The following is a 71,611-nucleotide window of genomic DNA, read 5'->3' as shown; positions in this document are numbered from 1 at the left end:
GTATAGGAATGCATGTAACTGACCGACGTAAATAGATGAAGATCGTGACTTCCAAGTCTTCTAAAGAGAGAGCCCATGCATACAATTAACAAATAAAAAGTCAAACTCAACTTCTTCCCCGTTTCCTTGCCAAAAGTTGAAAGGGTCTATTTCAGCGTAATGCATGGACTATAATTTAAGGTCATGATAATATAGTGGGCTGGTTATATTACCGGATTTGCTCGGTTATTTTAAGAATCACGGATTGTTAAGTGCTAATTTGTTTATTACTGAAAACATATGACGTACTCCTTCGGTCCCGGTTATTTGTAGTCCTTTTCTATTTTTGGGTGTCTCAGTTATTTGTTGTCCTTTCTATTTTAAGATTTAATTTAATGAGTAATTTGATCATTCACACTCTATTTATTCCACTTGTCATTTAGTCATTGGCCCCCTCCCATTTCCTTGGTCTTTGTGCCAAAACCAAAGGATAACAAATAACCGGGACGGAGGGAATACATTTTAAAGGGCTAAAGAGAAATTGTTATTGGTAGTATTCATAGTGAATTTGGTAACAATGGGCTTAAATGGATGAAGTGAAGAATCATATAAATATTAAACTTATTTAAAGAAATCCATCCACTACTGTGATACATGAAAAATGTGTCATGTATCATAGTTCTATTAGAATTAGCTTTTAATTGAACTTAACCTAATAAGATTAAAATAAGGCAATTGTGTGTCATTAAAGTTTAGTAGTCGGAGGAATTAGGAGTCGTTAAAGCTAGTCTCAGTCAGATGAGTTTTACAAGTAATAAATAGGATTGATTGTATTCATTATTTTTCATTGAAGTTGTGAAACAAAATCGGAAAACCAATCAGTTTGGTCACGATCTCAGATTTGAAACATACTTCAAATTTCGTATTAAGTTAAATAAGTCTTTAACTTATTACACCACCTCAAGTTAAATAGATTTTTAACTTAAAACACTGATTGTTCCGGATATAAGTCTATTTTGCGCAAATATCTCAGTGATTCGAGATCTCGGTGGATTTCGAAGCAAATATCCTCCTTCATTATTGTTCTTAATTCTTTTTCAGCGTGGTTCCGCAAAATTCCGTATCAACTTTTGATGATTTACCTAAGACTATAACCCTCAATAGATTCTTTTGTTTTTTAAAATAAAGATTTCAGTGAAGCATTCATTCAAACTAATAGGAACTTCATAATTTGTCTTATAAGAGCAGAATAGCTTCATAATTTGTCTTTTATTTGCACAAGTTTTAGCATATATAACAAGGTTCTATTAAAAAAAAACTATTTTAAATGGTGTTCATTTTCATGACGCTACCTCCATTTCACAATTTAGTGCAATGACTTTAACAGTTCATAGGCTATACCTGTAATACCACAGATTTCTGGGCACAGTGAACTCGGTCGAGTAGGCTGTACTTGACCGAGTGGGTCGTCGAGTGTTTTTTAGACAGGCTACTATCTTGGGTGCACTCGGTCGAGTAGTGAGGAACTCGGTCGAGTATGTCAGGTACTCGACCGAGTACCCGGTTTGACGGATTATTTTCCGCGGTTTTGATTAGAATGATTAAGTAGTACATATTAAACGTTTCCGTCGTCATTAACATTTCATAATCAGTTTTACAACCTAATTCACTCCTTAATTGTAACAGCCAGGATATTTAAGAACATTGTTGACCGTTAATGTTGACCAAACAGACCTTAGGGATGAATGGGTGTGGGATCAGACTTGTATCGTGAGGTTTATAGGATTCTTGCTCGACCTAGCTGAGGCTACTCGGCCGAGTATCACCCATACTCGACCGAGTAGAGCCTACTCAGCCGAGTACTCTTGTACTCGACCGAGTATAGCTGCTGTCGACACGTTAATATAAACGCAAGTTCGCGAGATTCATTTCATTTTTCTCATTTCTTCGACAGTTCCTTTTTCTCTAACCCTAGCCTATCTCTCTCCCCTATCACCCCATATCTTCACACTTTAATGAAATTAGCCTAAACCTCCACCATGGGAATGACGGGATTCGCTGGGGAAGAACGACGTGTGTGGTGGTCGTCTATGTCACCGCCGATGTGTAAGGTTAGGTAAGTCCCTGCCTTGTGTTCTTTTGAGTGATTCTTTGAGTATAGTTGTGTAATAGGAGATGGTTATCATTGTTAGGATGCTTATTGGAGTCGTGCGTGGCTGTAAATGGAAGTCTGGCATGCTTTGCGATGAGGTAGGGTTTCCCTACTCAGTTCACTGTTAATTGATTTAAGATTGTAATTGTATTGTGTATGATTGTCATCTGCTGATCATCGGAGTATTGGTGTAGTGGTGATGGTGGTGTTGATTGTGGTGTTGTGACAGCTGTAGGGCTGTGTGTGTTGTGATTGTGGTGGAGTCACTTGCGGGAGTGGCTTCACATCCTAGTTCGCCCTCCGTGGAACCCGCCACGGGAGGGGATGTGCACATTAAGGGACAGGGATTGTTAGTCGCTCGTTGATGAGCTGGACTAGGTGGGATGGGCTGCGGTCACCCACTGGCGGCGAGGATTACCTGTTGCGATGGGTAATCCGGCGAGGCTACACCCTTCGGGCGTAGTCGATTCTTGTCGAGGTCGTGAGACTGGGATAGAGGATGATCACTTTGTTTATATTGTTATTCTGTCTTACATTTGATTAGTCAGTACTGACCCCGTTGTTGTTGTTTTGTGAAACCTGCGGTGATCCATTCGGGGATGGTGAGCAGTTGGCTTAGCAGGTATTGTTGATGATGGCGGCTAGAATTGGAGGGATCGAGTCATCACGCTACCAGTCTAGAGAGGCAGTGTCATGAGTGTTATGGTTGTACCTTTATTATAAAGACGTTGTAATGAGTCGTATTGTATAAGATATAATAATGTTTACAATAGTTCTTTTATTGTCTAATTTGATCTACTCCTCGGGAAACCGAGATGGTGACACCGTCATACACTGGGATGGTCCTTGGTAAGGCATCCTGGCGTACGGGGGTGTTACAAAGTGGTATCAGAGCCGACGATTTTGGAACCTGAACCAATGAATCTAATGAATATAGGGTGTTAATTAAAATGAACCTGGTGTATGTACGTTGGGAGCCCCAGCCGATGCTAGATTTTGGGTGAGTAGGCGCCCTCATTCCAAAATCATGGCCCCATCGGACTTAAGCCAGACACGGGAAAAGGGTAGCTAGTGAGAGTCGATGATTGCTTGGTAATGATTGTTGTGTGTATCTATTATTAGAGTGATACGTGTTTTGATGTTTCTGTGGAAAAGTTGAAGTGAGCGATGGAATTGTTGCAATGTGAGATCGGTGATAAGTTAACCTATTTGTTTCACGATGAATGTGTTGTGTGTTGAATTGCTACGTTGCAAATGTGATTACGGTGTATATCTGGTGATTTAACGGAATTAGAGATGATGTGACGTAAGAGTTAAACCTTGCAGGTACTGTCATTAGATTGTTGAGTATGCTATAAGGATAGAATATAATAGTTTCATGGCAAAGTGAGGAATGAAGGTAGGAGTGATGATTATTCCGATGATGGATGTGATGTGTTATGTGTTTATGTGGTAGAAATCAGCTTTAATAGTGACGAGCCGGATGCACGGAACTCCGAACGATATTATTTGATTTTGCAGGAACAATGAAAAGTTACGACTTCTTCTTTGTTTTCGGAAAACTCGACCGAGTAGATGCGTGTACTCGACCGAGTAGACCATACTCGGCCGAGTATCAAGCTACACAACCGAGTGCCCGTTTTGTGAGAATAATAATCGCTTCTGTTCTTCAAAACTCGATCGAGTAAGAAAGGTACTCGACCGAGTAGTGGACACTCGGCCGAGTATCCTAAATACTCGACCGAGTAGTGGACACTCGGCCGAGTATTCCCAATACTCGACCGAGTATTGCTGTAGCAGGGCTTATTCGGGTTATACAAAAACCCTATTTTCGTTCCTTTCTTCCTTATTTCCGCCTCCCACCTTTCTTTTCCTTCTCTCTAAAAACTCCATATCCTACCTCCCTCAAGCTTTTGGGTAAAACTTGGGTATTCTACTTGTTCTTGCTTGCCTCAAACCAGTTTAAGGTAAGGTTTAAACTCAATTTTCTCACTTGTTTTCAAAGTTATGGTATAATAGCATGCTATATTTCGATTTCCTTGCTGAAACAATTGAAAATTTAGTCTTTAATTTGTTGATTCTTGGATTCAACTGTATACCAATCTTGTGTATGCCTTGATTGATTAAGTTCATGGTTTACAACTCAATTTCTGAAATCTAGGGTTAGTAAAAACGAATTGTTTCTGAAATCTTCTGCTTGTTGATGATTATTCCCTAATTTGAAACAAATTAAAGCTTGTAACCATATAAATTGTAAGTTAATTGGTGATTTTCTGATAATTTGTCTTAAAAGAATGGTTCTAAAATCGATATACAATTGAAAACAGTCCGTCTTTTGCGCTAAGAAATTTTGTGTCAATCCCCTGTTAAAGAATTGTTCTCTTGCAGTATGGTGAAAACCAGAGGCTTACCCAACAAAAGAACTCGTGCTAATGTTTAGCTTGAGACTGGTCAGTCTAGCACTGAACCGGTAGTTCCGCCGGTGGAGGCACATCCATCGGTAATATTCTCTTATTTCAATCATCGTAAGGCTTTTGTGGCTCATATGCGTCGTCCTTTTCGCCCCACCCACTGTGTTAACCCTGGTATCCTTGAGACTTTGGGAATCAAGGAGGACATATTTCATATTTTCAAGATTTTGGGCATGGAAGGGTTGTATCATCTGAGAAAGAAATCCTACCCCCACTTGACCTTAGAGTTTTTAAGCTCTTTTGTTTATGATAAGAAGGGAAAGACTGTCTCTTTTCGTCTCATGAATGAGAATCATGAGCTTACCCTGGACGAGTTGGATGACCACTTGGGTTTAGAGGCCGAGGAGGATGATTACCTTAGTGATGTGGCCAAGAATAGTGGTGCACCCCTTTACCTTCCATATTTGACCGGTAGACCTGCCCCTAGTGCCAGTGCCATGCATATTAATGATGTTCAGCACGTTTCCCTTCGTATGTTTCTGAGGATGATGACCTGTTTGTTATACTCGAGAGATGATGTGAGCAAGCTTAATTCTCACGAGGTCATGTTACTTATGTCTTACCTCAACTTACACCGTCAGAAACCATTCTACTACAGTGCCCCTGGTGTAGTGTGCTCTAGTCTTGAGCGCATGGCACAGTCTGAGACCCGACACATTGCCTGCGGGGCCATAGTGACCCGCCTACCTCAGCGCCTGACAGATTTTGAGGCCCCACCTCCTGAGAGGAATGAGTATGTAGAGATTGTGCCTACCATGGACGCTCAGTACTGGTGTCAGAACCGATGGTTGAGGAAGATGGATGATGGGTCGTATGCCTGGAGAGTGAGGGGAACTATGTGGATGGTGCTTCCGGACCCAGCTCATCTCCCTGTTGTTGATCATTTGGCTGAGTGGGTGACTTGTGCCATTCCTAGACCTGAGCCCCAGTCCTACCTCATTGACCCGCGGATTCTCTTAGACTTACCTGAGCCGGTCACCATGCCTGAGGGACAGCAGCAGGCACCTCCCCCACCTCGGGAGCGTCGCGGAGTGAGGCAGTCTAGAGCAGACCCAGTTGTACCTGAGCCCTCTTACTCTACTCCCGACTCCTATCCTTGCTACCCTTACCAGTATTCGCCTTACCCCACAGTGCATGATCCCAGGATGCAGCCACATGAATTGGCTGAGCGGATCTCCTCTACCTTGGTGCTCCGCAACCTACATGAGATGACCCTTAACCAGGGCATAGGGACACAGTTAGCACACTGGCCTGCAGTGGAGGGGACCGGGGGTGGATACGGGAGTATTTCACAGCTATGGAGTTTACCCGAGTTACTGGAGACCTCCAGAGGAGACTAAGTTTGGCTACCTCGCGGGACCGTGGGGAGCCAACTCTGCAGCGATCGATTAGGAGGGGACTACTCGGCGAAGAAAGATCGGGCTTTCCGGAGCAGGGAGTTCAGGTGCTGGTACTTCTGGCGCAGGTGGTGATGATGACATGGAGGAGGGTCCTCGTTATTCATCTTATGTTGTTAGGTTATTTGGTTTGATTTCTTTGATGTTGGACTTACTTGGTTGTGATGGATTTGTTTTGTTGTGTCGGATTTATTACTTCTTCTTTGGATGTTGCTTTCGGAATTTGGTATCTTCCGTTGGATGACTGTATTTGGCCATAAGGCCGTTATTTACTTAATTATCGTATGGAGATGTGTTGAATGTCGTTTATGTTAGGAATTAGTTGTGCTTAATATTGCTGCGAAGAATTTGATGCAGGTTGATTGTGAATGCTCTAGGTAATGTCGTCAAAACGCTCTCTGGTTGTGATAACTCGACCGAGCATAGTTACTACTCGGCCGAGTAGAGCTTACTCGGCCGAGTATACAATATACTCGACCGAGTAGAGCTTACTCGACCGAGTAGCTTTTCATACTCGGCCGAATATTGCGGAATCAGAGATCTGATGAAGTGAATTACATAAGTTATGTAATAATTGTATGAAAGAGTTGTTAGTATCTTATTTTGTTATTTTATTCTATAACATGCTCCACATATGGATTATGATCGTATCACGGATACGTGATTGTTGGAATAAGCGATGAAATGGTGAATGTTTCGTTGTATAACATTGGTTGGTTACCAGAAACTTAAGTGGTTTAGGGGCGGAAGACCCGAATCACTAAATTATATGAAGGGTAGCACCATACTCAGACAGCGTGGTAATTGTAATAAGTTTTATACGGATATATGTTTGATTACAGTGATAATTGCCTCAACGAGTTACGCATAAGACTGCTATTCCTCATTAATTATATTTATATTGTTATACATTACTTGGTTGCTGAAATATTTTTGTCTTTATAAGTCACAAGTGTGTAATGTCATAAAGTAAGATATGCTACAAGAGTCTATGAGTAATGTCACCATCATGAGGTACATATTGGCTTTGGGCACGGGAAGTGGCTAGTGGTGAACTTCGGGGACGAAGTTCCTTTAAGAGGGGAAGAGTAATGTCGCGGAATTAAGTATTTAATTATGTGCTTAATTATGTGAAATATGTATTTAGTTATACCTATGATTTTGGAATCACATGTATGTTAGGCATGTTAGTATTCGGAATTTACATTCATGTTTCCTTTAAGCTGTAGCCATGTTGTATTCAAGTAATATGGAGGAATAGGGAGGTTATACTGTGCACGGGTGTCTCAACTCAATTTTTATGATAATTGATATAAGTGTACAGATCGTGGTGGTTCACATTTGTGTATGGTTTGCATTTGTATATTGCTATGTTTGTATGGTTGAGTGTTGTTTTGAGTATTGCTTCGCATTTTGTGTATGGTTGATAGTAGTTGTGTCGCGTTTGGCAAAAGAATACATGTGAGTTCATTAATTTCCGTAAGAGTATGTGAAAGTTGGTGAGTAGTATTGTTTGGAGGAGTAGCTGGGGATAGGTGATTGTTGTTTGAGTAAGATGGTAAGATGGTAATGTCAACTTGTGCACCTTAGTGTGGGTGATTAATGTCACGGTACGAAAACCTGAGGAGAGTGTCGTGCGGGCTGAACTTCGGGGACGAAGTTCTTTTTAAGGGGGGAAGATTGTAACACCCAGGATATTTAAGAACTGTAGATACCCGTATCCGTCGATAATGAAATTTATAGAGAACCCGACAAACACCCGAGGATGATAGGACACATGTATTCTTTAGTTGTCATTGTCTTTATTTGGGCTTCGTTTTACGATGTAGAATGAGCGTTGTCGACGGAGTATTTTATTAATTTAAATGATATTTAAATTAAAGCTTTTTTAATGTGAATTCATTTTACTTTATTTTGAATTTATTTTCTCAAGTTTATTTTATTGAAAATAAAATAAATAATTGATTTGAAAAATCATTTTATGAGTGTATTTGATTTGAAAAATCATTGATTTTAATGTGTTAATTTGATTTGAAAAATCGAATTTGAAAATCGAAAACTCGTTTCAACCACGCGTTTTGGAGCTCGATTATAGCTCGGTTTTTGAGCCCGTTTTCTTTACGAGTTGGCACGAATCTCGAGTACACTAACCAACCTAGGCCTCTACCCATTCAACCCCAGTTCGAACCCCCATATCCACACCCAAATCTCGTCCTAAACACTCCCCAACACAGCCCAATTCCTTCCTTTACCCGTGTTTGTATAGCCCATCGAAAGCCCTTCTAAACCGACTCAAACTTGGTCCAAACCCGCAACCCATCACCACCAACCCGTGCTCCACATTACCCACAACAACCCAGCACCTAGAACACCACAAAACCCATCCAATTCTCGTCCCAAATACTCCACAAACAACCCGCAACACAAGCAGCCCTCCCTGTTTTGCGTGCTCAATCCCGAGCCCAAAACCCGCTCCAAACAGCTACCAAACCCGTACCCATTAACCCTACACCATACCCTAATATCCTACCCATATTACTTTAGCTTAACCACCAAGAAAACCCCCATATAAACCCTAAAAACCCCACGAATTAGCTGATGGACAGCAGCTATGCAAAGGGAGCCCGACTGCTTGTTGCCCTACTTCTACCCTTCGAAACTCCTTATAAATATCCCCTCTCCACCATAAATTCATTCCTCTAAGTTCTCCCCACAACATACTGCAAATAACAACCATCAATCGTCCAAAAAAAACCCTAAACTAAAGCCGTGACAGCCGCTCGAAAACAGGGACACAAATCTTGTTTTCGAGTTTCTGTCGTGGTCTTTGGCCTTGATTCTCGTGCACAAATCCTATTAAAAATTCTGGTTTGTTTCCATATTCACAAAATTCAGTCTTTCTAGTTTCCAAAACATCTTTCGGTTTGAAAAATCGTTGAGAAACGAAGTCGTGGTGAGCGATTGAAAATCGCTGCTAAAGTCTGCCTTTTGAACGTGTTTGTTTCGGGATTTCAAAATTCAATTTCAATTGTCTTCGTCGACGACGGCCCCTCGAGATAAAATCTACGATCGATTACGACCCAAGACGGTGTCAACGGTACATGTAGGTTGAGGGTGCATTAAAACTCCCTTCTCTCCTTTTTATTTCGTTTTTTTTATTGTTTATTTACTAACCATTGTTTAACATCGCCTAACTAATATCGAAACTAGAATAGTTTCAGTATGAGTTAAAGTAACATTCCGACACCCGCGTTGACTTGAGATGGGAAAGAAATCCGCCATATCGGTCGGTCGTACACCCCGTCTCATTTACATATCCTCGTGTTGGAATAGGGCAATTTAATAAATCGAGTTTATTTAATTTATGTGTATTTATTTTTAACCATATAAAAATTGATTTTTTATGATTTTCCAGACCTATAATTTGTAATTTTAATTTAGGTAGATTTTCGTAATTTATTGCATTGATTTAGTATTTATTTTGTAATTAGCAATGTATTAATTCAAAACCCGCGCAGTACACGGGTCGATTCTGACATATTTCGAAAATTTCAGATCCGTGCAGTGCACGGGTTTGTCCAGGTTTTGTGTTTTAATTTGCTTCCTTGTTTGACTTTATTTGATTAATCCTTAGTTTAATTAGTTTATGTTTTGGATTTTAATTTACTTTATTTATAATTTATATTGTATGTATGAGCTAACCACTAATGTTTGTTAATACATCTTATGCTAAGCGTAAGCCTTCCTATCCCTCTCTTTGGATGTGTTTTTCTAGTTTAATCAATGAACCTCACATGCTAAACCACTTCGACGAAGTTAAATGCATTTTAAACGACTTAGAATGAAATTCGCATGATAGGATTTAAATTCAATGGTTGCATACGCATGTGATATCTTTCCGAAATAGCCTTCTTTCACCTAGTAGAGACCGTTATTGCAACGGGCGGGGTTGGGTGTTGTTTTAATGAAATTAAATTAACTTCCTAACACGTAAAGTCACACGAATTCAAATCTCTAAAATTGGTTTCTAAATTCCATTTAAAAATTTAGTGGCGACTCTTTTAAAATTAAAAATGTTTTGAAAAAGCATTTGAGTGGAGCGTTTTTCCATGGTCCACAATTTGGCGACTCACTGGGGACAAGAAACTTGAAAAGTGTAAGATGGCTATTAGGATTGTTGTCACATTTTTTTATGTTAATCATGCATAAACCCCCGAGACTTTAGGCGGGCCAAAGAATCTCTTGGGTTAATTCCAAGGGAGGATATTGATGTCCACTATGTCCGATTTAAGTATCAAGGTTTTTCCGTGGAGGTAGGCAGCTGCATACGAGGCATATTGCTACGGGCATATGACGGTATGTGGACTCCCCGACAAAGCGGTTTCACTGGCATAGACCCATTTTAGAGGACTGACCGAGACTTAGAAGAGTCTAGTTCATGCATTGCATCCCTAAAATGTGAATGATTACATGCTATGTGAATCCCGGGTCATGTTTTCAAGATAGCATTTTCAAATCCATCTTCTTTTTCTTTCGAAAATTTGATTCTTTTTCAAGTCCATTTCTTTTCGAAAATTTCGGCCCTCTATTTCGAAATTTTGAACCTTCTTTCAAGCCGAAGTGCTGCCCATTTTAAAAATCAATTCAATCCTTCTCGATTTCAAATTTCGATGAACTGTATCCCAGGTCCAACCCAAACCTAGAATAGAGTTTGAGTCAGTGGGGTCGGGTTAGTCGAGTTGGGCTTTTGCTTGCTCGATATAGGCGATCTAGTCCACCCTTAGGCTCGAGTGAGCCTTTGTTTGGTTAGAACACTTGTCAAGTGAGTCACCTAAACCGATCTTTGGGGTCTGAGTCATGAAAGTCGACCATTTGGTCCAAGTCAGTCCACCAAAACGCCTCCACTAGGCCACCTAGGGCGTTTGTCACAAAGCCCAAGAGCCATGTCTGGTTTGAACACGGGTTTGTCATGTCGGATTTATGATCACGTTGAGTCTAAAACCCAAGCCACGTGTGTATCACGGTTAGGACCCGTTCCAACGAGCCAGAATAGTTCGTTCGTAGGATCCATGTCAAGTTATAGCCAGTTTTAGGTTTGAAAAACCGTCCCTAGTCGTGTATGACCCAAACCGAGGGGGCCCAATTGCTCGCTCTCCGGGTCTAAGCCCCATATCGAGTCGTATGGAGTCCGTCATGTTGTTATGAGTCGAGTCCTGTTTGTGAAGGGGATTTTGATTCGATAACTGATACTCGCTCGGGATTTTATTGTAGAAAGGCCGCTACAAACAAGAAGTATGACTACCGCAGAGGCACTGAAGCAGATTAACGACACTTTGGTCGCAATGATGGAACGCTTGACGGCTGTGGAAGCCAAGATCGCGGTGGAAGCTCCCATACCACCGCCCCCGGAAACTGAATTCGAAAAGAGGTTCCGACTAATAGAGGAACAGTTGAAGCTATCCCGAGGGGAAAATGTGCATTATGAGAATGCCAGAGGGTACATGCCGGTCCAGGACAAGCTACCAACCAATTTTGTCCTAACTGATATCCCAAAGTTCAAAGGGACGGAAGATCCATTGCAACATATCCGTTCCTACAACGAGTACCTTGCGCTGAAAGGGGTACCTGCTGAGATGTTGCCCCACATTTTTGCTCAATCCCTAGGAGAACACCCGAAGGCGTGGTTCTACAGCCTTGAGCTTAAGAATTTCCCCACTTTCGAAGATATAGCGGTGGAGTTCTGCAAACACTTTGCCGATAATGCTTTGAGATTCGGACTATCGTGCGCATACTCGAGGTGATGACACAGAAGGATAAGGAGGGATTTACTGAATTCCTCAACCGCTGGCGCGCTGAAAGCGTGAAGTTGGCCAAAAGGCCAGAGGAGACTGAAATAGTAGATAAGTTCATCAAAAATCTTTGACCTGTCTACCGCGACGCTATCAAATATCAACATTTCGGCTCATTCAAGGACCTTATTCGAGTCGGAAGAAAAATTGAGGACGACGTTCGTTCTGCTGAGGCTGAAAAGCCAAAAGGGTATCAGAGTGCCTCTTCTTCCAAAGATAAGGCATCCAGTTCTGCCAATCATATCCAAGCCATCGGTCTTTTGGGAGGAGCTCCTAAGGGATCGCAACGCCATGAGCCAAGAGTGTTCACTAACATCGGGTGTACCTATGCATACGCCCTCCAAAGGCTCTCGGCCCAAGGGAATCTGAACCCAATTGGTCCAACTCCGGACCCGCCTACGGATCGACAGGGTAAATGGTATAAGCCCAACGCCTACTGTGCTTATCATCAAGGAAAAGGTCATGATACCGAAAATTGTTACCGTCTTAAACATGAAATCCAAGACATGATCGAGAATGGGTCGCACCCCATCCCCACCGTCCGACCTAACAACCTGAACAATCCTTTTGGCGACCATGCCAATGCAGTATTCGTCGAAGACAATACCGATGTATCTCACTTAATCCAACCCATATGCCGTCTCACTGGGTTTTTCGTGGGGAAGGTCTATGTAAGTCGCTCCCGAGTATATCCCTCAAGCTAAGAACGAAGTTCGAATTGGAGATTTTGCTATCGATTGCACACCATACATTCTCTGAAGCGAGAATGAAATTAATGGGGTCTGGGCTGACGATGAAGACGATATCTATCTCACCGAAGGTGCGATTATTCCCCGAACTCAGGAAGAAATTTCTATATTGAGGAAAGATGTCCTCGAATCTAATCATTTGACTCGATCGGGACGTCCCTATCGTGTCGAGAAGGCAAACCATGTCTCTATCTTTGGAGACAGTCTAAGTAAGACACCCACCAAGGAGGCCACCTCAGTCCGGGCTCTTGGTAAAGGGTCGACCTCAGAGGCCTCCCTCATCAAGCAAGCGATTAAAAGACTAAGGCGTATGTCTCCATCCTGGGAATTAATGTTGAGCTCGTTTGAACACCGACAAGCTCGCTTTCAAGCTTTAACGAATATGACCGTGTCACCGCACACTACTCCGGATGACGTGGTCTCATTTGTTGCTCAAAACCAACCTCGGCTCACTAATGCCGTAACTTTTTCTGATGAAGACCTGCCCTCATTTGGGCCACAACATTGTCTCGCTATGTACATCACGGTAGAATGCCGTCATAAGCGACTCCCAATGACCCTTGTCGATGACGGGTCTGCAGTTAATGTTCTCCCACTATGGACCGCTTTCATTTTGGGACTCGAGAAAAGCGACTTCGCACCCACTACGCAAACGGTTCGGGCTTTCGATGGCACAAAGGCGTCGAGTGTCCTGGACTCGTCACTTTAAGCGTGAATGTGGGAAAGGTGGAGCGCAAGGTCAATTTCCAAGTGATAGATGTTGCCTCATCTTTCAACATTTTGCTCGGGAGACCATGGATTCACACAAACTGAGCCGTGTCTTCTACCCTCCATCGCAAGATTAAAATCCCTCTCAAGGGAGAGGTAGTGACCATCGATGCTACTCCTATAATTGTGACGGGAGGAGATGTTACTTCCGAAGTGCAAACTGATAATACCGCCTTGGAGTCTTGTGGTTTCGCGGTAGTAAACGCAATTGATTCCACTTTCGAGGCACCGAATATGGACTTATATACGGGAAGCCGTGTTTGTAAAGCAATCTTCAAGACCGGAAAGTACTTCGGGTACTCCATGTACCCCGAAGGGAAAACGCATTTCAATTGAAGTCGCCGGCCTAAGGGGACAAGATACGGGCTTGGGTATGAGCCAATCAAGAAGACTCCCCGAGAAAGAGAGTCTCGATCGAAGACCGAGACATCAAGATGGGGCCATACTTGCTAACTCTAAACGGCCACTTTGTGAAAGCCGGGGAGGAAATGCCGAGTTTAGACTTCCCCGAACCACTGTTCAACTCAAAGGCCAACAAGCTGGTCCGCGGAATCAAAGTATTCCGTGATTGTTTCTATATTCCCGAAGACATTATGGCAGTAGCTACAATAAAGAAGGAGTCTGTTCCGATCGAAGATGGGAAAGCTATGGGTCTCCTCTTTGGAGAGGAAAAGAAGCCGGAAATACCAAACGAAGTCTTGGTAAACATGATCGTAAGGAGTGATCGTTTCGATCCATCTACCCTCATTACTGATGTAGATCCTCAGAGGAATACATCTGGATGGCGGAAAATCATCAAATGGACCAACAACAAGGGTTCGCTTTTCAAGATGACCATTGGAGAAGGGCAAATGTTCAAGCCTGATGACGATTCTGAGTCTGAGTCTGAGTCCGAGTCTGAGTCTGACATAAGTCCTAAGGCTAAGTCTAGGGTTTTAGGTGTCGAAGATACCCCTTCCCCAGTCTTTCCTTTTCCCGTACCTTCCCCTAGTGCTGGTATTCCGGGGCCTGTCCCGAATACTGCTCCTATCTTGCCACTGACCTCTGATCAGTTGGCCCAAATGTTAACGCAGTTTGCGCAGTTTCAAATCAATAATAAGATGAATCAGTTTGCTTACGACTTGTCTCATTTATATTGCGATTCAATTGATTGTTTTAATAACGTTGAGAATGAGGTCGAGGATAGACAGTGGAAGAAGAAGAGGAGGAGGTGGAACCGCCTCCCGCTTAGTAAAAGGGTTGGAAGAATACGACCAAAGAAGCTCGGTAATCGAAGATACCGAAGTTGTTAATGTGGGGACTACCTTAGAGCCTCAGGAGCTTAAGATAGGAACAACCTTAGATCCCGCAGAAAGGAAGGGGTTTGTTGAATTGTTGAATGAATTCAAAGATGTATTTGCTTGGTCCTACAAAGATATGCCGGGCATTGATAGGGAAATTGCAGAGCACAAGATTCCGATCAAGCCAGGGTTCAAACCAGTAAAGCAGAAGCCACGTAGAATGCGTACCGAGTGGTCTTTGAAAGTCAAAGAAGAGATTGATAAACAGTTCAAGGCCGGGTTCATCAAAGTATCGGAATACTCAGATTGGATAGCTAATGTGGTGTCGGTCCCAAAGAAGGACGGAAAGGTTCGGGTCTGTGTTGATTTTCGTGATCTAAATAAGGCTAGTCCAAAGGACGACTTTCCGTTACCTCACATTGACATCTTGGTTGACAATACCGCTAACCATGCATTATTATCCTTTATGGATGGGTACGCCGGTTACAACCAGATAAAAATGGCCGAGGAAGATATGCACAAGACTCGCTTTCACAACACCATGGGGCACTTATTGCTACACGTGATGCCGTTTGGATTAATAAATGCGACGCGACTTACCGGAGAACAAAGAACGACGTTGTTGCATGATATGATTCATAAGGAAGTAGAGGTCTACGTCGATGACATGATCGTAAAATCGAAGGAACGTAATAACCATTTGGTGGCATTACGAAAATTCTTCGAGAGGTTGAGAAAGTATAATATGAGATTAAACCCACAGAAGTGCGCGTTCGGGGCCACCTCTGGCAAGCTTTTGGGTCATATCGTTAGCCACCGTGGCATCAAAATCGACCCATCAAAGATTAAAGTCATTATGGAAATGCCCCATCCTAAAACCGAGAAAGAAATTCGAGGTTTCTTAGGCCGAGTGCAATAGATAAGCCGTTTCGTCTCAAAATTAATTATGATCTGCGAACCAATTTTTAAGAAATTGAAAGTTGGGGAGCATATTATGTGGGATGACCAATGCCAAGCCGCGTTTGATAAGATAAAGGAAGTGTTATCTTCTCCGCCAGTTCTCAGTCCGCCTGTAGCCGGCTTGCCTCTATCACTGTATTTAACAGTTACAGATACCGCGATGGGAGCAATGCTGGCACAAACCGTTGACAAAGAAGAAAGAGCAATTTACTACCTTAGTAAAAAGTTCTTGGAGTATGAATCAAAGTATATGGCATTAGAAAAGACATGCCTAGCTTTAGTCTGGGCAATGAAGAAGCTCTGTCACTATATGCTCAGCTACAGTGTGAGTATATATATTCCAGAATGGACCCCATCAAGTACTTGTTTGAAAAGCCGGTGCTAAACGGCAGAATGTCAAGATGGACCCTCATGCTATCGGAATTCGATCTCAAATATGTGCCGCTGAAAGCGATAAAAGGAAAGGTCGTTGCCGATTTCCTGGCCGATAATCCAGTCGAAGAAACTGACATTATTGACACTTGGTCGTTCCCAGATGAGGATATTGTCTATGTCGAAGATGATGTATGGGATCTATATTTCGATGGGGCTTCGAATAACATGGGATGCGGATAGGTGTCCTTATCATTTCACCGAGAGGAGAGCACGTACCAGTTTCGATCAAATTGGACTTCGCAGTCACAAATGCCGCGGAATACGAAGCATGCCTACTTGGTTTGCAGAGCTCTAACAAGTTAGGAGTCATGAAGTTGACAAGACACGGGATTCCTCCTTGGTCATTAATCAAGTGACGGGGTCATGGAAGATCAAAAGTAGCGACCGGCACCCTACCAGGCTAAGATAGAAGAGCTAGGAAAACTCTTCGAAGAGGTGCGATACGTGTACCTCCCAAGGGAGGAAAATTAGTTCGCCGACGCACCACAAAACGGGCAGCGTTGATAAACATCCCTGATCATATGGATAGCATGCCATTGTGTGTCGAACGAAGGTCTTCACCAACTTATATAAACGCTGTCGATGATGCCGGGAAAGCGGTTTAACCTTGGTATGCATCCATTGTGAGATTCAAAGAAGCAGGAGAATACCCTGCAGACCTTGATACACGTGGAAAGCGTGCATTGCGAATGTTATCCGCCCAATTCGTTAAAACTAACAATGGACAATTGTATAAGAAGACAACACAGGGTGTCCTGTTGCGATGCGTCGACAAGACAACGTCAGAAAAGGTCATGGAAGAAGTCCACGACGGGGAATGTGGGCCGCATATGAACTCCCACATGCTAGTTCGGAAGATCATGAGGTTAGGATACTATTGGACAACAATGGAAACAGATTATCGCAGATATGTCCGGCATTGTCACAATTGCCAAATATTTGCGAATATTCAACATGTACCACCTTCTATGCTATACACCATGACGTCACCTTGGCCTTTCTCAACCTGGGGAATCGACATCATCGGAAAAGTAAACCCTTCTGGAACAGGAGGGCATTGTTATATCCTAGTCGCTATTGATTACTTTACCAAGTGGGTAGAGGCCAAGTCTTACAAAGTGCTAAATGCGAAGCAAGTAGCCAAGTTTATTCGAATGACATCATCTCGCCGGCACGGAGTGCCGCACGAGTTCATCGCTGATCATGGAACTCACTTTCAAGCTGAGACAACCGTTATACTTGAAAAGTATAGAATCAAGCATCATAAGTCATCTCCATATCGACCTCGGACAAATGGAGCAAAGGAGGCCGCTAACAAAACGGTGGCTACTATATTGAGAAAGATGTCTGACAATTACAAGGAGTGGCCGGAGAAGATACCCTTCGCGTTGTGGGGATATAGAACATCCATCGAACAACCCACAGGGGCAACCCCGTACTATCTAGTTTACGGATGGAAGCAAGATAACCAATCGAATCGAAGTACCCTCCTGCGCATCTTGCTCGAAAGCCAGGTCCCGGAAGCGGAATGGGTCCAAGCCAGATATGATTCGTTGGTGTTACTTGATGAGCGTCGTTTGAATGCGTTGTATCATGTTCACCCTATCGAGAAAAGGATAGAGCGGGCTTTTAACAAGAAGGTGAAGCCCCGGGGAATTAATGAAGGCGATTTAGTTCTCAAATCAGTAAGGGCTCTATTACCGGTCGATCCAAGAGGGAAGTTTAAGCCTAATTGGCCCGGTCCTTATCTCGTGAAGAAGATACTCACGGAGGCGCGGACGTTTGACAGATTTGGATGGAAATGATTTCTCGAATCCAACGAATCGGATCATTGAAGAAGTACTATCCTTAAGACCTCACTCTCAAAGTTATGAAATAACACTTGAATTGTGATGTATTTGAATAAGTTTTAAGTTTGGCATTTGTTGCCACCGCTCGAAATGTTTTATGAGAGAACTATGACCTCGGTTTGATTCTCATTGAAAAGCGATACGTAGGCAACCCTTGAAGAGGGTAAAACCACAATAAAAATGAAATATTCAATGCAGAAACTGAGGATTTCTAATAAATAATACGTGTCTTTTATTTTGATAAATCCGGGCGACGCCCATTACAAATCAAACTAACAGGAAAGCAAATAAAAGCATAATAGTAATACTAAATAATAGAGCCGTAACTACCACCTATCTTTAGTTGGGTCGCGTGTCCCGTCACTACGAGACGATGTCTTACCCATTACCATTCTTGCCCGTTTCTTCGGGGGGACCACGCTGTCTTCTCGCGGGCCCAATCTCTCTTTTACGCTTGGTCGAGGGCCAAGTCTCTCTGCAAGTGTCGGAACGTCACCACTTGTAGTACCCAGTCGGTCCCACACGCTAGGAGCACCAGGTTTAGCCCTAGGGTTCTCGTCGGCCTAGTCTCGGTCTCGCCGGGCCCGGAATCGGCCCAAGAAAGAATTGTCGATTTTTTAACCCCCGTCATGCTTCTCCCGATCAATGGCATCATCTTTCGTAGTTTCTTCCTTGCTTTAAGGCCCGGTTACGTAGTCCATTTGAGATATGAAGGGGAAACCCAAGTAGACTCGCGTGGCTCGGGAATGCGCCACACGGTCCTTCGGCGCCACGCATGGAGCCAAGTATGACATCTACCCTGAGAAATAACAAAAGCAGGACCTCGCGAAGCCTCTGTCGCAGGGACAATTTATTGACGACCGAATTGGCGAAGCACTCGGTCCGGGTAAAAATAGACAAGGTGATCCAAGCCCAACAAAGTGACATACCGTGTATGATCGCATCTGAGCGAGCCCGGTAAGTGAGCTCAAATGAAGCCATGGTAAGGACCAAATAATGTGAGACCCTGTTCCGCTAATCAAGATATTTCGCCAAGAATGTCGGATCCTTGCTCGAATCGTAGCGCCGTCGCCGATTAGTGAGACTTCGACATGATAATCTTCTCGGTTTCAACGGCGGATCAATCAAACCAAGACGCTCACCGAGCCATACCCGTAGACAATCGAAAAAAGGCAGGTCAAAAAAAAAAAACCTAAAAAAAACGAAAAAAACGAAAAAAAAAAAGAGAAAAAAAAGAAAAAGGACGAAAAAAAAAAGAAAAAGAGACGAAGAAAAAAAAAAAGAAAAAGGACGAAAAAAGAAAGAAAAAAGGCGAAAAAAAAGAAAAAAAAAGAGACGAAAAAAGAGAAAAAGAGGAAAAAAGAGAAGAAAGACAAATTTGCAGTAGGCGGGTTGATCCCATGAATACAGCATCCGGATTGGCTTTTTGTGCATCCAAACTTTTAATAGTCTCAGCTAATATAATCCATGCAGGATTAGCACCATTCTCCATTTGCTCCACGACTCGGATTAGTCTAGCTTGGCCGCGATAAGATGGAATTTCTATCGCCCCCTCGAAACAATAAAGATGCAATAGAATGAGGCCAAAGGCGCGGCGTCGATAAATGATCGGTATATCTGGGTCATTCGCACGCCGGAATCTATGCACTAGCGCAAGCAGGTCCACCTTTCCACCATCGACGATGGTACGGGCTTCATCACGCGACAAGTTTTGATATTCGCGGTATTTTTGGGTCCAGTTGGACACAAAGTCGGGAACCACAGGCTCTTGCGTGGTCCTCCATCCTCCTAAGACGGTAAATTCTTCAGGAAGGGGACAGATTTCTCACTCCGGAAAAGCAAAGACATGATGCTCGGGATCCCACACTCTCAGGCACTCTTTAAGAAATGCGGGTTGAATCATGACTTGCCTCAGGAAAATAATTTGTTGAATTCCCGCCGCATTCAGATTTTGGATTTCTAAACCCCTGAATTCTGTCGCCCATCCCTTCATGGTCCCAAACAAGGAATTCATGACTAGTTTTTTTTTTCTAAGAAAGATATTCTTTTAAGCAGAGAGATTTCTGTTTGGAGAAATTGTGAGAAATCTCAACCCTTAGCCCTTCCTTATATATGAAAAGAGATGAGGAATTTTGGAAGTATAATTCCTTTAGGTTTTGGAAACCTAAATTTTCTAGGAAATTTGGAAACTTGGAAGCCTACTAGCTTTAGGAAGTTTGGTAGCCTTTTGAAATAAGAAAGCAAGTCCCATACCTCCTCTATTTCGGCCGTGTAGGGAACCGTGTGGCGCGCCAAGTGGGCCCCATCCGTCCCGGGTTTTGTTCGCTCATTTCTCTTGCGGAATTTGTCATAGTTCGTGCACCGAAGTGACTAATTTACAATCTCGTCCCCTGCGCGTCCCGTGTTGAATTAACATCCCGTACACACTTACGGATTTTATTAGGTTACGCCCACATTGGTTACGGGTCAGAAAGTCCGAGTCCTTTTCGTCAAAAGGTCGTGTCTACCCATCGCTTTCACTCCAGAAATTTGAAATAAACTTCTGCGATTAATTTTATTGAAAATAAAATTGTGTTTTGATTTGAAAAATCATTTGACTCCAGAAATTTGAAATAATTTTTCGCAATTAATTTTATTGAAAATAAAATTATGTGTTGATTCGAAAAATCATTTGGATCCAGAAAAATGAAATAAATTCTCACCTCGAAGAGGCCAATCATTTTCGAGATATTCAAAGTTCGGGTCAATGACCCACCTTTTCTAAGCAATGTTCATGTCTGCGGGTCGATAACCCATTTTCCTTTTCTTTCAACTGAGGGCTCTGTCGCCGTCGGCTCCAGAGACCCATCAAAATTCGGTCGATGACCATTTCAAGCATCAAAATGTCGCTACGTGAATCACGTGCTATATATTATGATTAAATTTGCGAAATATGCTCCAATCGGGGGCTCTGTCGCCGTCGGCTCCAGACCACCACAAAAAGCATGGATGGCATCCTCCTAACAAAGATCAACAACGAATGCTACGGAAATGACATTTCCCCAACAAAAACGCGGCCGAATCGTTCTCCCTAGCGTAACAGTGAAATTGATAAGCAAAGCGCAAGTTTTGTCTTTACTCACATGAACAATGGGATATTGGCATCCGAGCCGGCTGACAGAAAGCTACGAGCCATCGAGCCGAACTACGACGCGGGTTTGATTCCGTCATAAACGGATACGTAGGCGCCCGAGGATAAGGCTCAACCCACCGTATATGCAATTTATGGGTCGATGACTAACGATGATAATTTGACACAACAGAAGCAAGAGTCAATCCCGACAAAGTTTTAGGTCCGATCTCTTCTTATGGTCAAGTAGCTTACATACGCAAGTCTAATGGACTATAAACGACCCGTTAGAATCCTCGTGTCGAGAGGGACTGGGGTATACTTTGACTTTCGCCTTGTCCAAGCCTCAGTCAAAGTGGGGGCTCTGTAGATACCTGTATCCGTCGATATTGGAATTTATAGAGAACCCGACAAACACCCGAGGATGATAGGACACATGTATTCTTTAGTTGTCATTGTCTTTATTTGGGCTTCGTTTTACGATGTAGAATGAGCGTTGTCGACGGAGTATTTTATTAATTTAAATGATATTTAAATTAAAGCTTTTTTAATGTGAATTCATTTTACTTTATTTTGAATTTATTTTCTCAAGTTTATTTTATTGAAAATAAAATAAATAATTGATTTGAAAAATCATTTTATGAGTGTATTTGATTTGAAAAATCATTGATTTTAATGTGTTAATTTGATTTGAAAAATCGAATTTGAAAATCGAAAACTCGTTTCAACCACGCGTTTTGGAGCTCGATTATAGCTCGGTTTTTGAGCCCGTTTTCTTTACGAGTTGGCACGAATCTCGAGTACACTAACCAACCTAGGCCTCTACCCATTCAACCCCAGTTCGAACCCCCATATCCACACCCAAATCTCGTCCTAAACACTCCCCAACACAGCCCAATTCCTTCCTTTACCCGTGTTTGTATAGCCCATCGAAAGCCCTTCTAAACCGACTCAAACTTGGTCCAAACCCGCAACCCATCACCACCAACCCGCGCTCCACATTACCCACAACAACCCAGCACCTAGAACACCACAAAACCCATCCAATTCCCGTCCCAAATACTCCACAAACAACCCGCAACACAAGCAGCCCCCCCTGTTTTGCGTGCTCAATCCCGAGCCCAAAACCCGCTCCAAACAGCTACCAAACCCGTGCCCATTAACCCTACACCATACCCTAATATCCTACCCATATTACTTTAGCTTAACCACCAAGAAAACCCCCATATAAACCCTAAAAACCCCACGAATTAGCTGATGGACAGCAGCTATGCAAAGGGAGCCCGACTGCTTGTTGCCCTACTTCTACCCTTCGAAACTCCTTATAAATATCCCCTCTCCACCATACATTCATTCCTCTAAGTTCTCCCCACAACATACTGCAAATAACAACCATCAATCGTCCAAAAAAACCCTAAACTAAAGCCGTGACAGCCGCTCGAAAACAGGGACACAAATCTTGTTTTCGAGTTTCTGTCGTGGTCTTTGGCCTTGATTCTCGTGCACAAATCCTATTAAAAATTCTGGTTTGTTTCCATATTCACAAAATTCAGTCTTTCTAGTTTCCAAAACATCTTTCGGTTTGAAAAATCGTTGAGAAACGAAGTCGTGGTGAGCGATTGAAAATCGCTGCTCAAGTCTGCCTTTTGAACGTGTTTGTTTCGGGATTTCAAAATTCAATTTCAATTGTCTTCGTCGACGACGGCCCCTCGAGATAAAATCTACGATCGATTACGACCCAAGACGGTGTCAACGGTACATGTAGGTTGAGGGTGCATTAAAACTCCCTTCTCTCTTTTTTATTTCGTTTTTTTTTTATTGTTTATTTACTAACCATTGTTTAACATCGCCTAACTAATATCGAAACTAGAATAGTTTCAGTATGAGTTAAAGTACCATTCCGACACCCGCGTTGACTTGAGATGGGAAAGAAATCCGCCATATCGGTCGGTCGTACACCCCGTCTCATTTACATATCCTCGTGTTGGAATAGGGCAATTTAATAAATCGAGTTTATTTAATTTACGTGTATTTATTTTTAACCATATAAAAATTGATTTTTTATAATTTTCCAGACCTATAATTTGTAATTTTAATTTAGGTAGATTTTCGTAATTTATTGCATTGATTTAGTATTTATTTTGTAATTAGCAATGTATTAATTCAAAACCCGCGCAGTGCACGGGTCGATTATGACATATTTCGAAAATTTCAGATCCGTGCAGTGCACGGGTTTGTCCAGGTTTTGTGTTTTAATTTGCTTCCTTGTTTGACTTTGTTTGATTAATCCTTAGTTTAATTAGTTTATGTTTTAGATTTTAATTTACTTTATTTATAATTTATATTGTATGTATGAGCTAACCACTAATGTTTGTTAATACATCTTATGCTAAGCGTAAGCCTTCCTATCCCTCTCTTTGGATGTGTTTTTCTAGTTTAATCAATGAACCTCACGTGCTAAACCACTTCGACGAAGTTAAATGCATTTTAAACGACTTAGAATGAAATTCGCATGATAGGATTTAAATTCAATGGTTGCATACGCATGTGATATCTTTCCGAAATAGCCATCTTTCACCTAGTAGAGACCGTTATTGCAATGGGCGGGGTTGGGTGTTGTTTTAATGAAATTAAATTAACTTCCTAACACGTAAAGTCACACGAATTCAAATCTCTAAAATTGGTTTCTAAATTCTATTTAAAAATTTAGTGGCAACTCTTTTAAAATTAAAAATGTTTTGAAAAAGCATTTGAGTGGAGCGTTTTTCCATGGTCCACAAGAACATTGTTGACCGTTAATGTTGACCAAACAGACCTTAGGGATGAATGGGTGTGGGATCAGACTTGTATCATGAGGTTTATAGAATTCTTGCTCGACCTAGCTGAGGCTACTCGGCCGAGTATCACCCATACTCGACCGAGTAGAGCCTACTCGGCCGAGTACTCTTGTACTCGACCGAGTATGGCTGCTGTCGACACGTTAATATAAACGCAAGTTCGCGAGATTCATTTCATTTTTCTCATTTCTTCGACAGTTCCTTTTTCTCTAACCCTAACCTATCTCTCTCCCCTATCACCCCATATCTTCACACTTTAATGGAATTAGCCTAAACCTCCACCATGGGAATGACGGGATTCGCTGGGGAAGAACGACGTGTGTGGTGGTCGTCTATGTCACCGCCGATGTGTAAAGTTAGGTAAGTCCCTGCCTTGTGTTCTTTTGAGTGATTCTTTGAGTATAGTTGTGTAATAGGAGATGGTTATCATTGTTAGGATGCTTATTGGAGTCGTGCGTGGCTGTAAATAGAAGTCTGGCATGCTTTGCGATGAGGTAGGGTTTCCCTACTCAGTTCACTGTTAATTGATTTAAGATTGTAATTGTATTGTGTATGATTGTCATCTGCTGATCATCGGAGTATTGGTGTAGTGGTGATGGTGGTGTTGATTGTGGTGTTGTGACAGCTGTAGGGCTGTGTGTGTTGTGATTGTGGTGGAGTCACTTGCGGGAGTGGCTTCACATCCTAGTTCGCCCTCCGTGGAACCCGCCACGGGAGGGGATGTGCACATTAAGGGACAGGGATTGTTAGTCGCTCGTTGATGAGCCGGACTAGGTGGGATGGGCTACGGTCACCCATCGGCGGCGAGGATTACCTTTGCGATGGGTAATGGCAGGGCTACACCCTTCGGGGCGTAGTCGATTCTTCGTGCGAGGTCGTGAGACTGGGATAGAGGATGATCAGCTGTTTATATTGTTATTCTGTCTTACATTTGATTAGTCAGTACTAACCCCGTTGTTGTTGTTTTGTGAAACCTGCGGTGATCCATTCGGGGATGGTGAGCAGTTGGCTTAGCAGGTATTGTTGATGATGGCGGCTAGGATTGGAGGGATCGAGTCATCACGCTACCAGTCTAGAGAGGCAGTGTCATGAGTGTTATGGTTGTACCTTTATTATAAAGACGTTGTAATGAGTCGTATTGTATAAGATATAATAATGTTTACAATAGTTCTTTTATTGTCTAATTTGATCTACTCCTCGGGAAACCGAGATGGTGACACCGTCATACACTGGGATGGTCCTTGGTAAGGCATCCTGGCGTACGGGGGTGTTACATTAATCACCCTAATCAACTATCAAAAGAGGATCTATCATTTCGGTGTTCGGTTTTCGTAGTTCGTGCGTCTATCAGTTTGTAAGTCCTTGATTTCTACCTTTTTGCTTTAAGTCAATCTCATTGCAAACCCTAGATTGGGTTGGTCTTTGGAAAATGGTTAGTTAGTGATGGTTGTGATTAGTATTGTTTGGTTACCTTTGTTAAGTGATGAGTTCGTAGAAGAGCAGTTCTAACTTACTTGATTATCGTCTTTTGGAATTTACGAATAAGGTAGAGTTTCCCTACTCAGTCCTTTGTAGGATTGTTGTTAAGTGATGTGGTGATTGTATGATTTCCTATTGTGATAATATTATAGTGACTTGGTATTATTGGTATCATTGATATTGATTGTGCAGCCATTGTCGGGAGATGGTCTTCACCCTCATGTTCGCCACTTGTGGCTTCCGTCACAAGGGGGATGTGCACATTAATGATTTGGGATCGCTCGTTGCGATGAGCGGGGCTTAGGTGGCAAGGTTGCGGTCTCCCACTGACGGTGTAGGTACCTGTTACGATGGGTAACCTGGCAGATCCGGACTGCAGTTCAGATAATGTACTTGGAAGTTGGAGATTGTGTTGTTACGGGATTGGATTGGATTGGATTGGATTGGATTGGATGGTTTATTATTGTTGTTGTAGTCATGTTTTATTGTGCAGTTGACTGACCTCTTTTCATTGTTGCAAAATCTGCGGTGATCCATTGGGGGATGGTAAGCAGATATCTAGCAGGTTTTGGTTGATTGAGCTTATCGCGAGATGGATGAGAGGATCGTCGAGTCTAGCTAGCTTCCGTTGTTGTGTCAACATTAGACGATCACTTTATTGGATTTGTATTTTCAGTTTTGGATTTTTGGTTTTGTGGTTTATATCCGACTAAACTTTTATTCACCTTTAATTAAATGTTCTTTTATGCTCTATATGATATACTCTACCTCGGGCAACCAAGATGGTAGCACGTCCATTTGCTAAGCTAGGCCTTGGTAAGACACTTTGGTAGATGAGGGTGTTACAATACCTTCTTGAAAAGCCAATTCATTTTAAACATTAATCTCATGATAAATGTTTCGAAATTATTGTTTAGTTACCTATCTGGGCAACGCCCGGGCATGAAATCTAGTTAATTATTAAAATATGAGTTTTTTTTTTGTCAAAAACTACCTTATGTTAAGGGGTATTTGTAAAATAATTACCTTATATTATTTGTCTTGCTTTAGACTACCTTTGTTTTTTTTTTTGGTCAAAAACTACATTGCTAAAAGTATGGCGAGATATGGTTGATTTAGCGACATTAACCTATCGCACATAACTCTGTTAACATCAAACAACAATGATTAACTATGTTCAACACACAATTTAACTTCAGATAAGCATAATTTATATTTTCACATTTCAATAATAACTACTAACATATACTAAAGTTAAGCATAAGTAAACTATGAATTGCCAAAATCGTGCCTAAGCAAGTTTAAAATATAAAAGAGTCAAAGGTGATTGGCTTAAGCTGGAAAACTGACCAAATTTGTCTAGATTCTTAGCATAAGTAGTTATTGGCCAAAAATAAAGAAAACAGAGGTAGTAAAAAAAAAAGGATATTCTATAGTATACCACCGAGTTTTTCAGTTTTCTATGTTATACCCCTACATTTTTTTAATTCTATGGTGTATCCCTAAACTCTATACATTAGTCTATATCATGACCTTGTTTATTGTCTTTGTAACTTAGTTTCTTAAATGATCTATTAAATCGTCTATTTATCATTCCAATTACTCAATAACCAACTCATTTATTTAAGTAATAATCGAATTTAACTCAAATTCATCAAATCTCCACAACCAATTCATGTTTAATAATTGAAGTTTTTAATAATAGTTTGTGCTTATTAAAAGTAATTTGTGATGCTTCTAATATAGTATGGTGATACAACATTACTAGTCAAAATAAAGGTGAAAGTACATTTGTTTGATAGTGGTAAAGTTAATGAAGATTTGAAAGAGGTCATGATTGAGAAATTAATAAGAAGTTTACGGGTACACCATAAAGTAGGTCCCTGAGTGACGGTTTCTAAATAAGTTTATTGAAAGATTATTTTACAATTTTAAGAAAAGTGGTACTAAAGGTAGTAAAATAGGTACAAATCATGATTAGTGATAAAATGAGTACATTTATTATGTAAATAGGTACGAAATTTCTATGTCACGATCAACAACAAAAGGGTCACGAAATACAAATAAAAGGGTACGGAAGTTTGGTCTCTCAATAATTTATTAAAAAACTGTCTCTCACAAGTTTTAGTGAATTTAAAAAAAGGTAAGGGTATAACATAGAAAACCGAAAAACACATGGTACACTGTGGAATATTCCAAACAAAAAAAAATAATGTAAAGTAGTCTTTTTACAAAATATCCCTAAATATAAGTTAGTTTTTGACAAAAAAACCCTCAAAATTTATCTTAACCAGTTACCAAGGATAACCTTACTCGGCACCTCAATATGACCCAAGGATAACGTTTCTTTTGAGAGTTTCTTTTGTCCTTGGTTCTCTTGATTTTACTATGGTAATTTGAATGTTTTGTCTTTCTTTTATCGCTTTCATCCGCGAGTTTGTTATAAGTTATTTCGATTAACTTACCTTTAAAGAAAAAACTCAATATATCCAATTGGATTAACCCGAGACGAATGTGAAAATGAAAATAACCTTACTCTATGCAATCCGGACCCGAGTTGATAAATATCTATTTCTAAAGGGTTTTTTTTGTCAAACACAGCCTCTAAAAAAAAATTCTTCCAAACACCACCTTTAAAAAAAAGTTTGTAAAGCACAACCTTTAATAAATTTTTTGTTGTCAAACACGACTTTTTGGCTAAAGGACTTAACATTTTGCAATGGGGTAACTTTCAATCGATGTTTGAGATAGCAAACGATGTCGGTTTGAGGTGTTCTTGAACTCTTTGGAAAGGTGGAAATACAAGCTTTCCATGGGTTATCAACATGATGGTCAAAAGTGGCCTTATGTGGGGTCTATTGATGTGTAAAGTAAGGCTGGTCGGAGAGATTAGCGAGTGGTCGGGGATTTTTAGTGGGTCTTTTAAAGAAGTTATGATACTTTGTTTGGTCTGAAATTTTGTATGTAGGTAGCGGAGAGTGTAAGGTAGGCCGTAGTTGTATTGTTTTTTGTGGTTGTTTTTTGTAAGTGGTGGTTTGAGGTGAGTGAATTGACCCACAAAAAAAAAATTCTACTTTGACATTCTTTTGAATGTTTTTTACCTTCAAATTAACTCTCATCGAACCACCACTTGTAACCAACAACCACCACAAACAATACAACTAAGACCTACCTTACCCTCCCCGCTACCTACATACCAAATTTCAGACCAAACAAAGTGTCATAACCTCTTTAAAAGACTCACTAAAAATTCCTGACCACCTGTTAATCTCTCCGACCAGCCTTACTTTAGACATCAATAGACCCCATATAAGGCCACATTTGACCATCATGTTGATAACCCATGGAAAATTTGTATTTCCACCTTTCCAAAAAGTCCAAGAACACCTCAAACCAACATCGTTTGCTATCCCAAACATCGATTGAAAGTTACCTCATTGCAAAATGTTAAGTCCTTTAGCTAAAAAGTCGTGTTTGACAACAAAAAATTTATTAAAGGTTGTGTTTTACAAACTTTTTTTTTTAAAGGTGGTGTTTGAAATTTTTTTTTTTTAAAGGTTGTGTTTGACAAAAAAAAACCTATTTCTAAAAAATAATTCTAAATTTTTAAATAAGATTTGTAAAAGAAAAATGAAAAGAGAAGGTAAGTTAATAATTTGTGGAGAGTGAGAGCAATAAGAAGAAAAGAAGGGTTGAGAAGTAAAAGGGAAAAGGAGAGGGGAGAGAGAGAGAGAGAAGAAATAGAAAGGCAAGCAAAACCAAGAAAAGAAGATGGCGGAACAATTGACAGACGACCAGATCTCTGAGTTTAAGGAGGCCTTTAGCTTGTTCGACAAGGATGGCGATGGTTCGTTTCCCAGATCTCTTTTTCTTTTGTTCTTGAATATGAATTGGGTTTCATAAATGCTAAAGATCTGCTACTCTACTTGTTTTTTGATGTTATGCTTCTTGATTGATAGGTTAAGAAATAATTATTTGTGCGGTTCATCATTGATTTTGTTAAATTACGGTGTTGGTACGGTGATATAGCTGATACTTTGTAATCTTAGGGTTATATGGTAATATTTGGTGGTATAAAGTATCTGTTTAACCAAGCGTTTGTTTAGTTCGTTAAATTAAATTTATTATGATATTAGGGTTAAGATCCCTAATATGTTGATGGAGATTATCGTAGTTAATTCGAATTTTGATGGAGATATGCACTTTCGGTGGTGGTGGTTGTTGAAGATATTCAGAACGACTTTTTGGAATAAGTTAGGATTTAGGAATCTATGCTACCTCGACTTGGCTGTAGGTGTTGCACATGACATGGTCTTGGGAATGTTGGTCATGGCTATATTTGTGAACAAGTTCAAAATCAAGTGTTTTCTTTTGTCATAATGTTTGAATCTGCTCCATTATTTCACCTTTTGTTTATTCTCATATGTTCCATGGCCGGTGCCTTCTTCTATGTTGGAATCTATGTTACACGATGTTGGAGCGTTTGACTCTTGGACATGGCTATATTTATGCTACTTGACAAGCAATTTAATGTCGTAATAATAGTTTTATGTTGATTTTTGGCCGGATTTTTTCTTGTCTGATCATGCAATGAGTTTATACTTTTGCTCGATTGTGCTACTGTGTTGGTTGTATTAGGGTTAGATTTCTTTCTGACGATCTTTGGTGAGAGCTTCCAATATTAATTTGTTTTCCCTTCTCCTTATATAATCCTTATGGTGGACTCTTGTGAGGCTCTGACCACCATTCGTGTTAGTCAATCCCAAATTATTTTCGTACTGGAGCTTTGCTCTAGGTGTCGGTTGTTGACTTCTTGTTGTAAGAGACTTGATTGTTATTATGTGCTGACTCACCTTGTCTGCAATTGTGTTCATTGTTATGCTTAATCGATGAAGCTAGAATTAGAACATTATTAAGTAAAACCCATGAAACTTCGTGGAAGTCTGAGCATTAGTTCATCCGTAACGTGTATTCTGCCCTCACGGGTTGTCTTATTCAAGTACCACTTAACCCTTGTCTCTTTTATGTCCATTTTTAACTTATGCGTGTGCAAGTATTTGTTGACTGATGATTTTGTCGTTCTGCTAGTTCCAAATTGCTAAGTTGGGCAGAATGGGTTATAGAATATGGGTAGCATTGATTGATGACGTCAACAAGTCTTTTTTTTTTCTAGATAGAAATGACAAGTACAAGTGAGTTGCATTGTTGGTCAATTGTTAATGCCAATTTGATAGGTGTGGTAACAATATTGTTTTGGTTATTGATTTTTGGATGTGAGAGTGTGATTACTATTTCAATATGACTTTGATTTCGCCAAATGTGTTTAAACGACCGTTATTGTGAAAGGGCCTTCCTATTAGCTACCAGCTTGACAATTTGTATGCTCTTTTGAAACATTATATGAGCTGGTTAATATGTGATACTCACAATTAATTCGAGGAGTACCTCAGTGTTTGGATTGGTATTACAGGTTAAACCGTCTCACCCAGTACTCATCGTTTGTTTTGTATGGCAGGCTGCATCACAACCAAGGAGCTTGGAACCGTCATGAGGTCTCTAGGTCAGAACCCAACTGAGGCTGAGCTTCAGGACATGATAAATGAGGTTGATGCTGATGGCAATGGCACCATTGACTTTCCCGAGTTTCTCAACCTGATGGCCCGCAAGATGAAAGATACAGATTCCGAGGAGGAACTGAAGGAGGCTTTCCGAGTTTTTGACAAGGACCAGAATGGGTTCATCTCTGCAGCTGAGCTGCGCCATGTCATGACAAACTTGGGCGAGAAGTTGACGGATGAAGAAGTTGATGAGATGATCCGGGAGGCTGATGTCGATGGTGATGGGCAAATCAACTATGATGAGTTTGTTAAAGTGATGATGGCGAAGTGAGGTTTTATAAAGAAGTCTACTTTGTAAAATGGCTTAGTGATTACTTAAATCTGATTCTCTGAATTCTTGTGGTTCTTTCTTTAAATCCCCTCACCGATTTTAGAAAAGGTTAAGAAATCATAGAATCAGAGAGGTTATTATCGGATCTATAGGTAGTCATGGAACTTGATTTTTAGACTTCTGTTTTATGATTGTGGTTTGTTTAATTAGTGTTTCTTGTTTTATGTAATGATTCATCGCGTCTTGGCCATTGTTAAAATCGCGATCCGGATCGTACGATCCTACGATCCAAAAAGTGGAAAACGATTCAAATCGTTGTACGATCGTTTTGGTGGTAGGATCGGTACAGAATCGGGTAGGATCGCATAGGATCGTACAGGATCGATGGTAGGATCGTTCAGGATCGTAAAATGTTTTTTTGTGTTATAAATTTGTGAGTTGGTGTTTTTCTATACTTACAACTTTAAATTAAAGGTATATGTAATATATTGATATGATTATTAAGACATTTATGTCATTAAATAAACTTTTAACATTATACATCACATATTATACCAAATTGTTTATATAAACTTGTTTATCCAAGCTATTAGTAGGATCTTACGATCCTACGATTTGATCTTGCGATCCGATCTTACCATCTCTTTTCGATCCAAAGTAGAATCCCGATTCTGACAACATTGGTCTTAGCAGTCTACTGGATTTTGCTGGGGAAAATTTAGTTGTGATATATCAATTGTTCAGTTTGGGAAAATTTAGTTGTGATATATCAAAGGTTCAGTTTAGCTGTCACTTGAGTATGGAACTATGGAAGTGCACTTTTCTTGTTCTTCTTGCGAGATTTTTTAGAAACAACGCTTTTTTTCATCATCTTTTGTATGGCCGAGGCATATTCTTGTTTAACCTTGAGTGGTGTTATTGAAATTAACAAAAGAAAATACACGATACACTTCTCTTTAACCTATACAACTGATTCTTTCGGAGCTCTTTTTCAAAGTTTTGCAGCTCTTTTGTAAAAGTCGATTGCTTCAGGCACCTCTGCAAAAGTTGTTTCAAAGCTCCTTCTCAAAGTTGCTCATCTTTCGAGTAGTAGTTCATGAACTGTGAAAAAAATGTTCAACACATGTTAGAGCTTATAAAAACAGTATCTGCATTTTACTACTTTGTTAATAGTCATTTGTTTAACTTTTTCCTTTTTGATTTACCTCAGAATAATCATTTGTTTAGCTTTTTTCTTTTCGAGTAAAAAACCTCACTAAAAATATCTAGTGTGGAGATTAGTACATTGCAAAGAGGGAGTTGGAGTTAACAAAACAGGAATAAAGGCTTCTATTAAGCGGAAAGAATGGAGATTAGTACAATTGCAATGTAGCAAGACATGAAGTGAATCAGAATAAAAGAGTGGCTAATGGACAGCAAACATATAAGTGAATTGAAAGCCGTTTCCCATTCAACTAACAACAATATTCATACAGTACATTTAGTCCATATCGTTATGGCCTTCGACTCCCTCTCATCTCTTATGACCGCCAACCAAAAGGGATCACCGCACTGAAAGGTTGTGGAAGACAATCACGAGATATTATTCTGTCGGTAACAATGTATTATATCACAATCTTTTCAGGCTTTTCTTTCTTGCATCTATCTTTTTCTTCTCCTTCAATGCGCCTTCCTTTTTAAATGCTGCAGGCGGTGCAGCGTCAAGCCCAACAGCAGCTCCATTCTCGTTTGATGGGCCACTAGATCCTTTGCTGGTGGCTGTTGATGTTGGGGCCGCACCAGTGTTTGCAAGTGGATTCTTTAACTCACCCTTCTGAGCCAAGGTATTTTTCTGGTCGACGTTCAAGGCGGTGGTTGACTCAGATATGGCTCCTTGCTTTGGTTTGGATTTGGGCTTAGCATGAATTCCTGTGTATAGCCTGCCAGAACAACCAAATCACATTGTAGAGTTCAATCAGAAAATATATATGTTCAGGAGGAGAACCGGAACTACCTAGCAAGTCTTGCATACTCCTCGTAATCTTCGAGTAACATCTTGCCAGCTTGCTCGTTCAAAGCTGACTCTGGAAAGGGTTCTATGAGTAAACATCTTATGACCTGATTCAGGAAGATAAATTAAGCACAATTGATTGAGGAGTCCAAGGACACGGCGTACATACAAAGAAAATCAGTCTATTCCACATACCAAAAGAACATGGCGTAAACCCAAGGTAGGATTCCAATCCTTTTTTAAGGTGTTCACACAAATTTCACCCGCATTTGATATATTTGGGTGGAAAATCTTCGTAAGAAAGTAACCTGCAACCACAATCGAAAGAACCATCAACGAGCAATTAAATAAAGAGCTTGCTTCTTTACAACATAAAACTGCCTCTAAATCCTCACTCTAAGCACGCTTAACCAAGGATGCCACCATATAGCCGAAATCATAAATTGAATAAAAATTGTACACAAAAAAAATTAAATAGATACCTTTAGGTGGTGAATAGGGGAAATCACTTGACAATATCAACTTCATGCGAAAGACACCATTTTCATATGGTGTCCCAGCTGCAGAATTCAAGATCAGAGTTCAGTTTCCAGAAGTTTTGCTTACCACTCAAGCCATCGGAAGCTGACTTACTTTAACCAATGTTCAATATCTCCAATTAATATTCAATCAAACAAAACTTGAAAGGCTTAACCACTTAAGTCACACTTAAATTCAAATCATGCTACTTCTATGTCTCAGTTCATGTTCCTTTTGCTTATATTACATAAAAAAGTTTATTTCAAGTATATAACTAAGAAGAGGTTCAACCTACTTTGGTGGATCCGAAAGCAAAGAGGTAAGTTGGCCCTAAAACAGGTTGGTAATCTACAAATCAACATTCATTTTGAAGTAAATGTTTACTCATAGAACCCTCGTGTAGTAAAGTAAAGGTCCAACCAAGCTCATTACAACCAAAAGAATACGATAGGTTGGTCAAATTATAAAAATTAGCTTAGTTTCGTTTCCTCATTAGAAGGAAAACGAGAAAATCAGTATATCTCTAATAACTACACCAGGGTTGGAAACTCTATCTTGAAAGTTAAGGTCCAACCTAATGCCACATCAAGTTGCTGGTAAGTAGTGGTAACATACCTGGTCCATCAATATCAGCAAATATGGTTGTGAAGTCATCATCATTAACACCCACTTTAATTCCTTCTGGAGGTGTTTCATCAAGGTTCTTCAATTCTTTCGCGAGCTGCTTGATCACATTTGGTGGAAGATTTTCATTGGTAGCCTGGAAAAAGGGGGAAAAAAAACTCTTTCAGCTGTGCCAAATTCGGGAGCTTCTTATATCTGATATTATCTCTATGAAGTGTGAAGAATGAAAAATTAATTCGCGAGCTTTTTATATCTGATATTATCTCTACGAGGTGAGCAATTGCTGTAAATGAAGTCACTGAACAAATCAGTGATGACCGATCCCAACTTCTTACAAATAGAAATGCAGTAGAATCTCTTGTGTATCTGATGAATTCCGAGATAAAAACAAGCAAGTTTTATTGATCAAGATTCAAGACAGTGCAGTAGTGTAGTGCAACATTACTCTCTCGACTAACAGAATGAGCATTCCTATTTTATCATCAGGGTTCAGAGATCATCACTATCACACATTTACATATAACTCAATCTTTCGCTCTCTCCCATTTGAAAGCATTAAATTTACATTAGGACATAGCATCGCGGTCAATTCATGGAGTTTTGAAGTTGATGCAATACCAAATGTTAATCTTTCGCTCTCTCCCATTTGAAAGCATTATAATTTACACTACAACATAACATCGCGGTAAATTCATGGAGTTTTGAAGGTTACCATGACGACATTTGTGATGCAATACCAAATTCAGGCCACAACAATAGATTCCACAATCAACACTGAACCCAATACTTAATAATTAATACCGTGATTATGATGCAATATGATTGGCAAAATCAATCCATAATTAAGATCTCGACCACACTAAAACACAATATTTTCCTTTTAACAATTCCATAAATGTGAACATGTGTAGGCATTGTGAACACCCATGTAGCCATGGAGAAAGGAACACAACTCAACGTCTCAACATAAGGCTATTATCTATGTTCTCCGACTCCTAACCTTATCTTGGTTACCCGTATCTTGACAATGATCTATAGATAAGTAGACGCCTAAATGCTTCATTTAAAGCCAAAAAAGGAAGATTTTTCAAAGAATAACCGAGCCAAACATTTCGATACAAAACTGATTCTGATTTCTGAGGGACATAGGCCATCATTTAATCAGTAAAAATGCTTTACAAAAACATGTATAGATGATGAAAGAAGAGCATTACCATGAGCACAAATTATCCTGACAAGTTAGTTTGATAAAAGATCCTGCTCTCTCCCTGTACCGCGCTGAAGCACCTACGAGGCTATGACCACCACCAGGAAAGTGGCTTCAGCAGGGTCACCTACACAGGAACACCAATTTAGCACTAATGAAAACATTAATCATTCAAACACCTATTTAGCATGCTAATATGATACTCTGCATTATTAATTAGCATGCACCAAACAAATGATCACTCGATATCCAGATTTTAGAATTAAATTCTTAAATAAATCTAAATACAAAAGCATCCAAACTTTATTACTACTAAAGAATCAAAATACAATCCTGAAAAGTCAAAAGATTTGATGAGCACAAATCTTTAAACCATGGTAAAATTGTAAGTCAACAAACAAAAAGAATTCAAATTTTTTACCCTTGTCAATATTCCCACTTAGTTTAGCTAAGAATCCAATGACTAATTAGCCAAATATAAAATAGTAAAAAGACCCAATTGCACCCAAAAACAAAGAAACCCTAGATCAAAATTAAATCAATACCCAAAACCCTAATTCAACAATCAAACTTAAAACAGGCAATTTGACACATCAAACTAATAAACAACAATGTAATCTTACAAATTTACCAAAACCCAGAAACAAAAAGGGGTAAAAATTACTAGAATTCATCTCATTACACCACAAAGACTAAATCTTGAATCAAAAATTAATAAACCAATAAAAATAAATGAAAATAAACAAAAATAAAGGGAAATATAAAAGAAGAAAAACCTTATATGAAGTGAAGTGTATGAAGAGAAATGAGAGAAAAAGAGGCGCCTTCAAATAATTGTGTTGGACCAAATTACAATTATGATTACAATGAGTATTATTTTACAAAATTGGTGAGATTTTGGAATTGATAGATAATTTTGTGGATGAATTAATATATAATGACATAAAGGCCCCGCATAATATTAAAATTAAAAAAAAAAAGTTTAATTGGTGGGTATCTTTTGAATGATTTAATGGATTAAATTAATTGAAAGGACGTGTTGGTACAGACGCCTTTCTGATTTATAGACGTTACACAAATTTCTTTTTTTTTTTTTTTGAATTATTTAGGAGTATATAGTCGTTAGAGGATTTGGTTTTTGTTTTTAAAAGAAATAAATATTAAATGAAATGAAATGAAATTAGTTTTTGCAGTATTTTTTGGTTGTTCGGAATGAATTTGAAAGTGGGAGCCACCTAACAAGTTGGTATTGTTTTTGTCCCCTAGCCTTGATTATGTCAATCAATCACAAATTCTCATTATAGACGGACATTATCCGTCTATACGTATAGATGGATACCATTTTCCCTCACAAAATAATCATTTGCCATAAAGTAGGAAGCACATGGGGGTGCCCACCTTGTCCCCCTACCCATTTTATTAGAGGTCTTTACCCGTCTGTTCGCCCCACCCGTCTATACCACGACCTATTGTTATATAATACAAATCTATATCTATCTATCTATATTATTAAAGAAATTTTTTTCCGAGCGATTAAAAAGAGTCCAATATTAACGTAGCGAAATGCGATATTTGGTGTGAATTGCAGAATCCCGTGAACCATCGAGTTTTTGAACGCAAGTTGCGCCCGAAGCTTCGGCTAAGGGCACGTCTGCATGGGTGTCACGCATCGCGTCTCCCCTAAATCCACCCCGAGTGGAGGGGAAGGAGGATGGTCTCCCGTGACTCACCGGTCGCGGTTGGCCTAAAATTGGAGCCCTCGGTATCGGGATGCCGCGGCGATAGGTGGTGAACAAGGCCTCGGCCAAGCAAGCAACCTGTCGCGCATCGCGGTGCCAACGTGAGCTCGAAGGACCCTTTGATGTTGCCTTGTTGCAACCAAACCGTTGCGATCCCAGGTCAGGAGGGGCTACCCGCTGAATTTAAGGATATCAATAAGCAGAGGAAAAGAAACTTACTGTAATACTTGGATAATTTGGGGCCCACAAAGGACCTAGGGACACGTGAGGGAACCCACGTATACTCGGAAGTAAAGGATGACCCCTCCTACGAGACCAAGTAAGACCTAAACTAGACCTAGTAGACTTCCAGTGGACTGAGTAGAACCCTTTGTGGACCAAGTGAGTTGACACTCGGTCGAGTGAGGAGTATACTCGACCGAGTGAGTGCCACTCGGTCGAGTGAACCGGTCACTCGGTCGAGTGGTGCTGTGTTGTTCCTGAGAAATGATATTTCGGGATTTCATCCTATCCAAACCTTATCCCCTTCATTCTTCTTCTTCTTCCTTTTTACTCTAAAACACTCTCCCCTCTCTCAAAAAAATGTTCCCTAAACCTCCCCCTTGGCCTTCAAGCTTAGATTAATGATGGAACACCCCTCCTAATCCCCGATCTACCTTTGTAAGTCGAAATCTCACCTTTTCCTCTTTGTCTTATGTTAATCTCGAGTTAGAGTTTACTAAGAGAGATTAATTAATATTTAGTTATGTAAAATGAGTAATTAGTCACTAATAATGAGGGGATTTATGTTGTATTATAGTATAGAGTGATTTGTGATAGTTATTATATGATTTATGTAGGATGAGACGGTTTTATGAGATGGATACTTGGTGATTTCGATTAGCTTATGGATTATGCTAAAAGGTAGGTTATCCTACTCGGTTTCAATATTGTGTATGCATATTTGGGTGTCTCTCCTTGTTAGTATATTCATGAGTCGGTTGGCATGTCATGTGAGTAGTTGAAGGGTTGTTATTCATAACATGTAGGATTGGATTCATGAAAGAGTCATATGTTTAATGTTGTTCTTCCACTTATCATGTATGGTTGTGAATGTGTTGTGTTGGCAGTCTTTGGTGGTGGTACTTGATTATTGAGGAGACGTAAGACGGTTGGGAAACCGTCTTTCACTCGGGTCGCCCCTTGGAGCTTCCCACTTCAAGGGGATGTGCACATTAATGGCTTGAGTCACAGAGGGACTCGTGTGGTTGAGGCACAACGTCTGGCAGGGATCCGGTTGGCTTCGGACCGTGCGTCAGGCATGTCCCGCACCTTTGTGTGAGGTGTGGTGTCGTGGGCGTGTCCCTGGCATCGGTGGTTGTGAGTACGCCTGGGCGTGTCCCGGTACTGATATGGTAATTGCATAATCGAGTCTCATTCACATAATTATGTCGCGTCTACACTTATCGAGTCATGTCTTATGTTTTTGTTTTGAAACTGACGTTTGTTGTGTCCGTGTAAATGTCACCTATTTCCGGGATGGTCTGTGTCGATCCATATGATATTTCCGATCATATGGGGAGCAGTTGTTTTCAGGTTAGCCTTTGTAGCATGCGGGAGAAGGGACGAGTCGTGATGACATTCGAGTCCAGCATAGTTGATTAGATTAGTTTAGTAGTCATGAGTTGTATTATTCATTTCATTTATTCATTTATGTTAATGTAATCCACTAAGCACTTCATTTATGTTAATTATTTCTCAATTGCGACTCCGATTTCATCGCCTCGGGAAACCAAGAAGGTAACATCTCCCAATTACCTTGGCCGGGTAAGAAGGTGGTGTTACAAAGTGGTATCAGAGCTTCGATTTTGGAACCTAAACGAATGAACCAAATTGAACCTAAGTGAGTCTAATAAAATGAACCCAACATGAGTACACTAGGAGATCGGTTTTGGATGAGTGGACGCCCTCATATCAAAACTAGTGCATATTGCCTCGGTTGGTCACTACGTGGGTGGTTACAAGTTAGGGTGACTAGACAATGTTGTGTGATTGCATGAATGATATGATTGTTGTTAGAATCTTGCATGTTATGAGTTTCGCATGTTTATGGTAAGATACAGAAAATTTGATGAGTAAATTACAGCCATGACACCTTTTGGAAGATGATAATTCCATTCTAACGCTTGATAATACAAGAGTCTAACATTTTGGTAGAGTAAGTGCAAGAGTCTAACATTATCTAACGCTTGATAATGCTACCGTTAGTATATAGATTGTGATCATTTTGGTAGAGTAAGTGCGAGTATGGATGTAGTAGATAAGGGGCGGCGATCTTGATGTCGCATGAGCTAACTTGGGACGAGTCACCGATAGACGGTGGGCTCCCGAACCTTGTATTGTCTTGCAGGAAATCCATCGATAAGATTTTATTGAGAATTTAGACCCAACGGAATCACTTGACCGAGTGCGAGTACCAACTCGACCGAATAAGCAAGCATTCGACCGAGTGGACCCTTGACTCGACCGAGTGGACCCAATTCCAGGAGGTTACACATGTTAGAAATATATATCTCATTACTTAACATATTCATATATGTGATAATCTATTTAGTCATAAAATAAATAGTGATCTTATGCATGCAAACATAATTAGAAAAGGGAAGAAATCTTCATTCTTACTATGGGTATTTCGGATTAAAGGGCACAAGTAAGATCTCCTTCTCACTTGTTCTTGAGCTTCCTAATATTGGATGAACAAGGATTCAAGCTTAGAATCCCTCCCAAGGATTTATACCCAAGATAACCTCTTAAAAGACTAATATTATTATTACTAGAACAACACTAATCTTAATAAAATTGACCCAAAATATTGTTTTGTCCTCTTGAATTTTCGGCCAAGAGAGGATGAATTTTGGAGTTTTTATTTTCTCTTTCTAAACTTCTATAAGTTATTTTGATAATGAAAGTGAATGAATGAATACACACTAATTTTTTTTTTTTGGGAAAATGTTAGCTTTCATTAAAATGATAATCACCCATACATCATTTTTGTCTAAGATTTCCTTAGTACAACAGACACTAGCTTACACATAGTTGTTCTATCCACCTACATGCACTCTTGCTTTTTGAATACACCCTATTACATCTGATACGCAGTTTCATCTCTTCCTTTACTCGTCTCATAGCAACTGTAGGAGATACGACACACTGCTCCAGTCTGCTCTGATTTCTGCATACCCATATCTCGGTAAACCACAAAATGCCCACTATTGCAAAGCAAGAACCTTCTTCACCATTAAAGATTTATGCCGCCACTTTATCCACCAGAGAATGAATTTGGACTCAGGCACTCCAAATTGTAACCAAGAATTGAGAATGTGTATGCACCTCTTGCTGAAGTCACACTTAAAGAATAGGTGCTCCAAGCTCTCTTCACTGTTACCACATAAGAAGCAAACGTTATCATGAGCAATTCCCATTCTCCTCAACCTGTCTTGAGTTAGCATTCGTTGATGAGCTACCAACCAAAGAATGAAGCTATGTCTGGGAACCATGATGCTATTTGGAAACCACTGATGCCACTCCTTATCAGGGCCCTCCTCAACCAACCAAGAGTAGCCTAGCTTTATGGAGTAATCATCAACACTAAATAGATGCTGTTTGACCAAATCTTTAGTCCAGCAGATCTTCCTCCAAGACCAACTGGTCCCCTGCCCAGGTATATAGTCCTCCCAAGCCTTATCTTTCATATAAACAGCGTGGACCCATCTAACCCACAGGTGATCAGTTTTCTTAGCTATCCACCAGGCATATTTTGCCACTTTGCGGCAATATTCCACCGGTCACAGACTTCTCAAACCAAGGCCTCCTTTCCTTTTACTTTTGCAGATGCTGTCCCATGCCACCAAAGCAGGACCTTCCTTCATATCAGTACCATGCCATAAGAACTGTCTACACACACAATCAATCCTGTGAAGGACAGTCTTAGGTAAAATAAAGACACGAGCCCAATAGTTGTGTAAATTATGCGAAGATCGACTTAATCAGCACCACTCTTCCTGCATAGGACAGTTTACGTGCACCCAAGCTTTTAATTCTACCAATTACTTTCTCAATCAAATGCTGGCAATCATTAACACCCAATCTTTTTGGTGTAATAGTGACACCCAAATAACGGAAAGGAACAGTCCCTCTTTGCATCACAGAGAGCCTGATTAACCTAGCCATAGTAGAGTTATCAACTCCATTGCTATAAATATTGGACTTCCCTTGATTCATACTCAGACCTGAAGCCTTAGAGAAGGTTTTGAAGGCCCTCAACAATAAGACAACAGAAGGAAGGTCCCCTCTGCAGAACATAATGAGATCATCTGCAAAGCACAGATGACTCAATTGGACTCTCTTGCAGAGGGGATGAAATCTGAACTCCTTTTGCTGTTGCACCCAAGCCAAGATCCTACTCAAATATTCAAGGCAAATGGTAAAGAGTAAGGGGGAGAGGGGGTCCCCTTGCCTCAAACCTCTTCTCCCCTTGAAATACTCAAAGATATTCCCATTAAGAGCAATAGAATAGGTAGGGGTGGATACACATTGCATCAGGATGGCAATAGTACTTGGAGGGAAGTTAAGAACTTCCAACATTTCATGTAAGAAAGCCCACTCAACTGAGTCATATGCTTTTTGCAAGTCTATCTTCATCATGACTCTAGGAGAGCAAGCCGTCCTATTATACAATTTAATTAGATCTTGGCAAATGAGAATGTTGCCCACTATGTCCCTTCCCTTAGTGAATGCACTTTGAGAAGGACTGATTATTTCAGGCAAAATATTACTCAGCCTAGTACACAATACCTTTGCAACGCATTTATAGATGGTGTTACAACAAGCTATTGGTCTAAACTGGTGAACAGCTTCAGGCACCTCAACTTTGGGAATCAAGGTTAAAATAGTAGCATTACACTCCTTTAAAAGTTTTCCAGAAGTGAAAACACTTCTAACAGCCTTGATGACATCCTTCCCTACAATTGCCCATGTGTCTTTGAAGAACTGACTGCTGTATCCATCTGGGCCAGGGGCTTTGGTCCCAGGGATAGAGAACATGACAACTCTAACCTCCTCATCAGTCACAGGTTGAAGCAGCAGTTTCTGATGCTCATTTGTAAGGCAAGCTCCTTTCCTCACAATCCCATGATTAATAGGATTAACTGGTTTAGAAGACCCTAAAAGATTGACATAAAAATCTTGGAATGCATCCTGTATGTGTTGCTGAGTCTGACACAGAATCCCATTCTGAGTCTTCAACTGATAAACCCTGTTTTTCAGTCTTCTATGTTTGATACTGTTATGATAGAACGCTGTATTCTCATCCCCTTCCTCCATCCATTGTTCTTTAGACTTTTGTAAAAGGTATTGAGCTCTGGCTTTCTTGAGAAAAACTAACTCCTTTACACAAGCAGCCTCAGAGGCACAGAGTCCCTCATTCAAAGGATCTGTCCTAAGCTTCTTTTGGAACTCCTGTAAAGACAATTCAGTGACCTGAGTAATATTCTCAATGTCACTGAAATTCTCCTTATTCAACATCTTTAGCTTAGGCTTTAACAGTTTCAATTTTCTGATCATTTGGAACATAGGAGTCCCCTGAATGGCCATATCCCAGTGATCACTCACCATTTGCTTAAAGCTGTCCAACATAGACCACATGTTGAAGTATTTAAATGGTACCCCCTTCCTACCTTCTTCAGTATGAAATTGGATGAGGCACGGACAATGGTCAAAGAGCCCTTCAGGTAAGAAATGAGCAAAACAATCCGGAATTGTTTGCGACCGGTATAATCTATCAAGACCCTATCAATTTTGCTATAAACCTGGGAGGAATGTTCATGTTTATTATTCCATGTGAAGAAGGCTCCCATAGTTTTTAGCTCCACCAAATCACATTTAGCTACCATGTCCCTCATAGGCATAACTTCATTCCAACTGATAGTTGTGCCACCAACTCTTTCATCCAGGTGCATAAGACTGTTGAAGTCTCCACACACCATCCAGGCAGAGGTCACACCATTTCTAATGAGGCCTAAATCTTCCCATAAGCTTTCTCTTTCCTTATCTTTATTGAGACCATACACTATAGTAAAATGAAAAGTAATATTCCTTAGTTTATCATAAACACTAGAGTGTATAAGGCGATCGATGATGATATACTTAACAAAGAACCACAAATTGAGAGGGTTGCCGGATGAGCCATATTCTCCCCCTTTATGTTTCTTTGCTGTTAGTACATATAGACCAATCATCACACACTTTATTTCTTACTTTATTCCAATTCCAACTCTTAACCTTGGTTTCTAAAAGTCCAAACAAACCAATATTATTCTGATAAAGGAACTTTTTTATTTCAAGTTGTTTATTCCTATTATTCATGCCCTTTATGTTCCAAAAGCCAAGATTACCCATTCTCTAACTGAATTTTCCTGAAACTACTTTTTCCAATACCCACACTTCGAGAAATAGTCATATTCAAAGCATCTAAGAAAGTAATACCCCGAGGAGAGTATTGCCTACTATCGGGATTTCTGTCTCATCATCCGAGATAGAATCCTCCTTGGAAGGGAAGGTTCCTCGATTACTTTTTGTCTTGGGACAAAGAGTGTGACCACCGAGTTGATGCACTATGAGGAGTACTCACATCACAAGGGTAACAACGGTGTTGCGGGGACTGGGTTACTTTCTCGGCTGTTTTTGTTTACGAGCGGTGCGGCGGCCTTAGGTACAAAGAACCACCTTAGGTACAACATTCACTTTGGTCTTAGGCTTCCAAACACGTTTAACCGGTTTGACCCCCTCAGTTTTCCTGCACTGAGCAGTATCATGCCCCATCCCCTTGCACTGAGTACACGAAGAGGCAACCAATCATAATCCACCCTCACCTTCGCATACTTCCCAATTCATCCTTAAACAAGAGCTCCTTTGGGAACTCTTGACCAATTTTAACTTCAATGAGGACCCGAGCATATCCAAAGAAACTTCTATTAGCAGTGGCATCATCACACTTAATGTAACGCCCCACTTCCTCACTAAGTTTCCTTAGACAAGCGTTTCCCCAAAATTTAACCTCTAATCCATGAAGTTTCATCCACACAGGGACTTTCTGCACATCATGCTTAATAAGAACAGCATCAGGTGTCCACTCCTTGATAATCACATGTTTATTATCAAAGAGAAGATGCCCCGTGTTAAGGACCACCTGTTGCTGCTCTTTCGTCTTAAAACGAACCAGAAAAATGCCGTTAGGGAGGAACGAGACCTTGTCAACTCCATGAGTCTCGCAAACTCTCTTAATAAATCCAGCAATCAAATCACGGTACTAGGTGGATTAGCACCTAATATATAGCAAAACACAGAAGTCGACCAGTAACGTATCTCACCTTCAACATCTTCTTTCAAAATCTGAAGAACAGGACGATCGCTTGAATTCTCCTCTGTTGTCGTAATTTCATCATGTAATTCTTCCTCTTCATCAATAGGTTCCAATTCCACCTCAAAACGAAGAGGAGAAACCCTAAGAGATGGCCTCCCTCCCGATTTGGGCGAATTGATATGAATATTATTCGTACTAGTACTAGCAGACGGAATACACACTAATTATTGTAGTGTATATTAGGAAAAATATAGAGAAAAACCTTTGGTCTTTTCTCTATGACAAAACCGGGTAAGGGGAGGGAAACAAGGCCAATGCATGACACTTTCTTCTACCCATAAAATGTAGGTATGTAAGAGTAGGTATTAGTGTGATGATTACACTTTTAAATAAAATATAAAGCACACTTAATACCCTAATCCACCCTATTTTTTTCGGTACATTTTGTGTAAAATGGAAAGTCCATTTTACACATTATTTTGTCAATTTGTCACATGTAACATGTTCCAAGACATTATGTGTATAAAATGTATTTTTAACAATTAAAAATCAACATATTTATAAAATATGTCACTTATAAAATTAACCTAGTAATTCATAATTACTTGTACCAAAAAGTTTTCCCGAATTATAAACTACAACATTCTGTATTTATAATAGTTTATTCATTCCGTTTCAATTGTTTCAGTAAACAATAATTTCATCTAAGTAATAAAACAATTATATTACTTAGACCGTATCTTATTTAATCAAATTACAATAAGACACGTAAATATTACTTCCAAAATCGTCCGTCAATTTTAAGTAATTTAATTAACTCGCATCGACATACGATCAATTAAATAATCAATTAAAAGTGTTATCCTTTAGGTAGGACCTAAGGGGATCAACTGATCACCACCGTCGCACGACAGTAATGTCAAACTCTAGTCAACCAATCATTACCGATATGTGTGGACCAGTTGACTGTAAAATATTACTTCCCACATGTATTCTTAAAATGAGATTTAAACATGTGATCATCATGATCGACAGTTGTGATCGCATTATTGTCGGAGGACACATATTCCAACAACACATTCTGGAAAAACCCGTCACTCGACCGAGTGGGTCTTCCACTCGACCGAGTACACTCGGCACCCGACCGAGTGTGTTCACACGGGTTGGACTACTCGGCTAAAAGCCCTTATCTCCTCCAATTTTCATTCTTATCTTCATATCTTCATATCATCATCTCTTTCCTCACCAAAATTCCCCAAAAACCTCCATTGTTGTTCTAATTTGCTTGGAATTCATCCTATTACTCCACTTTTCTCACCTAATTCCACTAATTGGTCAAGATAAGCTTATTCATCCTCTTCCATCTTTTTCCCCAATTTGAGTTTTCTTTAGATCTACTCTTATATCTTTTGAGTTTCGCTAATTAGTTGTTCATTTTGCTTAATTCATGATACTAGTAAGCTTTCTACACCATTATTGTCGATAAAAATCGAATTTTTGTGATGAAATTTTGTCCACCATTGGTGAACTCGAAAATGGTATTCTTGAGTCAATAATGGAATTTTGGTGATTGTTGTTGTGTATAATTGGACAACAAAGGCTTAGCTTTTGTTGTCATGAATGGATCTTGTTTAATATGTGAAAATTTCGTCTTAAAAACTTCGTCTTAAATTTACAAATTTTAGACAAGTTATGCCCAAATTTTGATTTTTCATGAGTAAAACTTAGTTTAATTGCCTTATGAGACTACTATCTTGGTTGATAATGTAGTATGTGGTCCTAAAATGAAACCAATTTCGTCTTAAAACTAGGGTGAAATTTTCCAACTTCTCCTAAAACTCCCATGAACAATGCATTTTATGTCTTAAAGGTGATTTTACTATGTTGCGGGGTTGAGAATTTTATCGTTGTTACTATTCTATAAGAGGGATTAAAGGAAATTTTGTCTCAAATTCTTGAAAATCCGACACTAACCATGTCAAATTTTAATTTTACGCTCACTACTTGTGTTGCTACTTACTTGTGACTTCTCAAAACTCCAAACCATGATGTTTGAAGTAACCTTACCCTTGAAAAGTTGTTCGACTTAAAGACTTTAAAATGGCAAAGAAGCATTTCACTTGCCCGGATTTCTTTTAAATTTTGACAAGCTAAATTTTATATTAATCAATTTTAACAAAATTTTGTTGATAATAATAACATGTAACCGCTTAAATGAAACTTTAAGGTGTAGTGTGTCATGGTTGAGTCAAAGTTTGACAAGTTGGATGATGAATAAGAATAATACATGTAATTAAAGTCATGTTTTAAAACTGTATTATGTCACAAGAATCTTTAATTTCCGGAAAAGAATTTGTAACATAAGAAAATTTTGAAAGGTTGGTTAAAATACAAAGGGAACTATATTGGAAATTCTTTTTTTTTTTTTGTATCCATCAATTTGAGAAGTAGAGAAAATCTTCGTTCATATCCAAAATTGGCTTCAAATTCTTACCTTTCCCATTCCATATCTTGTGTGTGATTCTCTCTTGTAGCATGTCAAGGAACGCTAGAACCGGCCGTGGAAGGAATGCCCGCCAAGCTCAACAAGAGGCACCACCCGCTATCACCCTCCCGAGCTACCCGCTGTATATACCCGTATCTGCCGATATTGGAATTTATAGAGAACCCGCCAGCCACCCGATGACGATAGGACACATGTATTCTTAAATGACGTGCTCGTGATACGGATACGTCACATGGATGTCAAGAAAGTTTACGTCGACAGTTTCGGTTAATTTAAATTGTTATTTAAATTGACATTTCGATTTGTTTTGAAATAAATGGTTATTTGTTTCTTTACATTTGTGCTTTGAAAATTTATGGAATAAAGTTTTTATTTCATTTATTTAAGATTTGATTATTTTTGAAATAAATGTAATTTATTTCATTCGATTTGAATGTAATTCGAGTCGGGAGTTTTTATTTACTATTAATCGTTATAAATTGTTTTTAAAAGCTTTTAATTGATTTTGGTTTAAAAATCAAGTTTGCCTATTTTGATTTTTTTGGTTTAAAAAGATCAAATGTGATTTTTTGTGACGGTGTTTATTTATCGTTTTATTTAATTTGAAAGTTCGAGTTTTTAAAGTGGTTTTTAAACCCGTTTTTGAAGCGTTTTAAGAAGCGATTTTTGACGCGATTTTGGGCCGAGTTTTGGCACGAATTTCAAGGCAATCTTTGACCCAATACATTCCCCCATAGTCCAATATTCGAACCCCACCATAGCCCAGCCAAAACCCTTCTTTTCTCCTCTCCAAAACACGTCCCAAGCAGCCCCATACACCAATCCCGTGCTCTCTTTTTCGAGCCCAAACCCGCACCAATTCCTCTCTTATTTGACCCAAATCCTTAACCCTTACCTAGACCACATATCTACCATTAACCGTGGTCTATAATCCATCCAAAACAACCCCAAAACCGTGCCCAACGAGCTCAAACAAACCCAACCTGAGCCTTACCCGTGCTCTGTTTTTGCTTGAGCTTTGGAGGTCTTTCTTGAGCTCCAAGCTCTTCCCTAGTCTTGCCCATCAAGTAAGAGATTCCCTATATCTCTATACTTACCATTGCCAGCCAAAGAGATCAAAAAAATATAGAGAAATCGTTGCATAAGATCACTTTTCAAAACCGAGTTTTTGCAACTTTCCTAATCTCCAACCCGTCTTTGAACCCTAATACCTAGCTATATAAGCTTCGTTTGCCTCATTCGAAAGGGGGGGACACAAAATTGATATATTAGAGATCGCAAAGAACATAAGCCATAGCTTCAAGCGTTGATAAAAACTCAAGGAAGATCTTCATCTTCTTCCTTGAGCACGAACCGCAAAAACAGAGTGCTCCTGCCTACCTTTCAAAATTTGCTTCGAAACCACCTCAAAACACCATTACAATTCACCAAATTTTGCATACACAATTTAGGTAGTGCCCTTGATTGATTTGTGTCCTCTTACAACAGCATAGGTAAGGTTTTGAGCATTAATTTGCTCAATTCTTTACCCTTGCTCGCGTTTCTGTCTGCCCTTGTTCATCATTGTTTTTAATCGTCTTAAAAGCAATTTAGGTCTGGTTTTTTGCCAAATTTGAAAACTTTGATCTTCAGGGATTCCAAAACACATCTTTAGGTTTGAAAAATCGCTGAGTATTGAAGTCGTGGTGATCGTTTGAAAATCGTTGCGCAAGTTCGGGAAAACACATGAAGCGTGTTTGTTTATTTCAAAGTTTGATTTCGATTATTGATTTGAAAACCATCGTAGACGTACCAAGAAACTTGCATCCGAGATACATGTAAGCCGAGGGTGCCAAAAATCTCTCCTTTCTTCTCTTAAAGTTATTTACTTTCATTAATTATCGTTTTATCGTATTAATTATGTTTAATTTACGGTAATTATTTTATTGTTGATAATTATGAAGGAGAACGGGATTTTGTATGATGATGTATGCCGATGGATGGCCTTTTAATCGTGTGGATTAATTTCTATTAGGAATTAGACGATTTATATTGTTATATGAATTGTTTTCACATGATTATCGTTAATTATGCTAGATTTCTTCTCGTATTTTTAGATCTATGTTAATTTAATTTTCATGTTTCAAATCTGAAATTATAACATGCTTTTTATGTTTAATTAGTATTTTTATTTCAAAGTTTGCATCTTGTAATATTAATTTGTTAATTTATGGTTAATTGGATTGAATAATGAAATTGTTTAATTTTACTTCGTATGTTAACATGACTTATGAGATGAATGAATGAACATGAGATTTGTTTGTTTAAATTAGATTATGCATGTTTGTATGATTTAATTCGGTTGCTTGTTCACATGTAAGTTTAATTAATTAAGTTTAATTAATTAGAATTGCGTGAAATCGCATGAATTAGAATTGTTTATGTCGATTTGTTTGTCTCACATGCAGGCCGTGTGTTTGTTTCATATGGCTCGGTTTTCTAGGCTAAGAATTAGTCTAATTTATGTATGATTCACATGATTCACATGATTAGATGAGCATGTTTAGATTTAATTGTTTTAATTGAAACCGTTAGCATGTTTGTTCAATTATCATCATGTTTGTTTGCTTTGTCGATTGATGTCATGTATGATGTCCTTAGGCATGGTTTTCTAGGCCGTTTTAGACTAAGAATTAGTCCTCTAATTTGCCTTGTTCATATGCCAATCGTTTGTGAAACAATTGTTTGATTTAGATGCATGTTTGCTTCTTTTCATTTGCATATGATTATGTTATCACATGTCACGTGTTTGCAACCCGACTTGACTTAGAACAGGTCATTATGCACCCGTAGTAGGACATGTTGGCAGTGTATGGTGTTCGGCCAAGAGGCCTTTGTTTCGTTGCTTTAGGTGTTTGCTAATGCCTTGTTTGCTTATTGGTTTTATTGCAATTGTTATTGTGATCTAACCCATGTTTGTTGCAGCGCCGCTTGAGTAACAAGTTTCTTTCTCTTATCTTTGTTTGTTTATTTATGCTAGAATAGCTTAATGAACTCACATGTTTAAATCACTTGACGAAGTTATGTGCATTTAAACCATCTAGAATGATTGTCACAGGTTAGGGTTTAATATGATTGGATGCATATCGACAAATACTAGTTTAATTACACTGGTCATTGTTTGACATTAGTAGAGGCCGTTGTTTACAACGGGCGGGGTTGGGTGTTTGAACGAGCTTCCCAACACGTAATTTCACGCGAATCCTTTTTCTCTAAAACGATTTCTGAGATTTCCTTAAAATTCGGTGGCGACTCTTTGTGTTTGAAAAACCCCCGTGGATACATCAAATTCCCACATCCACACCCGTCAATAGCTTTTGGGAGTGAGGAGCTCCGGGATAGGTTTGAGGTGCTAGCCACTAGGAGGATGGCCCCGACCAAGTGCACATTGGTAAGTACCTTGGAGGCCTTAGGGATAGAGAAGGAGGTGTATAACATCTTTACGGTTCTCGGATTGGAGGGTTTGTACAACTTGGACGAGATAAGCTACCATAACCTCACCCTTGAGTTTTTGAGCTCCTTAACCCATGAAAAGGGGACCCATGATGTGAGTTTTAGGCTCAAGAATACCACTTTCAACCTAGGTAGTGATGCCTTTGCCGACCATCTAGGAGTGAGATCATTGGCATAGACCCAAATTAGAAGATCGACCGAGACTTAGTTGAGTCTAGGATTCATGCATTCATGCTCGTATGGGAATGACTACTTGCTATGTGATTCCCGTGTCAAGTCATTTATTTTCCTTTTTTTGAAAATCACGTTTTTTTAAAAAAAAAAAAAACCCGTTTTGTTTTTCGAAATTTGAATCGTGTTCAACCTATTTTTTCGAAAAATAGTCCATGTTTTCAAACCCGAACTTTCGAACTTACCTCTTTTGAAAAAAGAATGCTTTAAAGTCGGAATGCTGCCCAATTAGGATTAGAATTTTGACTAAAATAAGCCTTTTATAGACGGCATGCTGCCCATTTAAAAGCTTATTTTTAATTCAATCCTCCTCGATTTCGAAATTCAAATGAACCGTGTTCCGAACCTAACCCGAACCTAGAATAGAGTTTGAGTTAGTCAGGTGAGGTTTGGCCTAGTTAGGCTTATGGTTGTCTATGTTAGTCATGTCTAGCCTTGTCTAGGGTTCAAGTGAACCATGTCTTGTCTAGAACACGACCTAGTTGGGTCACCCAAGCTCACTCTTGGGTCCCAGCCATGCATGTCGACCAATTGGTCCGAGTCAAAGCACAAAAAAACGTCCCATGTAGACCACACTAGGCGTTTTTCATGGGCCCATGGACCATGTTTGGTTTAATCACGGGTTAGTCACACCGAGTCGGTGTCAGTTCTAAGTCAAGAAGTTAGTTTGAGTCGAGTCATAGTCCTAGTTAGGTCTAAGACCCCCTCCACATGTGAGACCCCTTACAAATGAGCCACCTAGCTCGTTTCCCGGGTCTAAGTATGTCATTGAGTCATGTTTGAGTCAACGGTCAAGTCTGTAAGTCAAGTCCTTAACTGTGCAGGTGGTTTTGGTTCAAGTATTGATTAGTTCGGGTTTTTCTTGTAGAAAGGCCACCTCTGACCAGAAAGAAAGCAATGGAAGCTCTAATGACTAAGATGAATGATACTTTGGAACAAGTAATGGCTCGTTTGACTGTTATTGAGACCAAGCTCGTCGTGGAAGATCCAGTGACTCCTCCACCTACTGAATTCGAGAAAAGGCTTAAGTTGGTTGAAGACCAGATGAAACTCTCCCGAGGGGAGAACATCCATTTCGAAAATGCTAGGACCTATGCTCCAGTTTTGGATAAGTTACCTACCAATTTTGTGCTCATAGACATTCCCAAGTTTAAGGGCACAGAAGACCCAGTTTATCATGTTAAGTCCTACAAGGAGTACTTGGCACTAAGGGGAGTACCTGCTGATATGCTCACCCAAATGTTTGCCCAATCTTTAGAAGAACACCCGAAGGCGTGGTTCTATAATCTTGAGCTTAAGAACTTCCATACAATCGAAGATATTACAGTGGAGTTCTGTAAGCACTATGCCGATAATGTAGAAATTCGGACCAACATGAGAACACTAGAGGTTATGGTGCAGAAGGAAAAGGAGGGATTTACCGACTTCCTTGCAGGGTGGCGTGCCGAAAGTGTGAAGTTGGCTAAGAAGCCAGATAAAATCGAAATGGTTTATAGGTTCGTAAAAAATCTTCGACCCGCCTATCGAAACGAGATCAAGTATCAAAACTTTGGCTCGTTTAAGGAACTTATTCGAGTCGGGATAAGAATTGAGGATGATTTCCGGAAAAATGAGACAGAAAAGCCTAAGGGATACCAAGGTTCCTCATCATCTAAGGTAAGGACCCCAGCTACTGCCAATCATATTCAAGCAATTAGTTTCTCGGGAGGAACTTCTAAGAAACCGCATCGCTCTGGCCCAAGAGCATTCACTGATATAGGGTGTACTTATGCATATGCCCTAGAAAGACTTACGGCCCAAGGGAAACTGAGTCCTATTGGTCCTACTCTAGAACCACCGTTGGAACAACGGAAAAGGTCCCACAATTCTGAAGCTTATTGTGCCTTCCACCGAGGCAAAGGTCATGATACGTGATACGTGCATTTTATATAGTCTTTTTGAGCTTCTTATGCACGTATTTCTATACAATTCCCGTAGTTTTAGGCTATGAAATGCCCCGAATATTCTTCTTTGGTTCGTTTGGCTTTAATTGCAGGAATGGACCTGAAAGAAGCAGAATCGAGCCTTCTACTGTCCTTTTAGCTTGCATTTAGGAGACGGAAGAATTGGAGCGGAAATATCACTGTCTCCGGTTGCGTGAAGTCGCCTTGGAAGATAAACTATACGTCCTTTGGTCTATTTCAGTGGCAGTGTACTCGATCGAGAAGTTTGAGTGGCTGATATGCTCGATCGAGAGCTTGTGGATGGTGAACAGTCTTTGATCGAGACCCTGATGAGCTCGATCGATAGGTGGCTTAATGGAGGTCCTCGATCGAGTAGTCTTTGTACTTGATCGAGAGGTTTATGCTGGAGGTTGTTCGATTGAGGAATCTGAAAGTACTCGATCGACCACTTTGTTATCTGAACGCGAGATTTGTTTCGCGTGAACTTATTTATTTTATTTTCTTAAGTTGCGTGTTGAATAATAAATATCTTTCCTATATAAAGGAAAGACGTCATTAGGTTTAGGTTATCTCATCTTTACCTTAAACATTCAGTTTACATTAGTTTGGAGAATTAATCTTGTCAACGTACTTTGCTCTTCATTTTCCGGATCCGAACTTTTGTAATCTTTCTTTCTCCCTTTTATTCAATTTAATTCTCCTTTTGCATATTTAATTTCTTGTTCTTTAATTTATGTTTTTATTAGTATTGTTATTAGTTTATGCGATTTCTCTTTAATCATTCTTTATATCATGTTTTCTATTGCCTTATTAATTGTTGTTGTTTTAATTATCATCATGAGTAGCTAATTCCTTTAGTGCTAGGATTAGGGGAGCCATGATTGTAAAACAATGACGCGATAACTAGTTTAGGAGGTTTTAGATATGAGAATTGTTTTATAGCAATTTAACAATAGTTATTAGGTTGAGTGCACGCGAGTAATTAAACCTGGTTAAATTCGGACCTAGATCGGAAGATTGGAATGGACAGACCTGTTATGAACAATAGACTACCCTAATCAGAGCGGAAGCTATTTTGGAAGAATCTAGGGTGGATAGCGGACCGGAAGGACCTTTCCACTACCCTTCTCACATCAGACAGACTGACCTACCTTTAGCTGATTTGTGTAATATCATGGTGAATCGACATCCTGGCATTTCTCTCTCTCTATTTGATCACATCTTTATTTCATTTCGCTATTTTAATTGCTGTTTCTTTTATTGCTTTTAATTTCAGTTCGTTAGTTTAGTTAACCAACTCAATCACCCCCCCCCCCACTTTGTGGCTGTAGACAAACTTAATAACAAGTAGGTAGTGACCGCCTCCCTGTGGAGTACGATACCCGACTTACCTCAGCTATATTAGTTAGAGCCGGTTGATTTATTTTTGATAGGGTTGCGATAGCCGTGTCAAATTTTGGCGCCATTGCCGGGGAGGCAACTATTTTATTTGCTTGTTCTATTTTAGTTTGTCTTAGTCTCAAGGAATTTTTAATTCCTTGAGACCGTTCTTATTATTTTCTCTTAGTTTTGTTTATGCCTAGGTCCAACAGGTCAGAGTTAGTACCAGCTGATCCTGAACTAGAGAGGACTTTTCGCCGTAGACAGAACTTATTGCGAGAGAATCGTCGAGAGGAAGTCTTGAGTACTCTTGAACCTGTTCTAGAAAACTTTGCATTTGCAGAAGATCAGTCTTTAGAGGAAGACACTTCTATTTTTGCAACCGTTACTAAATCTGCGAAGATGCCTAATATTGCTAGTCAATCTGAGCCGACAGCTGACTCCATTCCTAAGGGTTTCAAGCTTGCAACTTATGAAGAGGGGAATACCTTTGATATTCAACCCTTCTATATAAATATGTGTTAGGTTCATATACCTATTATTAGACTCCTTTAATGATGAACTAATTAACTTCTTAATTATATGTTCTTTAGATCTAGTGCATGCATAACAAAATGAAAGATTTATAAGAAAAACAATGTCCCTTACATTGCTATATGGTTCGAAATATAGGGCACAAATAAGGTCACCTTCCTTCACTTGTTCTTGCGCTTAATGTGATGGATGATCCTCCAAGATCCCAAGTATAGAAATCCTCCTTAGATTGCACCCAAGACTTACCCTTAAACTAGTATACTAATTAACTAGATTATTATACTAGTATCCTTAAAATGATTCTAATATTATTACTATTACTACACTAGTAATGTTATTGTGATACTAGAATGGATGAACAAATGCTTGTGAATCTCAAAATCTTGTTTGAGAAAAAAACTAGAGAGAAGGATGAGCAAATTATTGCATGTAGATGTGAATGAATTAGGTGTAGGAAAAAATGAGGACAAAAGTCCTCTTATGGAGAGGTGTGGACGGGTGGTAGGAGCCAAAAGAGCATCTTGCTTTTTCTCCTTTTTGTCTTCACAATGTTTAGGTATGTAAGAAAATGTAAGATAGGTGTAAGGCTACAAAAGCAAAGCCTATGATTATTTATCATAAAATAAATCAATCTTACACCATCACTAGTTCACTACTCCCTCCATTAGGTCCATCCTCCATAATATAGACTACCATTTTATTTTGTCAATTTGTAATTTGTCACACAATATGTCACATGTAGTCTTTTACATGTTATTAATTAATTTAATGCATATTTATCACATAAATATCATTTTACAAATTAATTATATACAACAAATTGACTAGTGATACTTGATCACATAAATAAAATGGGTCATAAAATTATAATTCACAACATCTTGTAATTATAATTAACCATTCATTCTTATCTCTATTGTTTCTCAAACAATAAGCAATTTTAGTAATAAAGCATTTTTATCACCAAAATAAATCTTATTTAATCCCAGTAAAATAAGATATCAATATTCTCTCTCACAAGTAAATTGTTCACTTTTAAGGAATTGATTACCTTGTATCGTCATACAATTAATCAATTTATCCATTAAGGGAATTGTCCTTTAGCTGTGACCTTAAGGGATCAACTGACCACCACCGTCACACGACAGTAATGTCAAACTCTAGTCAGCCAATCATTACCGATTAATGACGATCAGTTGATTATATAATAAATCATCCCTCACGTATTCTTTATATGAGATTTAATTATGATATTAAATCATGTGATCGCACTATTGTTGAGGACACATTTTCCAACAATCTCCCACTTGTCCGAGGCAAGTGTGCGACACCAATTCTCTTGTCTTATTACAATCTCCCACTCAATGCAAGGTGTCTTGCAGGTCGTACTTACATTTGATCATATCTTGAGTGGTTTCCTCGATCTGGAGAGTAACTGTCTGACCGGAATTATCTGCCATAGATACCTTCCGAGCGTGGCCACGCATTTCCAGTTAACTACTCCTCGAGTGGCCTTGAGATTTCAAACAACCCTGACAAGGGGTGGACAATTCCTATCGCCCTATTCCCTTCGTTTAGCCACAGTCCATCATAACCCAAAATATACCCAGTTTGACCTCATTTACGAAATCGTAGAGTATAAATCAAAGCTAATCAGGAGTTGTGCCAACTTGGGCGAATAGTCTCTAGTCAAAAGAATTGACTCATATGAATACTATAGTAGCTCTTGCCACGACCAGGCTTTATGAATTACCAGAACTCTATAAGCGGTCACTGCCCGACAGAGTGTCCCATACAGTCTGCCTATGTGATCGACTAGTCATCCCATATGACTCTATGGCACTTGAACTTGCCATCAATCGCATCACACTCTAGTCACTTCGAGACGTCACCTCATATAAGTAACTAGGGGCGAATACCACGTCAATCCAGTTCACTTTAATGGGGTTCAATTTGTCTCTACAACCCATTCGGATACAACAAGGTAGCGGGTGAGTTTAATGAAACTCAAACGATAAATGCGATCATCACATATGAATAGTCAATACACTATTACTACTTTATATCTTATAATATTTAGTGTATTAATAACACTAGTTTAAATGCAATAAAAGCTTGGAAAGTAGATATACCCGATATCCATATATTCCAACTTTATAAATTGCCATTTCCTTCCATTCAATGTCATCTCTAATGACATGAATTTATCCAAGTATATGTCTAGACTTCTTACTAGACTTGGGCTCTTTAACTTGAAAGATGCTCCCACTGTTATCGCATAACTTGTGACAAAATCATTTGTAGAGGGATTCACCCTTAATCCCTACATTGACGATTTTATCACAATTTACATAGATTCCTTTTGTAGAATTTGCAATGCACGAAACTAAAACACTTTTCTTAGTTTCTTACTCCTTAGTCAATAAAGCAGCCTAGGATTTCGACAAATCCTTTTTGGAAACTAAAGTTTGTGCAACCCTTCAGCACTTAACTTAGTTTGTCATCCAAACATTTGAACAAGTCTTCAATTGTTCTTTAAGACTTTCACAAAACCATCTTATGAATTAACTTGTTATTGACTTATCATGCTTCTAGCATATGGTTCATCATAGCACGTGCGTCTGTTGGCATACATGATCGTACTAATGGCGGAAACTTAGCAATCGATTTCATGTGATCAACAATTTAATAGGTTCAGTGAATGACTATGACTCCATCATAGTATTTCCACTTCTATCAACATCAATAGCTTATTTAACCTTGTTGATGTACAGTAGGTATAAAAGATCTTATCGTCATAAGACTCTCAACTCTATGCCAATATTCTCTCACATAGATTCAAAATCTAGAATATTATGCATCCCATTACAAGTCTCCCAATCACTTTTGCCAGAAGAGAGCATTGGTACATTATTCTCCAGGTCTAATATGTGATCAACATATAAGACATGGAGAAAATGATTCTAGCTCCCACTTAACTTCATGTATAATCATGATTCTTCAATCATGTGAATGAAACCATTCACTATTATCACATGAAAAGTATAATCCTTTAATGCTTGCTTAAGACCATCCTAGGTTCACTTAAGAAAGCTACGCATAAGATGTTAGGACACTTAAATCTTTATCTAAGGTTTTGTGTTTCAAACACTTCCTTCTCTAAATTCCCATTTTAGAAAAGTGAATTTTTATTTGCCATTCATTAAAATGACATGCGCCAATTCCTAACACAATTTATCTTAATCAACATCTTTATGTAAATCTTATGCATTTGTGTACTCTGAAGCTCTATTTACCTTTAAAGAGACCCTCACTTTAAAGTAAATCTACTTATGAGTAACCATTTTTGGATTGTAATGCAATGGCTCGTATGTAACAAGGTCATGATACTATCACTTTCACAAAGTAATATTTTTAAACAATAAGACATGCGCGATAAACTCCCACTGAACTATGCTCCCATTCTATCTTCATAGACTATAGTTCAACTACACTCCCACTCTATAATTCTATTACTTTCACAAAGTAACATTTCAACTATAAGAGATGTTTGTGACGATTCAATCTACTCCCACTCTATCTCTCAGAAATGCATCTATCTTCTTGAGAGATAGTTTTGTGAGTCACAAAATTATATATTTAAAGGAGTATTTAGTAGTTTGCTTAGACTATGTATTAGCATTCAAAAGGCCATCCTAACATGGCAGTGTGGACAACGGGGGCCCACGGGGGCGCTTGGGAGGAAGAGAACAAGCGTTTGCATTTTGTGGAGTCGCCACCAATTTTTATGGGAAATTGGAACCGTTCGAATACCTCGTGTCATGTCAAGACACAAAGTAGAGACATGAACACCAAGCAATCGTTACCCTTAACATTCTATGTTTAGAATGACTCTCGTGGATGCCAATGAACACGGATGTTCGCAGAGATCTGGAGTAAGGAGTGAGGGTATGTATTAGGAAGCTCTTTTGATCGAACACCTAATCCCGCCCGCCTCGATAGCGGCCTCTACTAATGATTAGGGAAATTATTCATACTCGATATATTGTCGATTATATGCATGCAATGCAACATTCAACGTTTTAATCCTAACATGTGAGAATTAGACTAAGTCGGTGAACAATTAATTTAACATACAATTAATGTCGAAGTAGGATTTAGTGCTCAATTACATGTGAAGGCATACAAATGATACAAGAAATATGATAAAGAAAAATAAATAAAATTACAATAAAGAAAATTACAATAATTACAATGGATTTAGCGATTTATGTCGAAAATACCTTTAAAACGGATAATTTGAGAAAACGAATAAAGAAAGAATTAACGAACAAAACAGAAGGTGATAATACGATTAATAGTTAATTATACGTAAGCTAATTAAACTAGGTCAAGCAACAACGGAGTTCAGAGACAGAAATTAACCTAGAACAGGTGCAGCAGTACAGCGCCCTCTTGAAGAGGCGCAGCAGTTGTTGCGTCTGTTCCAAGGGTGAGTTCTGGCTGTGAAGCCGGAACTGCAAATCGTTAATGTTAATTGGTAAATTTAAGGGATCGATTAATATATTTACTCGGATAGAAGTGATTAATGGGTTATTTACATGTGATTAATGGTCATAAAAGCAATAAACATGGATGAGACGGAATTAAGATGAATTAATTACATGGATGAACGATTAATTAGTGACATGGGTGAATAAAATAAGCTAAATATGATGAATTAATGATGAATTAATAACGAATATGTGAATAGAAAGACGAAAATATATCAAAGATTGAATTCCAGAAACCCAATATGAACAAATCGAATTTCTACAACTCGGATTGAATTTAATGACGAAAACCTGCAAATATGAGATTATAAGGGATTTAAGTCGGATTTATGATGGATAAAACGTGTTAATGATGAATAATAATATACATGTGAAATTATTATGCTATTGTATCAAAGAATTAACAAGAAACAAGCGAAAACAAATAAACACGAACGAATTACAGAGGACGAAGGAAGAAGAAAGGAAGCAGGAACTGCGGCAGCCTCACGAAGAGGCGCAGCAAATCTGCGCTCTTTTCAAGAGGCGCGATTCTTGCGTCCTTTCTCGACGGTTTGTCTTCTGGAAATCCGTAAAAAGAGGTTTTAAAGCACGGTTTTAGAAATCGGTTTTAATTGGTATTTTCGACATAAACCTTACAATAGTGGTACAAAAAGTAAATAACAATAATAAAAGAGAGATTTACACCCTCAGACTTACATGTTTGACAAAACGAGAAGGACTAAGTTATCGATTAGCGATGCTCGACTCGAACTATAATGCAAATATGAAAGTGCCCTCGTAAGAGGAAAACGATTAGATTAATTAAGTTGATTGATTGTGGAGTTGGTCAAATTGGTCGGTCATGCAAACGAGGCCGGTACTCGGATCCCGAGCTTACGTGGTCGAATGTTCAAGCACGTAGACGCCAAAAAGTAAGAACAAAGGTCTAGAATGCAAAGGGAGAAGAGAAGGGCGGACACGCGCGTGAGAAATATGAGGAACGAAGGCTCCTATTTATACTAATCACGTGAAGGAATTAGGGTTTCGGAGAGTCTTTGGAAGTGAATCTCGGAAAGATATAAAAAAAGATACGAGAAACACGCAGAAAAGGACACTGGGAAGAGGCGCAGGCAGCCATCGTCTCTTGGAAGAGGCGCAGACACTGCCGTGTCATTTCCCAAGTGGTTTCCTCCTGCGGAAGAAAGATTTCCGTGTTTAAATTATGGAATAAAGGGATAATTCGGTTTTCCTTAATATTTTGTATGAATATTACGGGAAATTGTTTACCAAAGAATAAAGATTGTGAAATATTTATAAAAAAAAATATGGAATAGAAATATCCGGAACATTCCAGAACATTCTGACTCGGGATTTAACGGTTATCAGAAAATGAAGACGGTTTTAGGCCCGGACTCCAAATGTACTCTAATTACTGTCAAAACGACCGTATCGGCACGTAGATGACAACGAAGAGGTAGACATTAGTGTTTGAGCAATCACTTGACGATAAACTTACGAACTGTCACAAATCGTTCCGCATACCAAACATGTGGCCCAATCATCACCGGGTGGTTTGCGAGAGGTGCGAAAATGAGGTATCTCTGAGCCCCACTTTGACTGAGGCTTGGACAAGGAGAAAGTCAAAGTATAGCCATCAGGTCAATCGAAGATTACAACCTGACGACTATGGCGACGCGAGGTGGCTCAAGGGGTCTGAGCCAAGGACCTGTCGTCGGGAACATTTTAGAGTCTGTCGACTATCGGGGAGGGTCGTTTAAAGTCCATTAGACTACGTAAGGAGGCTCGCCAGCCATAAGAAGAGACCATACCTGAGACTTCTTCTTGAGATGCTTCCAGAGGTGCATAGGAGCTAAGGGTAAGACCTAAAAGATATATAAGGATTGGTGCTAGGGTGTGGGGCCCTAAAGGAAAGCATCGGCGGGAAGGAGGCCCGAATATAAGTTTAACTAAGGGGTAACTAAGGCTCGAGTATAGGAACTCTACTGGTTTGGGAACTTATAGAGAACGACATCTTTATTGCACTCCGAGGGGAAACAATCAATATTGTGAGTAGCAGGACACAAAGTGGAACTGGCGGGGAGAAATCTGTTCGTGTTCGACCAAACAAACTTCGGAAGAAATAGGGGCTGATGTTGATCTCCATGTCTCGAGAGGGAAAGTCTATCCGCTTACTCTCGTTGGGGAATATAATCGGGAATTAATCTCCATGTCTCGAGAGGGAAAGTCTATCCGCTTACTCTCGTTGGGGAAATATAATGAAGGCGTGTCGAAACACCTGTGAAAGGGATAAATACTCGTTGTGACAAGCAAAGTCTTGGAAACGATAAATAACGTGTAATAGTTTGCTGTTGGCTTGGAAATGCGGGCCGGAACGAAAGATAATCGTCAAACGGACCAAAAAGATAAAATAACATCGGGGAAGAGGCGCACCAAAGATGGGCCCACAAATAACGAACTCATAACGAATTTTTGAAAACTCGTAAGGAGGGAACGCCAGGAAGAGGCGCAGCAAGAGCTGCGTCTCTTGGAAGAGGCGCAGCGCCTGCTGCGTCTGTTCCCAAGGGTGTATTTTCTGCGTAAAAACGCGATAAACAGAGGGATTATTTCATTTGTTTCGAAACACAAATCACACAATACTCTCTCAAATCCCAACCATTTCCGCCAAGGCTTGATCTGAAAGCTTGTATTAATCATGACTAATCGAGGTATGTGTCTCATTCTTGCATTAATCTTCTATATTTGCTCAATTTGGATCGAAAAAATTAGGGTTTTCAACCCAATTAAATCGAAAATTTGGGGCTTTTCCCCCAAATGGATTTGCCTTGTGAAATTGGTATTAAAAACGGATAACTGGTAATATAAAGAACATAACCATGCATTTTTTTTGAATTTTTGTTGAATTTTGAGCCGTTGAGTGAATTTGAGACGGTTTCACAGCTAAACCGTAAATTGCTTCGAAAATAGCCTTAGGATTGTCCATTTGCGATGAAACTTGATAGTTGGGATCCTTGGATGATGGGTAAACTTCCTATTATCTTGGAATTTTGGTCTGTGACGGCTTTTTCAGGACACTTTTCTAGGGCATAATCGCCGTTATAACGAAATGCTGCCGAAATTTCGGCTCGAACCCGGAAATAGGCTTTGAATTAGGCTTGACTTGACCCTAATTACCATATGAGTGATCGGGTTTGTGAGAATATGACCAAAGATGGCAAGAAAAGAGCAATTTCAGGGCTTTCGACGGCTCGAAAATCCCTTAACTAAGGCTCGTCGTCACGTGACGCGGCCTAACTTACTTTAACGTTGCAGGTGATGAGGCTTCTACTTCTGGGAGAGCTCCCATGGAGATAGACGCTGCCGTGGTTGAGGAGGCTTTGGAGCAGGCTTTCACCGCTGCGGTGATGGCTGCTGGGGACGAGGTCCACGATGAGGAGGCTGTTGAGGAGGAGGAGGCCCCGAGACGGGCCAACGTTGGGCAAGGAGGTCGTCAGCTGAGGGGAGCACCCGCGTGGGCTGAGACCTGGGAGAGTAGGCACCTGCTTTGGGCTGCAGAGGGTCACATATCCTACAGGACGGTGAAGAGCTTGGTAAATAGGAATTCACTACTCATCACTCATCTTCTTTCATTTATTTGTTTATATCTCTTCCAATTTTTTATTCAAAACTAAAGATAGCTTTCGTTTCAAATCACAATAGGAGGCCGGGAACATCAGGTCGTTTTCGGGTTACACGACAGCGATGGAGTGCTATGAGCGGCTGTCGGCGGAGGAGCGTGCCATGATCGATCGTGGAGCGTTTGGTGCCTTGGTGCAGGCCTGGAGGGATATCGCGAAGAGGAAGCTGCGAGCTAACCTTAGCCTGGTTCGCGCTTTCTTGGACCGATTCTGGGATACGACTTCCACTTTTCACATGCCTTTTGGTGAGGTGGGAGTCACTGCGAGGACTACGGCATGATTTACTGGTCTGCCGTGTGGGTCTGAGGCTGTGGAGTGGCCAGAGACTGCCATGAGGGTGGACTCGGCCGAGGCTATGAGGTTGATCGGCTGGAACTTGTCGCCGAAGGCTGTTACAGTGCCTGGTTTGGTGCCCAGCTCCTATGTTCGAGACTACTTCATGGGAAAGATCCCGGCGCTGGTGACGATTGACGGGAGAGAGACGACTCCTCCTGTTTGTACAGCTGAGCAGAGGGCTCGTTTGTGGCTCTGGTGGTTTCTGTCTTCGATTTACCTCAGAGACAAGGGAGAGAGGCTGTCGACGAAGCTTCTTCCCTTCCTTTCTGACCTGAGCTCCCTAGGGCGTTGGGGCCGGTCATCACTGGTTTTGCGGTCCTCATCCGCTTCATGAGGGCCATGGTTCGCCCGGAGTAGATGGAGAAGGGGACTTCTCCTGGCGCTGTCGGACCTGGACTACTGTTGGAGGTATGAACCTTCATTTAGACTAAAATCGATTCCTTTCTTTGTCAAATCACGAAAGATCGTTATTGACTATCTTGCTTTGCAGGCGTGGGTGTACTCCTACTTTCCGGGCCTCGCGCCCAAGAGGACGGAGCCGCTGGAGAAGGCCTATCCCGTGGTGAGGGATTGGGTGATGTGCAGGACGAAGAGCAAGCGTTCTTCTCACGGTGTCTACCGGCGGGACGTGAACGCTCTTCAGCTAGACAGCGTAAGCATCTCACTTATATTCATTTGCTTCTTCATTGCTTTTAAATCGATCATAAGAATGCTTCCTTGTTTGTCTTGTCCCAGTGGGTGCCCAGGCCTTGGGCGGAGTACGGTGGAGCGCCTCCTTTTGTGGCCGAGGTCCTTCGGCTTAGGAGCTCGAGCCGGCTGCTGTTGAGGACGTCGATGGGTCCTGTATGGTACTTGGGCGAGCGTTTGGCTCGCCAGTGCTCTCGGGATGTGTTGATGGTTCCCATCGATCCTCCTAGGACAATGTTCAAGGAGCCTTCTGAGGCAGAGAGGGAGGCCGACTTGGCTGGCGCTAGTGGTGACGCCCTCCTCCTTCCTGGCGAGGACTACTCGGTGTTCCTCTACGGGAGGTTGGCGTACTGGCCGGTGGTGGTGAGCATCTTTTCTCTCCTTTATTTTTGATTTTGAGAACTACGATGAAAGATCATCGATTAATGAGAAATATTTGACTTTGCAGGAGGTTGAGGCGGCGGGCATCGAGCCCCCAGAGTACCCCGAGACCCTCGAGTACACTGACGCGACCGGGAGGACGACGATATCCGAGCTGCGTGACTTTGACGTGGCTGTGACGGATGCTGGCCTGGACGATTGGCAGCATCTGATTCGGAGGGTGAGCCTCTAATTTGCATAATCTTTTTTTGTAAGAAAACATTTGGTTGAACTTATTCAATTATTGAGAACTTCTTTTTGAAAATGCAGGTTGCGCCGTCTCGGTTCGTGGCGTTGTGGAGGGTGGCCAACCGGCTGCGAGCTACTGCCGTCGAGGCACTTGTCGGCGGTCGAGGTCGTCAGGTATGAACCTTGTGCTTATTTCATTTTTTGAATTTTGATTTTCTAACTTTTCTTGTAATCGCTTGAAATGATTGACATGAGTCAATTTTGTTGTTTTGCAGGGGGACCGCGAGCTGGAGCGAGAGTTGGCTCAGTCTCGGGAGGAGACAGCTCGCTTGTTAAGGGAGCTCGAGGTTCGGGACGCCGAGATTGCTGCTCTCGTGGGAAGAAATGCGGAGTTGGAGGGTGACCAGCAATAGTTTTGTTTAGTTTTTTGTTTGTTTGTTGGCTGTATTTTGCACATTTGTACATTTGGACCTTCATTTTGAACATTTTGGACTTTGTTTGGGGCTCAAGAGCCCCCAGTTTGTTGTACATTTCCCTTTTTGGTTGTATATAAGAAGGCATGAGTGCCTTTGCTGCTGGGTTGTGTTGCTTGTATCTGCAGGTTAACTTTGAACAGGTTTGGTAGATGACGGTTTACGCCGTCATGCTGCCGAAATTTACATAGAAATCACGCAAAACATACATTTGTATATACACATGGCCTGAATTAGCGCAAAACGAATGACTCAAAAGCACGCAAAAAATGCAAAAATTTTGCCGGAAAAGACCGGACGGTAGGGAGGGTTACCCCTAAAAAAATAAAAAAATAGAAACCTATAAGTTTAGAAATGAAATGAAAAAAGGAATAAAAGAAATATAAATGAATATATAAATTTTGAAATGAATTAAATTAGTATGAAACTTATTTCCTGAAATGAATTATAATAAAAATTATTTCCTAAGATGAAAATGTGCAAGTGTGGTAAAATGGCGAAAATGTCGATGTCGTCTCGAAATGCGTGCCCGCGGAATTAGGAAACACGAAATATGGTAATTTCCATGTATTTACCAAAATAATAACCCGTAGGAATAGGAAATTATTCGTCACGGAATTAGGAAAGATCCAACGCGAAAATCACGAAATCAAGGCGAGGAAGAGGCGCAAAGATGAGCTGCGTCCCTTTGAAGAGGCGCAGCAGTCTTTGCGCTGTTCCCAGTGGTTCTGTTACGCGATTTTTGGAAACAGAATTTAGTATAAATAGAGACGTCGATATAGCTTTTATTCACACAATTCTTTCGTCTCTTCTTCGTCTTATTACATAAAATTCTCAAAATAAGCACTCATCATGAATACTTTGGAGATTCGCTTAAAAGAATGGACCAACGAGTTTTCCAACATGGAGAAACACGACATGAGCGCCTATAATCTTGGATCATTGTTGAGTTTGAAGCTTATCAAGGTTGTCAAACCATTCTTGGATGCTTGTCTTGATTACTGGGACCCGAATTATCATGTCTTTGCGTTCCCTGGAGGCGATATTTGTCCATTTCCTGAAGAAATTGCTGCGATTGGTGGGTGGGACCCTGAACACTTGCCTGCCATTCCTTCTACTTCGCAAGGGCATAAAAGCAAATTTAGAGACTTGCTTGGGTTGACTACATTCGAGGTGGACCGTCTAGTGACCTCGAAGGGAGTGCGAATGTTGGACTTCATTGACCGATTCATTAACAGGGCCAACCCCACCGTTTCTTATGTTGCTAGGCGAAGGGCATTTGGATTTTGCTTGTTGCATGTATATGTCTTCCAAGGGCATGTTGATGAAGACTTGAGAGGTGATCCCCGTTGATACCCGTCGTTGTGAGTACCAAAGATAAAATTTATAATTTCCTATTAAGACTAACCTAGGCTAGTGGTAACAGGGTCGAACCACAAGGAGGCAGTTGTAAATTCTAGTTGTTTTATGATCAGTCAAAGGTAACAATTATGGGGGTTGGTTTCAATTGGTCTATAGCTAACAGAAAACAAAGGCAATAAACTAAATGAAGGATTTAAACAGATAAAAGAAGGGCACTAGGATGATCGGGTCATTATAGCTTCGGCGGCAGCAAACTAAGTCGGTCTGAATCAAACTTAGGTAAGGCGGGAAACAAAGAGGTCCTCTCGGTCCACTCTTTAACAAATAGCATCTCTCGATCTCGCTATAGGTCCCTAATGTCACTAATTCTAACTTTCGTCTGAAAGCGACTAATGGTCTAAACTATACCTATCTTTCGATCTTAGCACAATCTAGTCGATTTAATTGATGGTCAAATAACTTTCCCTATCTTTCGATCTAATGGGTCATCACGAAATAGGTATCTAATCGGTCGCATGCATTCAACTCGTCAAATACAAGATTAAATTCAATTAAAAGGAGTAAAACCCTACGAGGTCGGTCGATCGACCAAATGTCGATCGATCGACCAACACGCGAGACAGATCTCCCTAATTTAATGCCGCCTATGCCATAATTCGCCTACATCCTAGCACTAAAGATTTAGCTACTCATGGTGAAGGTAAAAACAACAAATAAACTAGCAACGATTACTGTATTCATGCTTAATGTAAATAACAACAACGAAAATATGATAATTGGCTTTGGGGCACTAACTATCAATTCTATACTAATAATGAAAGCGAAGCAATAAACTAAGATTAGGGCAGAATCAATACCGAGAATTCAGAGGAAAGATTAAGAACAAAGGCAGACTTCCAATGCTAAAATCGATATCCCAAACCCTAGTTACTCGGAAATAAACTAAAACTTAAAGTACTGTATTGTGATGTAAAACCTAGATAAAAACTTGATATCAAACTTGATGTTCTCCGTTACGTTATATAGCAATCAACGCAACGACTTATTTCCTAAACCTAGACTTCACGGGCTTCAAGATTCACGGTCATCTAATTCTCGTCTGAAATAGAAATCCGGTCGATCGACTGAAAAGGCTGGTCGATCGACTTCTCCTCGAACAAAATGAGCTTTCGGAACCCGAAGCGGTGGTCGATCGACTGACAAGGCTGGTCGATCGACTGGCTGAGCTGCTACTTGACTTCTTTTAACTCGTGGACTTGTCTTTTGGGCCTTGGATTACGCACCAAGCTCGTTCCTTAAGCAATTCCTTTGCGTCATTTGCAATGCAGGTCACTCGGGGACGGATTTGGCTTGATTTCCCGTTGAATTCTTCACATTTCTGCAATAAAGTACAAAAACACGAAAGTAGAAGAAAATAGGGAAATATAGGCATATATTGCACATCTGAGCTCTGAAATGCGTGTAGAAAAGAGTGTGAAACATCGTATTTTAGACACGCATCAAATCTCCCCAAACCAAACCTTGCTTGTCCCCAAGCAAGAACTAGACTCGATCTAATGACCTAATGGAACGAGTTCAATCTCAGAGCGAAATGCAACAAGTAAAGCCTAAGCCAATTTAATGCACAACAAACAATCAATCAGGAATGTGAATCATGCAAACGAATTATAAAGTCGTTAAAAATATTGCTGAACCGTTGACTATAGAGACTTATCAAATTGGACTCTCGCGGGTCGCTCAAATCACTCAAGTGAGCACAGGTGATATATATGTAAGATAGGAAGAATTAATTTGTAGAGACTCTCACCTAACTACGACCTATGAAAACATGCCAGCAATAAAATATGAAAGTGATCTCTACGACCGTACATACGCATTCCAACCAAACAGATGACCAATGACACATGCCGAGGTATATATGGGATATGTGAGGTATGGGTAAGAAGAGGCAAAACATTTCATGGTAAAGTGGAGGTACAGGTGATCAAGCTAGTACCAGAATGGAACCAAAGGACAACATCCAACTTCTTGCTCATAGGCAAATAACACGGTGCTATAGCAAGCACAAACTCACAATCTCCAGATGTAAAAGCAATCAACTAACTCCCCATAAAATAAGAATAAAACATGGGAGCAAAAATCGCCAAAAGATAAGGATTAAAGTATGCGAATTGACTTTTTCTTTTTCTCTTCGAACTTCAGTTGATCGACTATATTGGGCAGTCGATCGACTGCCTTGAACAGTACAGAACTCTTTTTTTTTTTTTCGAATCATTTTTTCATCTTTTTCATTTTTCTTTTCTTTTTATTTCTTTCTTTCCTTCTTTTCATCTTCCCAACTTCATCTCAAAAGAGCAATGGCTACCAAAAACGAGTAACAATCCCAAAAACCAGACTACTAGCTTGACAGAGGTAGGCTATATGTAGGATGTAGCAAATGGGACAAAAAAGGATATTTTTGGCAGTGTGGAGCTTATGGGCAAAATGAGAAAAGGAAACCTCTACCACATGTGTCGACAAACCACAGACCGAAAGCATACAGGTATTAAGTAGATCAATTCATATTCATGCAAATTAAGGAAACATGTCTCATAAGGAGTACTACTCACGTTCCTAGATAAACCGGTCATGAATGTCACCAGTTATAGGCTCTAAAACTCAGAAAAATGATGTAGCTTGCCAATAATCTAAGTCAAGTCTAAAGTTCAGCAAATAAATCAACGAAAACTCGTAGATATGCATTTACGATTCTACTAATAACATGTTAATCTAGCAGGGCTCAGGCGAAACAGGTGCAATTGCAAAATCATCATGGAAATACTACCGTTTCGACTCGACCTATATGCTAAAATAAACGTGCATTTTATGGAAATTTTCAAATTTTTTTTTTTAAATTTTGAATTTTCTTGTATATATAAGAGAAATGAAATGAAACAATGCAAAACAAAATTAAACGTGAATGCAAGCAAATGGTATGCGACGCAAAACCCTTCCCCAAACCAAATCGCACAATGTCCCCATTGTGCAAAATCATGTAATGAAGAAAAGAGAAACGGGAATTTGCGAGAAATTAAATAAGCAAGACATAAAGGAAAGATATGGAACTCACAAGACTTTAGGCGCAGCAAAGGAAACCTCCCCAAACCAGCGTGAGCTAGGAGGTTTCAGTAGCCAGCAGTGCTACCAATAAGAGTGCCTGAAAGACAATCAAAACCACGCATAAGACCGAAGGAAACAATTTGGAAGCGTAAAAGTTGTGCACAAATGAGACAAGCGAAGAGATAGATAATGCGACGGAAAATAAAGTGGAGTAGAAGACTCCCTTAGGTCCGCATATCGACCAAACACAGCAGGGGAGAGGTCGTGAACGAATATAGCGGATGGTAGTCGATCGACCACCGAGATCGGTCGATCGACCAGGTTGACGTGAACAGTAGCTTCTGTAAACCTGCAATTCAGTCGATCGACTAGGTACGTCAGTCGATCGACTGAAAACACTGCTGCAGTGTCTTATTTCTTCGTAATTTCTCAATGATTTTAGCTAATAAGCTCTAAATACCTGCAAAAGCACAATAATACGCGCCCAAAATCGTGCAAAACCCAGAATAAAGCCTAAAAGTACTTAAAAATCCTAAGCAAATAAAATCAAATGCGAAATTTTCGCGCACACAAAAGCAATAAAAATGTCTTAACAAAGCAAAAAGAATGAAGTTTATAACGAGCATGATCAACTAATAGTTGATCAAGAAGGACCACGGTATGGCTCATTTCGTCGGCTTCTGGCTACTAGAGGTAGCCTCAATGGTGCTCATCTTGTCAGTTGCACCCTTCCCAGCTTCGACAGTCGGAGAGCTCAATGAATCAACTTCGTCATCTCCCCAATCAAGGACTCCCTCAGAATCATCGGAGTCCAAATCAGCCCATCTCACTTTGGCTGGCTCATCCTCCATTTCCTCATCAGTCCCATAGCTTAAGCGTCCGAGGCCTCCTCTTTGAATGATCGGCTGCTTTACAGCTGGCGTAACTTGTAGTACTCCCTTCCCCAAACCAGCTCCTGCATTATCTAAAACAACAGATTCTTCCTCCATCTTGCTCCCAATCCGAGGCGGAGGGGTTAACACAACAGTAGTAATAGGGATAGTCGATTCGGGAAGCACAAAGTACGATCTCTTTTCAGAGACCGTATTACAAGTAACAGGCCACATGGGATCCTTTTTCTTAGCCGGCTGGGCAAAGACAATAGAGTGCTTTCCCACTTTGAAAGTCAAGGTTCCTAGACCGACATCAATAATCGCACCAAAGACGGTGTGCGAAATGGCCTACCCAAAATAATGGGAATATGGTCATCCTCAGGCATGTCAAGGACAACAAAGTCAACAGGGAAGAAAAACTTCCCTATCTGGACGGGTATGTCCTCTAGGACTCCTATAGGCTCGACCGCGGATCGGTCAGCCATCTGAACCGTCATCTCAGTTATTGCAAACCTGGTCAACTTAAGCTTCCTAGCTAGACTCAAGGGCATGACACTTATGCTAGCTCCTAAGTCACATAATGCCTTTTCGATAGAAAAGGTACCTATGCTGCAAGGAACTGAAAAACTGCCCGGGTCTTCTAACTTATGGGGCGCAGTGTGAGACAAGTAGGAGCAAGACTCTTTAGTTAACGCAACAGTGTGAACATGTTCAAGCGATTTTTTCTTTGACAACAACTGTTTCATAAATTTAGTGTATGCTGGCACTTGGTTAACTAACTCAAGGAAGGGGACTTGCACATTTAGACTACGGATAACTTTCTCAAACTTACTGAAAGATACCTGTTCTTTGGTTGGCACGAGTCTCTCCGGATATGGGGCTGTAAGGAGTACCTTAACCCTCTCTTCTAAGTCGCGTGTGCCGGTATCCTTGGACTTAGGCTGAAAGTCCGTCACCTTCTCTTTGTTGAAGCTAGACCCCTCCTCAGACCGTCTCAAATGAGAACCATTGACTGTCATTGGGTCGAACTTCGGCACTGGGACTGACCCATCAGCACTCGGGTCTGCCCCCAACTTTTCGGGACGGTGGTTCCCCGAAACAAGTGGTCTCGTAGATTATTTGGCATTAAAGGACGAAATTCTTCAGCATCAGCAGCGATCTCAGTCGATCGACCA

General features: G+C 40.1%; 3 protein-coding genes and 1 pseudogene across 3 annotated transcripts; 3 read left to right on the top strand and 1 right to left on the bottom strand.

Annotated features, from left to right (window-relative positions):
* Positions 1-17,194: 17,194 nt before the first annotated feature.
* Positions 17,195-17,845, top strand: LOC141637726 (uncharacterized). Its single transcript, XM_074447169.1, has one exon. It carries the CDS (start codon positions 17,195-17,197, stop codon positions 17,843-17,845), a length of 651 nt encoding a protein of 216 aa, XP_074303270.1.
* An 11,082-nt stretch (positions 17,846-28,927) lies between these two features.
* LOC141637738 (calmodulin) lies at positions 28,928-31,433 on the top strand. Its single transcript, XM_074447182.1, has 2 exons — positions 28,928-29,162; positions 30,831-31,433. The coding sequence occupies exons 1-2, from the start codon at positions 29,087-29,089 to the stop codon at positions 31,202-31,204; spliced, it is 450 nt and encodes a 149-aa protein (XP_074303283.1). The 5' UTR covers positions 28,928-29,086; the 3' UTR covers positions 31,205-31,433.
* A 1,076-nt stretch (positions 31,434-32,509) lies between these two features.
* LOC141637737 (ubiquitin-conjugating enzyme E2 22-like) lies at positions 32,510-36,578 on the bottom strand. The gene is made up of 7 exons (XM_074447181.1): positions 36,321-36,578; positions 35,552-35,671; positions 34,329-34,473; positions 33,677-33,754; positions 33,390-33,502; positions 33,198-33,301; positions 32,510-33,123 (listed from the first exon to the last, which is right to left on the bottom strand). Exons 2-7 carry the CDS (start codon positions 35,552-35,554, stop codon positions 32,814-32,816), a joined length of 753 nt encoding a protein of 250 aa, XP_074303282.1. The 5' UTR covers positions 35,555-35,671; positions 36,321-36,578; the 3' UTR covers positions 32,510-32,813.
* A 515-nt stretch (positions 36,579-37,093) lies between these two features.
* LOC141637753 (5.8S ribosomal RNA) lies at positions 37,094-37,209 on the top strand (annotated as a pseudogene).
* The last annotated feature ends 34,402 nt before the right edge of the window (positions 37,210-71,611 follow it).

The sequence above is a fragment of the Silene latifolia genome, unplaced genomic scaffold (assembly GCF_048544455.1).
Source record: "Silene latifolia isolate original U9 population unplaced genomic scaffold, ASM4854445v1 scaffold_141, whole genome shotgun sequence".
In the NCBI taxonomy this organism is placed as follows: Eukaryota; Viridiplantae; Streptophyta; class Magnoliopsida; order Caryophyllales; family Caryophyllaceae; genus Silene; species Silene latifolia.
Note: the sequence above shows the minus strand (reverse complement) of the source record. Positions and strands in the feature narration are given on the sequence as shown.

Bases quoted from the DNA above. Each gene is read 5' to 3' on its own strand.
- LOC141637726 (XM_074447169.1), top strand. From the start codon at position 17,195: ATGACATCATCTCGCCGGCACGGAGTGCCGCACGAGTTCATCGCTGAT.
- LOC141637738 (XM_074447182.1), top strand. From the start codon at position 29,087: ATGGCGGAACAATTGACAGACGACCAGATCTCTGAGTTTAAGGAGGCC. The intron at 29,163-30,830 runs GTTCGTTTCCCA...TTTGTATGGCAG, and splicing joins GTTCGACAAGGATGGCGATG to GCTGCATCACAACCAAGGAG.
- LOC141637737 (XM_074447181.1), bottom strand. The intron at 33,503-33,676 runs GTATCTATTTAA...TTGTGGTTGCAG, and splicing joins CCCCTATTCACCACCTAAAG to GTTACTTTCTTACGAAGATT. The intron at 33,302-33,389 runs GTATGTGGAATA...TTCCTGAATCAG, and splicing joins GTTTACGCCATGTTCTTTTG to GTCATAAGATGTTTACTCAT.